Source organism: Arachis ipaensis, chromosome B9, assembly GCF_059453495.1.
Source record: "Arachis ipaensis isolate K30076 ecotype BB chromosome B9, ASM5945349v1, whole genome shotgun sequence".
Taxonomy (NCBI): domain Eukaryota; kingdom Viridiplantae; phylum Streptophyta; class Magnoliopsida; order Fabales; family Fabaceae; genus Arachis; species Arachis ipaensis.
In genome coordinates, this window is record NC_142444.1 from 85,078,210 (window position 1) to 85,150,298 (window position 72,089).

At 38.7% G+C, this 72,089-nt stretch overlaps 3 non-coding genes across 3 annotated transcripts; 1 reads left to right on the forward strand and 2 right to left on the reverse strand.

The window, feature by feature from the left end:
• Positions 1-43,692: 43,692 nt before the first annotated feature.
• LOC148545294 (small nucleolar RNA R71) lies at positions 43,693-43,800 on the reverse strand. The gene has a single exon (XR_015900920.1). It is a non-coding gene; the product is annotated as a small nucleolar RNA R71 (small nucleolar RNA).
• A 20,503-nt stretch (positions 43,801-64,303) lies between these two features.
• Positions 64,304-64,407, forward strand: LOC148545295 (small nucleolar RNA R71). Its single transcript, XR_015900401.1, has one exon. It is a non-coding gene; the product is annotated as a small nucleolar RNA R71 (small nucleolar RNA).
• Positions 64,408-70,226: 5,819 nt separating this feature from the next.
• On the reverse strand, positions 70,227-70,334 carry LOC148545296 (small nucleolar RNA R71). Its single transcript, XR_015901668.1, has one exon. It is a non-coding gene; the product is annotated as a small nucleolar RNA R71 (small nucleolar RNA).
• Between the last annotated feature and the right edge of the window lie 1,755 nt (positions 70,335-72,089).

Genomic DNA, 72,089 nt, shown 5'->3' on the forward strand with positions numbered 1-72,089 from the left:
TCCTTATGTTTTACTGCTTGCTTGGGGACAAGCAAGGTTTAAGTTTGGTGTTGTGATGACAAGTCATCTTAGCCTAGTTTCACTAGCCTTTTTCTTTGATTTTATTAGGTTTTATGCACTTTCTTGCATTATAAGTTAGTAATTTGGATTGGAATTGCATGGTCTCTTTGAATCAATCAACCACCTTTTAATTGACACAAAATCATGGGGTTTAAGCTTAAATTAATTGATTTTTGAATGAATTTTAAACCTTGTGAATTTGGTGATACTTTGATTGGTTGTTTTGATTATTTGTAGGTGAAGAAATGGTGGAAAAGGGAATTTTGGGCACGCTTTGAAACTTTAGGCCACGCTTTTGAAAGCGTGGCCCATGACCATTGAATCTTGGCATTAGCATCATGATGTCATGCATTGATGCTTATGCATGCATACATTTAATTATTAAGTGACCGAATGAATGAAATGAATGCATGCATGAAACATTTAATTAATAATGCCAAATGAATGAAATAAATGAATGCTATGTTAAGTAATTGGCATTACTAATTAAATGCAATAATATAATGAAAGCATGCATAGAACAATTAATTACTAATGCTAATGAATAAAGGCGTTAAATGAATGAATGATTTAAAGTTAAAGCATTAGCATTATTAATTAAAGCCACGCATTTCTAATGCAATTGGAAATTCATGCTTTACGTTAATGCATTAATAAAAGCATGCTTTTCGTTACTAATACCTTGGAGGCAAGCCAACGTTTGCGCCAACGTTTGCCTCAAACGTTGAGGCAAACGTTGGCTGAAGAATAAACAGGGGAAGGAGCCAATGTTTGCGCCAACGTTTGCCTCAAACGTGAAGTCAAACGTTGGCGCCAAAAAGAAGAGAAATAGCACTTCTGGGCAGAGCAATGTTTGAGCCAACGTTTGCCTCAAACATGAGGTCAAACGTTGGCTACATTTTGCCAAGAAAGAGCATGGAAGAGCACCCTTGATTGATGGGTTAGATGAGCTACGTTTGCGCCAACGTTTGCCTCAAACGTTGGGCCAAACGTTGGCCAAAAAGGGAGCCTGGGAAGACCCACGTTTGAGCTCACGTTTGACCTCAAACGTTGGCTCAAACGTGGATGACAGGAAATGGGCTATCTGCATAATGCCTCACACAAGGGACGTTTGAGTCAACGTTTGCCTCAAACGTTGACTCAAACGTGAATGGTTCATGGCCCGGTTCACAAGTGGATTTCTTCCCAACACCAAGAGCAATCAACGGAGGCTATTGTCAACCCAATTCCATCAAGACTAAAGGCCCAATTCAAGACTTAATGATCATTTGAAGAAAGTGTATAAATAGCTTAGGATTTGAAGTTTTAAGAGAGCTTTTCCTTTAGTTTTGCTGAGTAATTTTTGGAGAGCTTTTGGTTTTGAGTTGTTTTGAGTCTTTGAGTCTCGGGGAAGAAGAATTGAATTCTCTTCCTCTTAGTTTTCTTGTTTTTTTTCAATTTCATCTACACTTGTCTTGAATCTTGGGTTGAAGAATTGAGAAAATTCTGTCTCAATCTCATCTTAAGATCTCTCTCTGTTTTGATTTACTGCATCATTGAGAATTTGCGATTTCACTTCTTTTCTTCTACTGCTGGATCTTTACTTTTCTTGCAATTGAAGTCTAAATTTGGATCTAGGAAGGCATTAAGATCTAGACTTGGTTATCTAGTATCTTGGGTCCTGAGATCTAAATTTCCTTTTATTTCTCTGTTGAACGCTTCTTCAAGCAATTTACATTTTCTGTTTGAGATCTACTGCAATTAAATTCATCTTTTACTTCCCTACTTGTTGCAATTTACTTTTCCTTGTTTAATTCTTGCAATCCCACATCCCTGACCCATTTACAATTCAAGCCATTTACATTTCTTACACTCTAAGATTCTGCAATTTACATTTCTTGCGTTCTAAGTTTCTGCCATTTAATTTCTTGTTCTTTAAGATTTAGTACTTTTATTTTCTGTTCTCTTTAATTTCCTGCAAATCACCCACTCCCCTTTACATTCTATGCAATTTAATTCCTGTCAACACAATTTAACACAATCAACACTTGTTTGCTTGACTAATTCAACCACTAAACTAAAATTGCTCAATCCTTCAATCCATGTGGGATCGACCTCACTCCCGTGAGTTATTATTACTTGATGCGACCCGGTGCACTTGCCGGTGAGTTTTGTGTCGGATCGTTTTCCGCACAACATCATCTCATTTGAAGTTATGTAGCTCAAGATATTTTTATTTGAATGAGAGGAGGTTAGGCTGGCATATGCCCTGGCGTGCCACGCCCAATGCTTGGCTTGCCACGCCCATTGTGGGGCTCAAAATCACTCCACTAGAACTTAAGCCTGGCGTGCCACACCCAAAACACCAAGTGGCACACCCTCTTTGAGATCTTGGCTTGACAAACTTGGCATGCCACGCCCATAGCACCAAGTGGCACGCCCATGTTGGTCTTCATTCTTCAAGCTTGGCGTGCCACACCTAGAACCCAAGTGGCACGCCCAAGTCACAATTAAGGTTGGTGTGACATGCCTTCGACATTAAGTGGCATGCTAATGTTTATGGTTGGCTTCACAATCTTGGCGTGCCACGCCTAGAGCTCCAAGTGGCACGCCCATGTAAAATTCTTCAACCTTCTTTGCTGGAATGTTGGCCTGGCGTGCCACGCCCAGAGCTTCAAGTGGCACACCCATTGTTGAGAGTTGGTTCAAAAGCTTGGCGTGCCACGCCCAGAGCTTCAAGTGGCACGCCCAGCTTCACACGCCCAGTTTTATATGTTATTTTCTTCCCCTTTTGTTGCTCTTTTCACCTAAAATTCAACACAAACTCATTTCAAAGTAATGTACCTTAGTATATATCATTTAGTTCATGAAATTGCATTGATAAATGAGATTATGCTCTTTTTATGGTCCTTTTAGATAAGAAAAAGGGTACATGATACGCAGTCATCACAACACCAAACTTAAACTTTGCTTGTCCTGAAGCAAATAAAGAATCATGCAATAAAGTTTGACAAACCAAGGTGAGAAGAGTAGCAATTTTTATGTTCATGGTTGGCTAGTTTCTTATGCATGCTACAATCACGAAAGACTTTCAAATGATTGATGCTTCTATCTACCTCATTTTATGAAATCTTTTTTTCTTTATGTTCCTTCCTTGAAACAAGCTTTTCATTCTTTTCTTAGCTTAACTTTTTGGGTGCTTTGCACCATGTGTTGAAAGCTACGACTCTAAATACTTGGTTTTCAAGTATTACCACTTGATACATAAGTACCACAAGCATTTAATTAGAGGACTCTTTAAGCTCATTTGTTTCTTTTCTTTACTCTCTAATCATTGATGCTCAGAGCCTTGAGCTTTGAGGGAATGCTTTTGCACTTGAGCCTAGCCTTGACTCTAAGTGTTTTGTTTTCAAGCTTTTTGCTTGATACATAAACACCACAAGTACTTAAAAAAAATTGTCATTGGTACTCAGAGCCTTTAGCTTTCTCATTCTTTCCCTTTTCTTTTTCTTGCCTTATTTACATTTGTTTCTTCAAGGTTTTCTTGATTTCAAAAACTTCATAAAATGTCCTAGATGAAAACTTCAATCAAACAAATTCAAATGCAATTGAAGAACAATAATCATGCTAGTCTTCCAATACTTATATGCCCATGCTAAGTTCTTCTTTAATGACCTTGTTTGTTTATGATCATGAAACTAAATTGCTTTTAAACTCACAAAGCTCAAGATGGTAGTCATAATATCACAGCAACATGTTCCAATTCAACAATCAAGATTTGCTTATTCACAAGACACATGTATACAAAGGAAATAAAAGACAATCATGCAATTTAAATGTACTCTGAACAAATAAGAGAAAAAGAAACTTTACCACCTTGTAGTTCATCTTCATTGTTGTTGTCACTTTCCTCCTATTCTTCCCCTTCCCACACCAAACTTAGCATGATTGCTTGTCCTCAAGCAACAAATAAAATAGTGGTGATAGGGTTTATGATAGTACATGAATGTCTTAAACAATAGAGTGTTAGTAGTACATGTGTTTAAGCAAGCAAAATTAAGAATCACAATAAAGGCACAAGAAAGAAACAGAGGCAATATGATTGCATTAATAAGTGGTGTGCATGGTACATAACATGAAAGATAAGTGGCAACACCAAACTTAGTGTGACACTTTCATTTTAGCATGATGCAAGTACCCAGTGAAGATTGAAAATTAAATTGTTGCATGGCAACACCAAACTTAGAATGCAATCATATGCCAAATTATTGAAAGTAAACTAAGTAAAGAAAGAAAATGTTACCTACGGTTGGGTTGCCTCCCAACAAGCGCTATTTTAATGTCATTAGCTTGACATGTTGTTCTCAACTTTCTTCCTCTTCTTCCAATTAATTAATAGAAATGACCTCAGAGGAGCAGAGGAGAAGCTTGATGCCCCCCTGTTTTGAGTGCCTCCCAGCAAGCTTTCTTTTGTTATTAGCTTGAGTGAACTTGCTTGTTGGAGTAGGGGTTGGATTGTCCTTTGACCCTCTCTTTTTCATGGATATAGACATTTGTTTCTTGGTCACAATCCTTATTCCAGTCCTTTAGTTGATTGCCTTCACTTCTTTGTTCTCAAAACTTGGGTGTTGAGAGATGGTTGGAGTATCCTCTTTATCAAGAAATTGTTAGAATAGTGGCTCTCTTGGTACAAAGATCTCTTCATTTTGCTCTACCAATTCTTCATCTTCACTCTCATTATGCAATTCTCCACTCCTTAGACTGATGGCATGATATTCTTTCCCTGGCCAAGGGAAGATATTGGTTGGTTCATCAACAAAATATTGTGCCAATTGCCTCATTTGCTCTTCTTGATTTCTCCTTGAGATCTCCATATCTTCAATCACCTCTCTTACATTTTGCCTTAAAAACTCACTGAGTTGAGCAATGAAGAGATATCTCTTGGAGAGTTCTTCTATTGTAAATTCTAGAAGATTTTGTGGAGGTGTATAGGTTGGACAATTACGGGATGATAGTCCTTGAAGAATGGGGTATGCAGCATTAAAATCCCAGCCAAAATTTTGGTAGTTATCATAACAATATAAACTATTTTTTGGCTCTCGGAGGTAGTCCATTTTATTTGATTGCTCATACTCTCATTCCTTGGTGATATTCCCAGCCACCATTAGGATAATGACTAGAATCATTTTGTGGTGGTGGGCAATATCCCATATGACATGATTGATCAAAATGTGAGGTAAACTCCATTCTTATTTGCAAAATGCTCTGTCTCAAACAATAATCACCAAAAGAAATTGCAATCCCCATTGTCACAGATGAGGGATTCTTAGTGAGGCAATAACACAAACACCTTACTAGAAAAAGAAAATTAAAAGAAATTAAATGACTAAAACAAAGAAAAAAGTGTCTAATCTAGGTAATCAACCAACCGGTAGTTTGTTAATCACAATTAATCCCCGACAACGGCGCCATAAAACTTGATAAGTCGGAATTCACTACCAACATATAATGAATCCGTTCTTTGGCAAGCTCACCAAATATCGTCAAGTAATAACCAACAATAGAGTGGGATCGTATCCACAGAGATTAACGGACTAAGGCAAACAATAGTTGATTGATTATCCTAGTTAGACTATTCATTAAGGAGCGATAATCAACAAGAAAATGTAAATGACATGAAAGTAAAGGAAAGAAATAAAGTGCAAGAAAGTAAATGGCAAGGAAAGTAAAGTACAAGAAAGTAAAGTGCCAGAAATGTAAAGTGCAGAAAATGTAAATAACCATAAAGTAAATAAAAGAAAGAAAGATAAAATAAGCATTGGGATCAAGAGATATTGCATTCTCTGGATTAATTGATTTTATCTCATCTTCAATCATGTAACTCATTGACCTCTTGGCAATCATGATTGATTGAGCCCCAATCCCTTGGTAACTCAATCACTCAAATCTTGATCAATAGCCAACTCCTTGGTCTAATTGCTCATGAGAAGAGATGAAGCTTGTTCCCTAATTATACCACAGACTTTCCTAGGTTCAAGTAGACGGAGGATTATATGTCACCATATCCAAACACCAAAATCTAAATCCTATTCAAGTGTGAGAAAGAATTTCAAGCATGGTTTTATGTTTCCTCTTCCAAGGTTCCCATAAAACCCAATTACATTCAATCTCTATTTCAAGATAATTGAATGCTACCATGAAGAACGAAATTCTTTCTAGTAAATCAAAGAGAGATGAAGAGAAGAAGAAGAATAAAAATAATCAATCCATTGAAAAACAATAGAGCTCTCTTTCCTAATGGAAAGAGTTAGTAATTCATAACTAAAAGATATTTACAAAAGAAAGAAAGAAAAGAAAGGAAGCTGATGGTGAATAGAGAGGGCCCAAAGACTCCCCCCAATCCATCCATACCTAATTCTATGAAACTAAGGCCTTTAAATAGGCTCTCCTAAATTACAAACTTGAATGAAATTAAAAACAAATTACAATAAAATGAAAACACACTATTCTAGATGCTTCTTGTGGCCTTGATTGGTTGATGATTGTAGCTTGAATGAGAGTTGGAATGGGCTTGATTGAAGGTTGGAAGCTGCAGGGAGAAGTTGGCGTGTGGTTTCAAGTGCCACTCCCACTTGATTTTGCCCTTTGGAGTATGACCCACTTTGCAACTCTGAATTGATGGAGTTGTTTGGGCCTCAAGTTGAATTTCCACTATAAAATATTATATATTTTTGAAAAGCCCTGGATGTTATCTTTCCAACGCAATTAGAATCAACTCATTTGGACCTCTGTAGCTCAAGTTATGCCCATTTGAAGGTGAATAAGCCAGTCTGTCAGGTAGCCCAGCGTGCCATGCCCACTCTCTGGCGTGCCACGCCCATATATTATGAAACTGGCGTACCACGCCCACTCTTTGGTGTGCCACGCCTTCAATGATGCTCTCTGGCCATTAGAACTGGTGTGCCATGCCCAGAACCCCAAGTGGCACGCCCATTATGAAAATAAAGCTGGCGTGCCACGCCTTCGATGTCAAGTGGCATGCCCAGATTTTGCAATGCTGAAATAATGGTATTTTTAACCACTAATTTTAACGTTAACTCTAGAGTGTTATATATCATTGGAAAGCTCTTGATGTCAGCTTTTCAAAGCCACCAAGATCACATCATTTGGACCTCTACAACTCAAGTTATGTTCCTTTGAAGATGAAGAGGTCAGGCTGGTAACTCTACAGTGACGTGTTTTTCTCCCTGTGATTTCGGGGTCAATATCTTCCTCCATTCCAGTGTCCATTATAAAGTGTTATATATGATTGAAATCCCTGGATTTCTACTTTCTAATGTCACTAGAATCATCTCATTTGGAGTTATGTAGCTCAAGATATTTTTATTTGAATGAGAGGAGGTCAGGCTGGCATATGCCCTGGCGTGCCACGCCCAATGCTTGGCGTGCCACGCCCATTGTGGGGCTCAAAATAACTCCTATGGAACTTAAGCCTGGCGTGCCACGCCCAAAACACCAAGTGGCACACCCTCTTTGAGATCTTGACTTCACAAACTTGGCGTGCCACGCCCATAGCACCAAGTGGCACGCCCATGTTGGTCTTCATTCTTCAAGCTTGGCGTGCCACGCCTAGAACCCAAGTAGCACGCCCAAGTCACAATTAAGGTTGGCGTGTCACGCCTTCGACATCAAGTGGCACGCCAATGTTTATGGTTGGCTTCACAATCTTGGCGTGCCACGCCCAGAGCTCCAAGTGGCACGCCCATGTAAAATTCTTCAACCTTCTTTGCTGGAATGTTGGCCTGGCGTGCCACGCCCAGAGCTTCAAGTAACACACCCATTGTTGAGAGTTGGTTCAAAAGCTTGGCGTGCCACGCCCAGAGCTTCAAGTGGCACGCCCAGCTTCACACGCCCAGTTTTATATGTTATTTTCTTCCCCTTTTGTTGCTCTTTTCACCTAAAATTCAACACAAACTCATTTCAAAGTAATGTACCATAGTATATATCATTTAGTTCATGAAATTGCATTGATAAATGAGATTATGCTCTTTTTATGGTCCTTTTAGATAAGAAAAAGGGTACATGACGCGCAGTCATCACAACACCAAACTTAAACTTTGCTTGTCCTCAAGCAAATAAAGAATCATGCAATAAAGTTTGACAAACCAAGGTGAGAAGAGTAGCAATTTTTATGTTCATGGTTGGCTAGTTTCTTATGCATGCTACAATCACAAAAGACTTTCAAATGATTGATGCTTCTATCTACCTCATTTTATGAAATCTTTTTTTCTTTATGTTCCTTCCTTGAAACAAGCTTTTTATTCTTTTCTTAGCTTAACTTTTTGGGTGCTTTGCACCATGTGTTGAAAGCTACGACTCTAAATGCTTTATTTTCAAGTATTACCACTTGATACATAAGTACCAAGAGCATTTAATTAGAGGACTCTTTAAGCTCATTTGTTTCTTTTCTTTATTCTCTAATCATTGATGCTCAGAGCCTTGAGCTTTGAGGGAATGCTTTTGCACTTGAGCCTAGCCTTGACTCTAAGTGTTTTGTTTTCAATCTTTTTTCTTGATACATAAACACCACAAGTACTTATAAAATAAATTGTCATTGGTACTCAGAGCCTTCAGCTTTCTCATTCTTTCCCTTTTCTTTTTCTTGCCTTTTTTACATTTGCTTCTTCAAGATTTTCATGATTTCAAAAACTTCATAAAATGTCCTAGATGAAAACTTCAATCAAACAAATTCAAATGCAATTGAAGAACAATAATCATGCTAGCCTTCCAATACCTATATCCCATGCTAAGTTCTTCTTTAATGACCTTGTTTGTTTATGATCATGAAACTAAATTGCTTTTGAACTCACAAAGCTCAAGATGGTAGTCATAATATCATAGCAACATGTTCCAATTCAACAATCAAGATATGCTTATTCACAACACACATGTATACAAAGGAAATAAAAGACAATCATGCAATTTAAATGTACTCGGAACAAATAAGAGAAAAAGAAACTTTACCACCTTGTAGTTCATCTTCATTGTTGTTGTCACTTTCCTCCTATTCTTCCCCTTCCCACGCCAAACTTAGCTTGATTGCTTGTCCTCAAGCAACAAATAAAGTAGTGGTGATGGAGTTTATGATAGTACATGAATGTCTTAAACAATAGAGTGTTAGTAGTACATGTGTTTAAGCAAGCAAAATTAAGAATCACAATAAAGGCACAAGAAAGAAACAGAGGCAATATGATTGCATTAATAAGTGGTGTGCATGGTACATAGTATGAAGGATAAGTGGCAACACCAAACTTAGTGTGACACTTTCATTTTAGCATGATGCAAGTACCCAGTGAAGATTGAAAATTAAATTGTTGCATGGCAACACCAAACTGAGAATGCAATCATATGCCAAATTATTGAAAGTAAACTAAGTAAAGAAAGAAAATGTTACCTACGGTTGGGTTGCCTCCCAACAAGCGCTATTTTAATGTCATTAGCTTGACATGTTGTTCTCAACTTTCTTCCTCTTCTTCCAATTGATTAATAGAAATGAACTCAGAGGAGCAGAGGAGAAGCTTGATGCCCCCCTGTTTTGAGTGCCTCCCAGCAAGCTTTCTTTGGTTATTAGCTTGAGTGAACTTGCTTGTTGGAGTAGGGGTTGGATTGTCCTTTGACCCTCTCTTTTTCATGGATATAGTCCTTTGTTTCTTGGTCACAATCCTTATTCCAGTGCTTTAGTTAATTGCCTTCACTTCTTTGTTCTCAAAACTTGTGTGTTGAGAGATGGTTGGAGTATCCTCTTTATCAAGAACTTCTTGGAATGGTGGCTCTCTTGGTATAAAAATCTCTTCATTTTGCTCTACCAATTTCTTATCTTCACCCTCATTATGCACTTCTCCACTCCTTAGACTGATGGCATGATATTCTTTCCCTGGCCAAGGGAAGATATTGGTTGGTTCATCAACAAAATATTGTGCCAATTGTCTCATTTGCTCTTCTTAATTTCTCCTTGAGATCTCCATATCTTCAATCACCTCTCTTACATTTTGCCTTAAAAACTTACTGAGTTGGGCAATAAAGAGATATCTCTTGGAAAGTTCTTCTATTGCAAATTCTAGAAGATTTTGTGGAGGTGTATAGGTTGGACAATTACGGGATGACAGTCCTTGAAGAATGGGGTATGAAGCATTAAAATCCCAGCCAAAATTTTGGTAGTTATCATAACAATGTGAACTATTTTTTGGTTCTGGGAGGTAGTCCATTTTATTTGATTTCTCATACTCTCATTCCTTGGTGATATTCCCAGCCACCATTAGGATAATGACTAGAATCATTTTGTGGTGGTGGGCAATATCCCATATGACATGATTGATCAAAATGTGAGGTAAATGATGACATGTCACCATGTCATGTTTTTCTAAGCTTATTCATACAAGAAATTGATGATTTGTGCTTGAATAATGAATGCTTTTGTACTTAAATGGTTTATTTCCTTGATCTTTTGATTTTATAAATTTTGTAAGAAATAAGAAGAAAAAGAAGCAAAAAAGCACAAAATAAGCTAAAAAGGAGAAAAAAAGAGCTTTGGGGCACACTTTGAAGTTAGAGCACACTTTGGAGGCTTAGGCCATGCTTTTAAAAGCATGGCCCATGACCAAATTAAAGGAAATTTGCAATCAGCACACAAAGCTCCGCTCTAGCCAAGAACGGAGCACTATCGTGATACAAAGATGAACTTGGAAGCAAAATTTTCGCTAAGTTAAAATCTGGGCGCTCACAGCATGACCATGCCTCCTTCAAAGGGCTATAACTTGAGCTACAGATGTCCGATTGATGTGCTTCTAGTTGCATTGGAAAGCTGACATTCAAACCTTTCCAATGATATATGGCAATCCATATTTGGCACAAAATTGAGGCACGAGTGAAAGGCATCTTTAAGGTCCAAAAATAAGCAAAAATATACCAAAGTGCAACCACCAAGGTTTGAAGCTGGAACCTCACTCCAAAGCAAAGTAGCGCTCTACATCATTATTGTGCTCCGCTCTCTTGGAGAGAATTGTCGTGTTCTCTCCAAGAAAAATTCAAAGGAAAATGTTTGCTAGTGAAGCCACAAGGATTTGAACCTGGAACCTCATTCTTGAAACATTAATGCTGCGCTCTCCCCAAGAGCGGAGCGCTACTTTGATGCTTGGACCTTGTCACGCACCAAAATTGACACGGCCAGGGACACAAATTGAATGCTGCGCCTCTTGTGGAGAGCGGAGCATTGCCCTGGGAGGTGTCTCACACCAAACCAAGCTTGACCCATGCTCCAAACCAATTAAACCAAGGCCAACCAAACCCATCTCTCTTCAAATCCAAAGCAAGCAAAGCCCATTAACTCAAAGGCACAAGGATCAATTAGATTAGGAATTTCATTGTAATTTGTTTTTTATTTCTTTTTTATTTTTATTTTGTAAAAGCCTATATAAGGCATCATTTTTATCTTTGTAAAGGAGGTCAGCTCCATTAGAGAGCTCTCTCTTAGTTTTCATTCTTGTCTTGGATCTTGGGTGGAGAATTGAAGAAATTCTGTTTCAATCTTACCTTGAGATCTCTTGTTTATTTTTCTGCATAACTTTAGAAATTGTGATTTGAATTCAAATTCTGTTTATTGCCTTCTTCTACTTCTTTTGCACTTTACTACTCCATTTTCTTTTGCAATTGTTCTTGGGTGGATCAAGGAAGAATTTAAGATCTAGACTTGTTTTCTAGTCTCATCCAACCCCTGAGATCTTTAATTTCCCTTGAGCTATTGTAGAGCTGCATTTTGCTTTCTGTTTAGTTTCTCAAGTAATTCATCTTCTCTTGTTTAGATCTGTTGCATTTTAATTCATCCTTTACTTCTCTGTTTAATGCCATTTTACTTTCTCTTGTTTAAATTCTGCAATTCCAGCACCAAATTCAATTTACTTTCAAGTAATTTAATTCTTCTGCACTTGTTTGGCATTTTACATTTCTGTTCATGATTTGATTTACTTTTTCAGCAAGTTTAATTCTCTACAGTTGCTTTAAGCCTTAATCTATTACTTTCTTTAAATTCCCTACACCTAACACCCTCTACTTTTCATGCAATTTATATTTTCTATCATTTAAGTTTCTGTAATTTACATTTCTTTCTCTTTAAGTTTCAGTCACTTTACTTTCTGCACTTTAATTTTACTTGCTATTTACTTTCTGTTGATCAACTTCACACAATTCAACCAATGTTAGCTTGACTAAACTAATCACCCACTAAAGTTGCTTGATTCATCAATCCCTGTGGGATCGACCTCACTCTAAGTGAGTTTTACTACTTGATGCGACCCGGTATACTTGCCGGTTAGTATTTGTGTGTTTGGAAATTCGTTTTTCCACAAAAACACCATCAAGTTTTTGGCACCGTTGCCGGGGATTGATTTAGATCAACAATGATTAAGTGGGTGAGAATTCTAGATCAAGCATTTTCTTTGTTTTTATTCTCTGTTTTAAATTGATAGCAAGGTGTTTGAGCTATTGCCTCACTAAGAAATTCTTTCTCTGTGACATGAATTTCAAATTTCATTGATGTTTACAAAATACAAATGGAGTTCAACTCATCTTATGGTCAAAAAAAATTTTATGGGATATCACCCACCATCACCAATCTCTAATGGTGGCTGGGAATATCACCAAGAGAATACACATTCTGAGCACTCCAATTCATGGAGATTTGCTTCAAAGACACAAGATGAGCAAGAGAATCATATGGGATACTTCCCACCACCACAAAATGATTCAAGTCATTATTCTAATGGTGGTTGGGAGTATCACCAAGGAATGAAAGAGCATCCACCTTCACGTCCCAGTTTCTCATTTGAAAGTTCTTCATCACTTGATTATGCCTCAACACAAAGTTTCCTCCAAAATCTATACAAGTCATCCCATCAATCACAAAACTCATTCCACACCCCTCAACACAACTTCACCACAACACATCCATGTCACCAAAATCACTCTCAACCTTCATCTCTTGAACCAGCAGATGAGGATTACCTTCAATGGTCCAAAGAACCCTTAGAAAACCAATGCCAAGCCATTGAAATACACAGAAAACTCATGGAAAGATACACACAATCCCAATCCTGGAAAGAAATCATCTTCAAGAAGATGAATGGGCCCTTAGAGCAAACAAGGGGGAATTTAGAACCATCAAACAGTAAGGATGAAGACCAATTTGTGGGTGAGGAAGTGGAAAAGTAAGATGAGGAGGCTACTGTATCAAGTGAACTTTCAATGAAGAATGAGGTGGTTGAAAATGAAACTGCACTTGAGATAACAAGGGAACATGAAGACTCACAACTCTCACAAACTTCCCTGACCCAAAAACTCTCAACAATTGAATCTGTGATTGAAAAATATGAAGAGGAGATGAAGAAATGTTGAGAAGATCAACAAACCTCCTCAATGAAAAAGCTATTAAGTCAAATGTTGGGTGCAAAGAAAGGAGTGGAGGAGCAAGAAAGTGAGAAAGTCATCCCAGAAAATTTACACTCAAGTGAGGCAGAGAAGTACATGAAGGAAGAGTTCATGGAACCACCAATTCAAAAGGCTCTAGATGAATAAAAAACTCCAATAATCACACAGCAACCAAGTTTTGAATTCAAAGGAGTGAAGGCAACTAGCAAGAGCACTAATCCTGTCCCTGATCCAGCAAGCAAGATCGATCAAGCCATTTGCAAAAGGAAGCTTGCTGAGGAAAGGCCAAGACAAGGGACACTAGCTGAATCTTCTCCCCCTTAAGGTCATTCCTATTAACAAACTGGAAGAAGAGGAAGAAAGTGAACAACATGTCAACCGTAGGTATAATTTCTCTTCTCTGCTTTGTTTTCGTTCTTTGTTTTGTTTAAATTCAATAAATTGGCATATGGTTACATTCTAAGTTTGGTGTTGTCTTGCAACAAATTGTTTTCAATCTTTTTGGATGATTGCATCAAATTAAAAATGAAAGAGACACACCAAGATTCTAAGTTTGGTGTGCCACTTATTTTTCTATGCAATTTATTCAAGCAACACTACTTGTCTGCATAATCATAATGCCTCTGCAGTTTTACTTTTCTCTCTTGATTTGACACTTTTTCATTCTACTTGCTTTAGTCATTTTTCTATCTTTAATTGCTTTCATTTTATTTGCTGTTTAACTATTCTTGTTAATACTTCACCAAGACATCCTTATTCATCACAGATTCTTCACTTGGTGATTGTATTTAACATATAACAGTTTTTTTTTTGTTTAGTTTTAATTCAAATAAATTAACATATGATTGCATTCTAAGTTTGGTGTTGCTATACAACAAAATTTGGTTCCAATTCTTACAAGATACTTGCATTAATTCCAAGTGAAAGTGTCACACTAAGTTTGGTGTGCCACTTATCTTTTATGCAATGTATTGTGCTCACCTTCTTATGTTTGCAATCAAAATGTCTCTGTCTCTTGTGCCTTGATTGTTATCTTTAATTTTGCTTGCTTAAACCACATGTGCTACTAACATTTTATTGTATAAGACACTCATGATCTATCTTAGCCCCATAGCCATTGTTCTAATTGTTGCTTGAGGATGAGCAAGCATTCTGAGTTTGGCAAGGGAAAGGGAAGAATAAGAGGAAAATGACAACAATAGAGAAGATGAACTACAAGGTTGTAGAGTTCCTTTTCTTCTCATTTATTTCCAGCATTTAAATTGCATGATTGTTTTCATCTTCTTTGTTTACATGTGTGTATGAATAAAGCATAGCTTGAATCTTGATTTGTAACATCTTGATGTGGCATTATGATTACCAACTTGAATCTTGTGAATTCAAAAGCAATAAAGCATCATGATCATAAACAAACAAGGAATTAAAGAAGAGTTTAGCATGTGCATATAAGTTTTGGAAAGCTAGTATGATTAATTGTTGCTCAATTGCATTGGACTTTATTTAATTAAAGTTTTTATCTAGTACATTTTATGAAATCTTTTGAAATCATGAAATCCTTGAAGGAAGTAAATGCAAATAAAGCAAGAAAGAAAAAGGGAAAGAATGAGAAAGCTGAAGACTCTGAGTACCAATGACAATTAATTTGTTAAGTACTTGTGGTGTTTATGTATCAAGCCAAATGCTTGAAAACAAAACACTTAGAAGTCAAGGCTAGGCTCAAGTGCAAATGCACTCCCTCAAAGCTCAAGGATCTGAGCATCAATGATTAGAGAGTCAAGAAATGAAACAAATGAGCTTAATGAAGTCCTCTAATTAAATGCTTGTGGTGCTTATGTATCAAGTGGTAATACTTGAAAATAAAGCATTTAGAGTTGTAGCTTTGTTATCAACTCATGGGCAAAGCACCCAAAGGGAGAAGCTAATAAGAAAATCAATAGCTTGTTTCAAGGAAGAAATATAAGAGAAAGATTTCATAAATTGAGCTAGATAGAAGCATCAATCATTTACATCTCTTTTGTGATTATAGCATGCTTAGAAAACTAGCTAACCATGAACATTGAGTTGCTATTCTTCTTACCTTGGATTGTAATCTTTATTGCATGATTCTTTTCTTGCTTGAGGACAAGCAAGGTTTAAGTTTGGTGTTGTGATGACATGTTAACATGTCATGTTTTTCTATGCTTATTCATACAAGAAATTAATGATTTGTGCTTGAATAATGAATGCTTTTGTACTTAAATGGTATATTTCCTTGATCTTTTGATTTTATAAATTTTGTAGGAAATAAGAAGAAAAAGAAGCAAAAAAGCACAAAATAAGCTAAAAAGAAGAAAAAAAGAGCTTTGGGGCACACTTTGTAGTTGGAGCACACTTTGGAGGCATAGGCCACGCTTTTAAAAGCGTGGCCCATGACCAAATTAAAATAAATTTGCAATCAGCACACAAAGCTCCGCTCTTGCCAAGAGCGGAGCATTATCATGATGCAAGGATGAACTTGGAAGCAAAATTTTCGCTAAGTTAAAATCTGGGCGCTCACAACATGACCATGCCTCCTTCAAAGGGCTATAACTTGAGCTACAGATGTCCGATTGATGTGCTTCCAATTGTGTTAGAAAGCTGACATTCAGAGCTTTCCAACAATATATATGGCAATCCATATTTGGCACAAAATTGAGGCACGAGTGAAAGGCATCTTTAAGGTCCAAAAATAAGCAAAAATATACCAAAGTGCAACCACTAAGGTTCGAAGCTGGAACCTCACTCCAAAGCAAAGTAGCGCTCTACATCATTATGGTGCTCCGCTCTCTTGGAGAGCATTGTCATGCTCTCTCCAAGAAAAATTCAAAGGAAAATGTTTGCTAGTGAAGCCACAAGGATTTGAACCTGGAACCTCATTCTTGAAGCATCAATGCTACGCTCTCCCCAAGAGCGGAGCACTACTTTGATGCTTGGACCTTGTCACGCACCAAAATTGACACAGCCATGGACGCAAATTGAATGCTGCGCTCTTGTGGAGAGCGGAGCATTGCCCTGGGAGGTGTCCCACACCAAACAAAGCTTGACCCATGCTCCAAACCAATTAAACCAAGGCCAACCAAACCCATCTCTCTTCAAATCCAAAGCAAGCAAATCCCATTAACTCAAAGGCACATGGATCAAATAGATTAGGAATTTCATTGTAATTTGTTTTTCACTTTATTTTCATTTTCATTTTGTAAAAGCCTATATAAGGCATCATTTTCATCTTTGTAAAGGAGGTCAGCTCCATTAGAGAGCTCTCTCTTAGTTTTCATTCTTGTCTTGGATCTTGGGTGAAGAATTGAAGAAATTCTATTTCAATCTCACCTTGAGATCTCTTGTTTATTTTTCTGCGTAACTTTAGAAATTGTGATTTGAATTCAAATTCTGTTTACTGCCTTCTTCTACTTCTTTTGCACTTTACTACTCCATTTTCTTTTGCAATTATTCTTGGGTAGATCAAGGAAGAATTTAAGATCTAGACTTGTTTTCTAGTCTCATCCAACCCCTGAGATCTTTAATTTCCCTTGAGCTATTGTAGAGCTGCATTTTGCTTTCTGTTTGGTTTCTCAAGTAATTCATCTTCTCTTGTTTAGATCTGTTGCATTTTAATTCATCCTTTACTTCTCTGTGTAATGCCATTTTACTTTCCCTTGTTTAATTTCTGCAATTCCAGCACCAAATTCAATTTACTTTCAAATAATTTAATTCTTCTGCACTTGTTTGGCATTTTACATTTCTGTTCATGATTTGATTTACTTTTTCAGCAAGTTTAATTCTCTGTAGTTGCTTTAAGCCTTAATCTATTGCTTTCTTTAAATTTCCTGCACCCAACCCCCTCTACTTTTCATGCAATTTATATTTCTTGTCATTTAAGTTTCTGTAATTTACATTTCTTGCTCTTTAAGTTTCAGTCACTTTACTTTCTGCACTTTAATTTTACTTGCTATTTACTTTCTGTTGATCAACTTCACACAATTCAACCAATGTTAGCTTGACTAAATAATCACCCACTAAAGTTGCTTGATCCATCAATGCTTATGGGATCGACCTCACTCTAAGTGAGTTTTACTACTTGATGCGACCTGGTATCCTTGCCGATTAGTATTTGTGTGTTTGAAAATTCGTTTTTCCACAAAAACACCATCAATAATCTCCATTCTTACTTGCAAAATGCTCTGTCTCAAACAATAATCACCAAAACAATTGGAATCCCCATTGTCACAGATGAGGGATTCTTAGTGAGGCAATAACACAAACACCTTACTAGCAAAAGAAAATTAAAAGAAATTACAATTAATCACAATTAAAAGAAAAAAGTGTCTAATCTAGGTAATCAACCAACCGGTAGTTTGTTAATCACAATTAATCCCCGACAACGGCGCCATAAAACTTGATAAGTCGGAATTCACGACCGACATATAATGAGTCCGTTCTTTGGCAAGCGCACCAAATATCGTCAAGTAATAACCCACAATGGAGTGAGATCGTATCCACAGAGATTAACGGACTAAGGCAAACAATAGTTGATTGATTATCCTAGTTAGACTATTCATTAAGGAGAGATAATCAACAAGAAAATGTAAAAGACATGAAAGTAAAGGAAAGCAATAAAGTGCAAGAAAGTAAATGGCAAGGAAAGTAAAGTACAAGAAAGTAAAGTGCTAGAAATGTAAAGTGCAGAAAATGTAAATAACCATAAACTAAATAAAAGAAAGAAAGATAAAATAAGCATTGGGATCAAGAGATATTGCATTTTCTGGATTAATTGATTTCATCTCATCTTCAATCATGCAACTCATTGACCTCTTGGCAATCATGATTGATTGAGCCCCAATCCCTTGGTAACTCAATCTCTCAAATCTTGATCAATAGCCAATTCCTTGGTCTAATTGCTCATGAGAAGAGATGAAGCTTGTTCCCTGATTATACCACACACTTTCCTAGGTTCAAGTAAATGGAGGATTATATGTCACCATATCCAAACACCAAAATCCAAATCCTATTCAAGTGTGAGAAAGAATTTCAAGCATGGTTTTATGTTTCCTCTTCCAAGGTTCCCATAAAACCCAATTACATTCAATCTCTTTTCCAAGATAATTGAATGCTATCATGAAGAACGAAATTCTTTCTAATAAATCAAAGAGAGATGAAGAGAAGAAGAAGAATAAAAACAATCAATCCATTGAAAAACAATAGAGCTCTCTTTCCTAATGGAAAGAGTTAGTAATTCATAACTAAAAGATATTTACAAAAGTAAGAAAGAAAAGAAAGGAAGCTGATGGTGAATAGAGAGGGTCCGAAGATTCCCCCCAATCCATCCATACCTAATTCTATGAAACTAAGGCCTTTAAATAGGCCCTCCTAAATTACTAACTTGAATGAAATTAAAAATAAATTACAATGAAATGAAAATAAACTATTCTAGATGCTTCTTGTGGCCTTGATTGGTTGATGATTCTAGCTTGAATGAGAGTTAGAATAGGCTTGATTGAAGGCTGGAAGCTGCAGGGAGAAGTTGGCGTGTGGTTTCAAGTGCCACTCCCACTTGATTTTGCCCTTTGGAGTATGACCAACTTTGCAACACTAAATTGATGGAGTTGTTTGGGCCTCAAGTTGAATGTCCACTATAAAGTATTATATATTTTTGAAAAGACCTAGATGTTAGCTTTCCAGCGCCTTTAGAATCAACTCATTTGGATCTCTGTAGCTCAAGTTATGCCCATTTGAAAGTGAATAGGTCAGTCTAACAGGTAGCCCGGGGTGCCACACCCACTCTCTGGCGTGCCACGCCCATATATTATGAAACTGGCGTGCCACGCCCACTCTTTGGTATGCCACGCCTTCAATGATGCTCTCTAGCCATTAGAACTGGCGTGCCATGCCCAGAACCCCAAGTGGCACGCCCATTATGAAAATAAAGCTGGCGTGCCACACCTTCGATGTCAAGTGGCACGCCCATATTTTGCAACGCTGAAATAATGGCATTTTCACCACCAATTTTAACGTTAACCCTAAAGTGTTATATATAGTTGGAAAGCTCTTGATGTCAGCTTTCTAAAGCCACCAAGATCACATCATTTAGACCTCTACAACTCAAGTTATGTTCCTTTGAAGATGAAGAGGTCAGGCTGGTAACTCTGCAGTGACGTGTTTTTCTCCTTGTGATTTCGGGGTCAATATCTTCCTCAATTCCAGTGTCCATTATAAAGTGTTATATATGGTTGAAAAGCTCTGGATGTCTACTTTCTAATGGCACTAGAATCATCTCATTTAGAGTTATGTAGCTCAAGTTAGTTTCATTTGAATGAGAGGAGGTCAGGCTGGCATATGCCCTAGCGTGCCACGCCCAATGCTTGGCGTGCCACGCCCATTTTGGGGCTCAAAATCACTCCTCTGGAACTTAAGCCTGGCATGCCACGCCCAAAACACCAAGTGGCAAGCGCTCTTTGAGATCTTGGCTTTACAAACTTGGCGTGCCACGCCCATAGCATCAAGTGGCACGTCCATGTTGATGGTTGGCTTCACAATCTTGGCGTGCCACGCCCAGAGCTCCAAGTGGCACGCCCATGTAAAATTTTTCAACCTTCTTTGTTGGAATGTTGGCCTGCTGTGCCATGCCCAGAGCTTCAGGTGGCACGCCCATTGTTGAGAGTTGGTTCAAAAGCTTGGCGTGCCACGCCCAGAGCTTCAAGTGGCACGCCCAGCTTCACACGCCCAGTTTTATATGTTATTTTCTTCCCCTTTTGTTGCTCTTTTCACCTAAAATTCAACACAAACTCATTTCAAAGCAATGTACCATAGTATATATCATTTAGTTCATGAAATTGTATTGATAAATGAGATTATGCTCTTTTTATGGTCCTTTTAGATAAGAAAAAGGGTACATGATGCGCAGTCATCACTTGGTGGGAATGGAAGAGGAGCATGCAATTGGGAGAAAGCATGAAGAAAACAAAGGAGAAGAGCTCAGCCTAGTGTACGTGCGTACGAATAGACGTTGAATTAGGGCCACGCGTGCACGTGAGCCGCGTCGCGCGTCCAGTCAAGCATCGCCTAGTGTGCGTGTGCACGACTCCTTGTGTGTACGCACAGGAGGAAATTCAGCGAAGTGTGCGGACGCACGCATCTGTGCGTCCACACAGGTCCCAGCGCATGCCTCCATTAAAAACGCACGTGACTCGCGATTTTGGGGTTTTTTTGGCCCATTTCTGAAGTGCTGGAGGCTGGTTTGAGAGGTTGTATGAAGGGGAATGCAACACATATGAAGAGAGCTCACTTGTAGGGTAGAAACACATTGTAGGAGTAGGAATAGTGTAGATTAGGTAATTCTCTCTTAGGGTTTTAATTAGGGGTTTGTAGTATTTTATACTTCAAGTTTGATTTTGGATTATAGCAATTTACATTGTAAGTATCCCTTTAATTGTCTCTTTTATTATATTGCTTGTTCTACACTTTCTTATACTTTCATGTCTCTTGTCAACATTTACATAGTTTTGCAATTTTGAGTTTTGGTTTATGAATTTGATGTTTGATGCTTATTTTATGTTTGTTGAGTTGCTTTTGTTGCTTGTTATCATTTATGCTTCATAGCTTTCATGATTTTCCCAATTTTTCCATATTTTATGTTTATGCTTTCTATGTGTTTGATGAAATGCCAATTTTGATTACGGGGTAGATTTCCACCCCTTGGCTTGGGGAAATGAGTTTATGGATTACTAGAGCCATAATGTCCAACATTTAGTGATAATTTTTGGGTGGTTGGTTGTTATTGTTTCCACTAACGCTAACTTTTTACTAAGCTAATTAGTAAGTTAGCTAGGATTTGTGGATTAATAACAATCATGCTCACTTAACTTCCTCTCCGATGTGAGGGTTGACTTAGTGAGATTAATCCATCATAATTATCATAGTTGTGGTTATGGCAAGGAAGGAATTCCATAACTCATCCCAAGTCAATGTTTCATTTTTGTTTTGAACCACTTTTCCATTACTTTTTAGCCTTACTTGTTTATATTACATACATAGTTCTTTTATTTCTTTATTGCTTTATTAATTACAATTTTGTCTAGTTCTTTTATCTCTTTATGTGTTTCCTTCCTTATTATTGAAAACACCCCTTGTTTCCCACAACCAAAATTGTGTGCACTCTTTGACATTAGTTCCTAGGGAAAACGATCCAAGGTTGAAAGACTCTCGGTTTAGATTAGAAATTGTAAACTTTGATCGAGTATTATTTGTTGGTTGAGAACTATACTTGCAACGAGGTTAATTCTCCTGTACCGAGAAGGAATTCTTAACCGACGAATTTGCTCACATCAAGTTTTTGGCATCGTTGCCGGAGAACTAGCGTCATGAGTGCCTTTAGTTTTTATTTTCTATTTCCTCTATGAGTTATCACCCTCTTGGTTTGGAGTTTGGTTGTTATCATTTTGTAGGGCTTGATAACTTCTACTTTGGATTGCATCATAGGATTGGAGCATCAATTTTGGAAGGAGCAACCTCCTCTATATTACAATGAACCAAACCATCCCCAATATGCATATCCAAACCAAGGATATGGTGGATTCCACTATGGTTATGCACCTCCACTACCATATGCCTATGACCCATACCCTCAACATAACCCTCAATCACCACATTTTCAAAAACCACACCACCACCAACATACACCTTTTCACATGCCACCTCATGATACTCACCAACATGAATCACCTCCCATATATCCAACCTTCTTCCCAACCAATGAACCTTTCCTCTTATCCCAATGTGAAGCTTTCCCACCCTTGGCCCAAGACCATCAAGACCTTCAAGCTTTTCTCCAAGAGCAAGAAGGATTTTGAAAGAATCAAGGGCAACTCATGGCTACCATAGCCGAGGCGGTGAACCACTTAATCCTCCTACACTCATCCGATCAAGGCATTCTTCTTGAGGGATGTGAAGGGTCAACTAAAGAATGGAGTGAAGAGGAGAACGTAGAGCCTCAAGAGAAAGAAGAAGGGTTAGAGCTTGAAGGGCAACAAGAGGAAGAAAGGGAAGTATGTGAACCGGAGGAGAAAAAGGGAGAATTGAGAAAGATTGATCAAGATGAGAATTCCATCATTGATGATTTTTTGTCCTCCTTAGTCAATCTCCTTAATAATCCCATTGAGCCTCTTCCCATTAAGTTTGAGAGAAATATGGAGGTAGACTTCTCACAACCTCCTTGTTTTGATTTAAGTGATGGGGAAGAGGAGGAGGAAGTTGATGAGGAAGGAGTTGACAATCAAGAACATATTGAGTAGGTGGCAATTTCACCTATGAACTTCATTGGCCCCCATCAAGATGCTATCTTGGAGACGGATTACTAACTCAAGGTCCTTCTTGGGTTGGTACATGGTGGAGGAAGGGGTATTGGTTGCCAAGTGAATCCAAGGTTCTTTAAGAAAATCCATTCAAGACTTGGAATTCAAGCATGGTGTAGAGCACAATCGGGTGATTTTCGGAGAATGTTAGGTTGTTACAAGGGTCAACTAGGAGCTTTTCCATCCGGCTTGGAGCATGGAGATCAACAAGAAGGTGATCGGATGCCAAGAATATGGGATCCCAGAGGAGCCTCTAAGTGCAAGATTTGATGGATGTTCAAGGAGGAGTGGAAACACAAGCCACCCTAGCTAGAGTCTCCTCAAAAAGTCCAACTTAGGACTATAAACCAAAGTGCTAGGTGCGAGACACCCCACCATGGTAACATCTTTCTTACCCTTTCTCTTTGTTTATAGTCTTAGTTTATTGCATATTTTCTTGCCTTAGTTAGCTTAGGATTAGCTTAAATTTGAGTTTAGATAGGTTGAATTGCATATGGATCACGATTTTGTGATGTTTTGAATATTTTTGGGCTGATATGTTGATGCACTAAGGGTTGGAACCTTGGTTTTGAAAAGAAAAGAATTTTCCAAAACAGGGCATCTGTGCGTACGCACCAAGCTATGCGTGCGCACAAAACTATGTTCTTCACCACTTGTGCGGACGCACCAGCCTGTGCGTCCGTACACACCTTAGCATGCCCTTTGGTGGGAGCATTAGCACAGCTTGTGTACCTGCACCCCCCCCCCCTTTTCGCTCTATGCGTGCGGACGGACCTGTGTGCGCACGCACACATGATCCCTTTAAAAAAAATGGGAAAAAAAATCTTCTGTGCGCACGTACAGGCTTGTGCGTGCGCACACATCTATATTCTTCTTCTGTTCGCAGCATTCGCACACCTTGTGCGAGCGCACACCCCCTGTTTTACCTTTTTGTGCGTACGCACAAGTGCTGTTTTGGGCAAAATTTTTATTTCTTTTCCATTTAAGCCCTAACGCACTTCCGCCCTCTCCACCCCTCTCTTTTCTTACTTCTTCCATGTTTTTCCTCTTGTTTTATTTAATCTTCATTGTATTTTTAGTTTAGTTATTATATTAGTTTTACTTTAGTTGTTTCTATTTAAATAAGTTTCAAGTATTTTTTTATTAGCGATGGGGTTACCTCTTGATACAATGCACTTATACTTTGCTTTAATATGCAAGTACCTAGTGGATTCGGATACTCATGTTTTGATTGTACCACTAGGGCAAATTATATAAGTGCATTGGATTAAGTGATTTGAGTTGAAATTATTTGCTCATCATGATTTTCATATTAAAAAAAATCATCACATGTCCAGTACTTGTTCCTTGTTAATGTTTTACATTTGTTTGAGTGACCTAACTTGATTCTTATCAAGCTTATCACTTTTTGTAACAAGTACCCTTCCATGTGACTTTTTCATTATGCTTCGTGATGAGTAGGGAGTTTTCATTCATTATTGAATTGGTTGTTGTTTATTGTGCTATTTTATATTAATCTTGCGCTTTATCTTGCACAATTACAATAGCCAATATCTTAATCACCCAATTCACTTTCATAGTCACCTAAGGTTGCTTGTGCCTTAAGTTTTGTTCATTCCCCACTTGCAACCTAGGTTACCTAATTGAGGGACATATGGTAATTCTTTTGATTATGTGATCCCTATTTACCCGGCCAATGTTTGTTGTTCTAAACCGTGCACACTTAGAACACACACATTGTCATACCACACACATCTCACTTTTCCTCAATTGTGTTTATTTGTTTACTCAGCAACCGGAACCCCTGAGCCCACCAGCTGAAGGTGGAGCTTCACAGCTCCTCATCATTGGATTTTGTTCGTGCACGGAGGACCATGCAACGCTTAAGTGTGGGGAAGATTTGTCATTTTGGGGTGTAAACTTTCTTTTCCAAACACTTTACACTTTATCTTAGCTTCTTTTTATTATGTTTCTTGTAGATACTTGGAGTATTTTTTATTGTTGCATTGCATTTTCTTCATAGTTTATATCTATTACATTTTGCATCCCTTATAGCTTATAGATAGAAGTTGTGATTGGATGATGTGAATAGCATACTGCTTAGTTCAATTTTATCCTAATTGATCATGTTAATTTTTGCAATGTTGAAAATTAGGAATAAAACTAGGAACATTTTTGAAAATTTCATCCATCACAACATACATACGTATAGGAAATAAGTTTGATGAAACAATAAGAAATTTTCATGAAACCCTTCTTAGGGCATGCCATTGATTGAATTGAAAATTTGTTTTTCAACTTGCTTGAAGCATTCTTTTTCATAGAACATAGAAAAGAGCTAGAACAACATACCTTGGGAGATTTGAGTTCTAATAGATGGTTGCACATTGATGCACAAAAACTTGTCCCTTAACAAATCTCCCTCGGCAAGTATACCGAATTGTCGTCAAGTAAAAACTCACAGTAGAGTGAGGTCGAATCCCACAGGGATTGATTGGTCAAGCAACTTTAATTAGAAGAATGTTCTAGTTGAGCTAAGTAGAAAGTGAGTTGAGAATTGCAGGAAATTAAATGGCGGGAACGTAAATAGCAGAAAATAAATGACGGGAAGTAAATTGCAGAATCTTAAATGGGGAAGGGATGTTTAGCATGAAAGTAAATGGCATAAAGTAAAGAGAATGGGTAAGATCAGAAATGGGAAATTCATTGGGCTTAGGAGATGTTGCATTCTCCGGATCAAGTTCATTTTCATCTCTTCCTCAATCAATGCATTCATTGATCTCCTTAGCAATCTTAAGTGATTGAATTCCAATTCCTTGGTAATTCAATCTCTCAAATCATATCAATAGCCAATTCCTTTGTCTAATTGCTCATGAGAAGAGATGAAGTGTGGTCACTGATTATACCACATGTATTTCCAAATCAAAGTATTGGGAGAATTATATGTCACCATATCCGCCCAAACCCCAATTTGGTCCAACATGAAAAAATATTTCTAGCATGATCTCTTCATCCCTTTTCCAAGGTTCAGAAGAGATCCAAGTATGAATAGCTTCTTTTTCAAGATAACTACTCAATTGGATGAAGATTGAAAGCTTTCTAGTAAAATCAAGAGAAAAGAAAGAAGAAGAATAATGAAAACTATTATTGATCCATCAAATTACAACAGAGCTCCCTAACCCAATGAAAGGGGTTTAGTTGTTCATAGCTCTGGGAATGGAAAGCAAAGATGGAGAGTACATTCTGAAAGTTAAACTAGAAGTGCAGAGAAAGTAAAATACAGAGAGTAATTCTAATAATGCCAAGAGCTCCTTTCTAGTTCAAAGCTCTCCCTATTTATACTATTCTTCTGATCTTCTAGTTGGCTCTTCAAGTCTTGGATATGGGTTTTGGATCTTGAGTTAAAGCAGTTATCTTCTTCAGTGGGCTCAGCTTTACTTGTAGAGAAAGTGTGAAGTAGGCAGGGACTTTAGCTTAGGGCGTTAGTGGTGTTAACGTTAAGTGAAATTGTAGGGTTGAGAACGTTAGTGACAATCACCCTTTTCACTAATGTTCCTAACCCAAAGTGGTCCACGTTAACTTCAACGTTAGTGGCACCAACGTGACCACTAATGTTGACCCTTGGCCCTTCGCAAACGTTACTGGGGTTTACCTTTTTCAATAACGTTGAGAGTACCCCTTTCTCCCTACGTTAGAGTTCACGTTAGAATAGTTAACGTGGCCTTTAACGTAGACTTGCCAAATCTTCGAGAGTGTTAGTGACACTTACCTTTGTCACTAACGCTTCAGAACGCCGCTACTTCCCATGTTAGAGTTCACGTTAACTAGGTTAACGTGACTTCTAACGTGGTATTGATAGCCATCTCCAATGTTTGTGACAAAGGTGAGTGTCACTAACGTTGGCTCATCATCCCTCTTCTCCAAGTTAGCTTCCACATTAATGTAATTAACGTGGCAACTAACGTGGCTCATAGTGGCTCAATCTAACGTTAGTGACAAAGGTGAGTGTCACTAACGTTGGTGATTCTTGCTCCCTCCACGTTAGAGTCCACATTAACTAGGTTAACGTGGCTTTTAACGTAGCCAATATGGGCTTAGTCCAACGTTAGTGACAAAGGTGAGTGTCACTAACGTTGGCATCATCTTCTTCTTCCACGTTAGAGCTCACGTTAACTAAGTTAACGTGGCTCTTAACGTGGCCAATTGCCCCTTTTGGAACGTTAGTGGCACTTACTTTTACCACTAATGTTGGAGTTCTACTTCTCTTCCACGTTAGCTTCCACGTTCACATAGTTAACGTGGCAACTGACGTGGGCTATGATGGCTCACGAAGGCGTTATTGGCAATCACTTTTCTCATTAACGTTGCAAGCTAGCCTTCATTCCACGTTAGTGGTCACGTTAGCTAGACTAACATGGCTACTAACATGGTTCTTCCTTGCTTCCTTTGTCCTGAAATCAAGCAATAAAGTGCATCAAAGCTCTAATCCAAGTTATGAGACATGCATCATTCAATTTGTCCTTTAATTCATGCATAATTCTCATGAAATCATGTAAAATTCACAATGTTTGCTTGAATCAAGATGTGAGTGATTATTTACCCAAAACTTGCTTATTTCCTAAGAAAATGCATGAAACTACCTTAAAACCATAAAAAAAAGGTCAGTGAAACTGGCCAAAATGCCCTGGCATCACAACACCAAACTTAAAGCTTGCTTGTCCCTAAGCAAGTACTGGAACAAGAGAATGATGAATGAAATGACAAGATGAATGAATCATTATTGTGGAAGTCATGTTCTTGGTTTTATGGGGTTTCATGCATAGTAACTTAGGTTCATTCCTTTACTGGCTTTCAGACCTTTATCATGCCTTGGAATACTCACTTGATTGCACCCTTTGAGACTTTTATTTATTGATCCCTTTGTCTTTCCAAGGTTTATTTCATCCTTAGGCTAAGTGTTCTGTGAAGGGGCGACTCTTTAAGATAAGCTTTCAGCCAACATTCCCGAACCAGTTGGTTCAAGGTGCTGGGTGTTGAAACACCCCTAAGGACTTACTCCCTCAAGTCTCTCTCCCCCATACATGCACACCACAGGCATATGGTTTGTTATTTTCTTTCCTTGAGGTCTTGGTGTCCAGCACCTCTTTGGGTTACTAAATGTTTTGTAGCAAGGTTGCTCTTGATAGTAGATTTTCAGTTGATAATCCCGGGTTAGTTAACCCAAGTTACCAAGTGATGAAGCACTCCTAAGAACTTATTCATCCAAGCAGATCCTTGGTACAAGAGCACCACAGACACATCCCTCAAGTTTCAAGCCCTTGGTGCCTAGCCTTATTCTTTATTAACTTTTCTTTCTTTTTCAATTCTTATTGTTCTTTTTCTTTTTCTTATTAGGATCTTATTATTTAGCTAGTCTCATGGGGTGTGTTTCAAGTATATGATTCAGGACAGATAGTTGTCTTCCCACCTTGTTGGTGAACCAACTTAGCTAAGTGATTACTACACCACAAATTTAAGAACCTACTCCACAACTTGAACATCACTCTGGTCTTTCATAACATCTCTTTTTTTTATTTAGCTTAAAAGGACAAGCATACAATAAGTAAGATGAAAATGAAAACAGGCAACTTGACTAGCAAGCATAGACCTAAGCAAAAACAAACATCAAATTCTAGTGAATTAAGCTTAAAGAGTGACTATTAATCAAGGGCACATTTAGACTTCCAAATTGATTATTTCCAAGCATATGGAATCAAGTAACAATACAACCTTTTGGTGATGCCTTCCAGCTACCCATTTGTTGTCATCCTCCATAGCTTCTGCATCCTTCCTCGCTTCCTTGGATGATGGTGCATTATTTTTCCAAAAGATTGATTGAATTCCTGCAAATTTATTGGAAGTTGCTTATCCCCAAAGCACTTGAGAGATAGTTAGTATGCATGTATGCTTGTGCATTTCGGAACTTAACTTGGTGTGTGAACACCAAACTTAGTTCCTTGCCTAATACAGAAGGTTGAATGCATGCAGAAAATCTTATGTGTTGTTATCAGCAAAACAACTAGAAACTAACTACTGTTAAGTGGTTCCCCTGATTGGTTGGATCTAGCAATTTGCCCTTGAAGGAGTGTAGTGTGATTCTAACTGAAATCTTTGGTGGAACACCAAACTTAGAATTACACACTCACTTTTGTATTGTTTTGGTGTGTAACACAAAACTTAGCTCCTCACAATACGGGGAAAACTACTTGTGATTTTTATTAAAATGAAAATGAAAAGAGAACTACCTTAGGTTGGGTTGCCTCCCAACAAAGCGCTCTTTTAGCGTCGCTAGCTCAACGATTCCTCCATCACTTGAGGTGATACTTCACTTTGGGGTTTTCCCCCATGTTGCCCATGTAGTGTTTGAGCCTCTGTCCGTTAACAGTGAACATCCTCTTTGAACTTTCCTCCATGATTTCTATGTGCCCATACGGCGAGACCTTTGTGACAAGAAAGGGTCCTGACCACCTTGATTTGAGTTTCCCAAGGAAGAGTCTTAATTTGGAATTGTAGAGGAGCACTTGCTGTCCTTCTTCGAAGCTTCTGGGTGTTAAATGGAGGTCATGCCTTCTCTTTGCCTTTTCTTTATAAATCTTAGCATTTTCATAGGCTTGAGATCTAAACTCCTCCATTTCTTGCAGCTGCAAGACCCTCTTTTCACCAGCAACAGTGCTATCAAAATTTAGCAGCTTGAGAGCCCAGAGGGCTTCCAGCTCCAATGGTAGATGACAAGCCTTTCCATACACCAGTTGGTATGGGGACATCCCGATTGGTGTTTTGAATGCCGTTCTGTATGCCCAAAGAGCATCATCCAGCTTCTTCGACCAATCCTTCCTTGATGCTCCCACAGTCTTTTCCAGAATCTTTTTTATCTCTCTGTTAGATATCTCAGTTTGACCACTTGTTTGGGGGTGGTAAGGCGTGGAAATCTTGTGTTTCACCCTGTATCGTAGGAGGAGAGCTTCTAGTGGTCTGTTACAAAAATGGCTCCCTCCATCACTGATGAGTGCTCGTGGGACTCCGAACCGGCTAAAGATATTCTTTCTGAGGAAGTTCATGACCACCTTGTTATCATTCGTTGGGGTTGCAATAGCCTCTACCAACTTAGAAACGTAATCCACTGCTACCAAGATGTACTTGATTGAATATGAGGTTGGGAAAGGTCCCATGAAATCGATGCCCCACACATCAAACAGTTCCAGTTCTAAGATGAAATTTTGTGGCATCTCATTTCTTTTGGGTAAGTTTCCAGCTCTTTGACATTCATTGCAATTCTTTACCAGTTCTTTGGCATCCTTGAAAAAGGTGGGCCAAAAGAATCCGCTTTGTAATACCTTGGGTGTAGTTCTGTCCCCTCCAAAATGGCCTCCATAGCATGAGCTGTGGCAGTTCCACAAGACCTCTCGTCCCTCTTCTTCCGAGACACATCTTCTCAGAATTCCATCTGAACACTTCTTGAAGAGATATGGTTCATCCCAAACAAAATACTTTGCGTCATTGATGAGCTTTCTTTTCTGGTGTTTGTTGATGTCTGGATGTAAAGCCCCAGTTGCCTTAAAATTAGCAATATCTACAAACCAGGGTGCTCTGTGAATCGTCATCAACTGCTCATCTGGGAAGAACTCATTTACATTTGTATCATGTGTTCCTCCTTTATCATGAGGGATTCTGGATAGGTGATCTGCTACCTTGTTCTCCACTCCTTTCTTGTCTTTGATTTCAATATTGAATTCCTGCAACAATAAGATCCATCTTATTAGTCTTTGTTTTGATTCTTGCTTGGTAAACAAATATTTAAGTGATGTGTGATCTCTGAAGACAATCACTTTGGCACCAATGAGGTATGATCTAAACTTGTCAAATGCAAAAACTATTGCCAGCAACTCTTTTTCAGTAGTGGTATAGTTTCTTTGAGTATCATTGAGGACTTTGCTGGCATAGTATATCACATGGACCAAGTTATCTTTCCTCTGTCCTAACACTGCCCTAATTGCGAAATCAGATGCATCGCACATCAGTTCAAATGGTAGGTTTCAGTCAGGTGGGGAAATGATAGGGGCAGAGGACAACCTCTTTTTCAAGTTTTCAAATGCCAGCATGCACTTTTCATCAAAGATAAATGGTGTATCAAATACAAGGAGATTGCTTAAGGGCTTGGCTATCTTTGAAAAATCTTTAATAAACCTTCTGTAAAAGCCAACATGCCCTAAAAAACTCCTAATTGCCTTGACATCACTTCGTGGAGGTAATTTTTCAATGAGTTCTACCTTGGCTCTGTCCACTTCAATGCCTTGGTTAGAAACCTTATGACCAAGAACTATTCCTCCTGTCACCATAAAGTGACATTTCTCCCAGTTCAAGACCAAATTAGTTTCTTGACATCTTTTTAATACCAGGGCCAGGTGATCTAGGCAATTAGGAAAAGAGTCTCCGAATACTGAGAAGTCATCCATAAAAACTTCGATGAATTTTTCTATCATATCTGAAAAAATGGAAAGCATGCAGCGTTGGAAAGTTGCAGGTGCATTGCATAGCCCAAATGGCATGCGCCTGTAGGCAAACACTCCATATGGACAGGTGAAGGAGGTTTTCTCTTGGTCTCTTGGATCAACCACTATTTGGTTATATCCTGAATAACCATTGAGAAAACAGTAATATGCATGTCCTGCAAGTCTTTCCAGCATCTGATCCATGAAAGGAAGGGGGAAATGATCTTTTCGTGTAGCTTCGTTGAGTTTTCTGTAGTCTATGCACATCCGCCATCCTGTGACGGTCCTTGTAGGGATTAGTTCATTCTTCTCATTGGGGACTACAGTGATTCCTCCTTTTTTTGGAACAACTTGCACAGGGCTGACCCATGGGCTGTCTGAGATCGGATAGATCACTCCTCCTTGTCACAAATTCATGACTTCTTTCTATACCACTTCCTTCATGACTAGATTCAGCCTCCTTTGGGGTTGAATGGATGGTTTGGCATCATCTTCCAATAGTATTTTATGCATACATATGGCCAAACTGATTCCCTTCAAGTCAGCAAGGGTCCATCCTATGGCATCTTTGTGCCTTTGTAATACTTCAAGTAACTCTTCCTCTTGTTCTTGGCTGAGGGATGAATTTATGATCACTGGATAACTTTCGTTTTCTCCTAGATATGCATACTTGAGAGTGGGTGGCAGTGCCTTTAGTTCAAGTTTGGATGCTTCTTTCTTCCCATTCTTCTCCTCTATTGTGCCCTGAACTTGAACCTCAGCTGTTGCAGCTTCTTCGCTTGATGCTGATTCCTCCTCTTCTGTTAATCCCTCAAGTTCTTCTTCTTCAAAAGTCTCTTGTACTACATCTTCCAGTGAGTCTAACCTCATACATTCTCCCGATGGTTCCTGTGGATAGTTCATGGCCTTGAACACATTGATCATCATTGTTTCATTGTGTAGTCTAAGGGTCAGTTCACCCTTTTGGACATCGATGACAGCTCCAGCAGTAGCTAAGAATGGTCTGCCCAAGATGATAGAAGCCTTAGCTCCTTCCTTCACGTCCAACACTACAAAGTCTGCTGGAAAGATAAAGTCTCCTACCTTCACTAGCAAGTCTTCCACTATGCCGTGAGAAAACTTGAATGATCGGTCTGCCAGTTGTAAGGCCATTTTTGTTGGTTTGGCCTCCTCAATCTTCATTTTTCTCATCATAGCTGCAGACATTAGATTTATGCTGGCTCCTAGATCACATAGAGCCTTTTCCACTGTTATTTATCCTATAATACAAGGAATCTGGAAGCTCCCAGGATCCTTCATTTTCTGGGGCAATTTATACTGAATGATGGCACTACATTCTTCAGTCAGTATCACAGTATCATTGTTCTTCCAGCTTCTCTTCTTGGTCATCAACTCCTTCAAGAACTTGGCATAGAGCGGCATTTGCTCTATTGCTTCAGCAAAGGGTATGTTAATCTGTAGTTTCTTGAAGATTTCTAAAAATCTGGAGAACTGGCTGTCATCCCCCTTCTTCTTTAGTTGTTGAGGATATGGGACTTTCGGAACATATCGCTTCAGCTCTCCTTCCTTTTGATGTGAGTTGGAGGTGGGGACTTGAACTTCATCTTGTTCCTCCTTCTTTCCAATTGAATCTTTCTCTTGTGATTGCTTGGAAGTCTCCTTCAGTTCCTTCCCACTTCTGAGGGTGTTGGCTTGACACTCCTCCCTTGGCCTTGACTCAATGTTGCTGCAAAGGTCATGGCCAGGAGCTTGCTGGAATAGGTAGCCAATTTGTATCTCAAGTTTCTTGATGGCAGCATCTTGATTTTGCAGGTTAGATCGCACTTCCTCTCGGAATATCTTACTATCTTGAATCTCCTTACATATGCCTTCAAGTAGAGTCTCAATCCTTGATAGTCTTTCTTCCGATGATGGAGAGTTGAGATTGGAAGGATGAGAAGGGCCATTTTGACTTTGGTATGGATGTTGAGAGGTGTTATTGGGTGGGTGTTGGTATGACCTCTGTGTGGAGTGTTGGTGAGTTGCATTATTGTTGGGGTTATGGCGTCTCTGATCTTGGCCTTGGTCTTGTTGATTTTCCCACCCAAAGTTTGGGTGGTTCCTCCAACCAGGATTATACGTTTTAGAGTATGGGTCATGATTCTGGCTAGGTGAATTCCCAATATAGTTGGCTTGTTCCTGATCACCCTCTGCTTCTTCATTCACTCCTTCTTGGGTTGCTACTGAAGTGGTGATTGCTGCTACTTGATTCCTCTCCATCTTCTTGGTGAGGTTAGCTAATTGCTTGGTAATCATCTTGTTTTGAGCTAGCAGTGCATCCGCATTGTTCAACTCCATCACTCCTCTAGTGTTGCCTCTTTCAGAAGCATAGAAGTAGTCATTCTCTGCTACAGTCTCAATGACATCTGTGGCTTCTTCAATGGTCTTCTTCTTGTTCAGAGATCCCAGGATGAGTGGTCTACTGCCTTCTTTGATTCATACGAAAGGCCTTCATAGAAAATGTGCAACTGCACCCATTCATTGAACATATCTGGCGGGCATCTTCTTGTCAAGTCTTTAAACCTTTCCCATGCTTTATATAGAGTCTCACCATCCTGCTTCCTGAATGTTTGTACCTCAACTCTCAACCTGTTGATCCGTTGAGGAGGATAGAATCTTGCCAAGAACTTGTTCAGCACATCTTCCCAAGTTGCTAAACTCTCCTTTGGAAAGGATTCCAACCATTTAGATGCTTTGTCCTTGAGCGAGAAGGGAAATAGAAGTAGTCTATATGTGTCAGGATGAACACCATTAGACTTCACAGTATCGCATATCCTCAGGAAGGTGGTTAGATGTTGATTGGGGTCTTCTTGGACACTTCCTCCGAATGAACAATTGTTCTAAACAAGGGTGATGAGCTGTAGCTTTAGTTCAAAGTTGTTGGCATGTATGGTTGGCCTTTGGATGCTACTTCCACAGTTTCTTGGGTTTGGGTTGATGTAAGAACCCAGAACTCTTCTCTCTTGTCCAGCCTGATGCGCTGGACCTTCTCTGCCATGGTTGTGAGCCTCTTCTTCATGATGGTTCTCCATATTCTCCTTCATGTCTGGTTCAAAGTACTCTTCCTCTTCCTCAGCACCTACTACTCTCTTTCCTCTTGCTTCCCTCCTTAATCTAAGGAAGGTCCTCTCAGGTTCAAAATCAAAGGAAGTTGAAGCCTTGCTTCTTCTACCTGTCATACAACCAACAAGGCAAAAGCAAGAAAGATATATGCAGACAGTAATTTCTACAGAAATGCTGTTAGTGTGAGTGATGCAATATATCAAACAGTTAGTGGGTTAGTGACTGAATTGTAAACAACTAAGAAAATGGGTAGGGAAAAGGGGAGAAAATAGCTAAACTAAAAGTAAATTACTCAAATGAACTTAAATCAAACAAAATAAAAACAAATGATCAATCTAGTTATCCACCAATTTAATCATTGTTGATACAAAATCAATCCCCGGCAACGGCGCCATAAACTTGATGCACGGAAACTTGTCCCTTAACAAATCTCTCTCGGTAAGTATACCGAATTGTCGTCAAGTAAAAACTCACAGTAGAGTCGAATCCCACAGGGATTGATTGGTCAAGCAACTTTAATTGGAAGAATGTTCTAGTTGAGCTAAGCAGAAAGTGAGTTGAGAATTGCAGGAAATTAAATGGCGGGAAAGTAAATAGCAGAAAATAAATGACGGGAAATAAATTACAGAATCTTAAACGGGAAAGGGAAGTTTAGCATGAAAGTAAATGGAATGAAGTAAAGAGAATGGGTAAGATCAGAAATGGGGAATTCATTGGGCTTAGGAGATGTTGCATTCTCCGGATCAAGTTCATTTTCATCTCTTCCTCAATCAATGCATTCATTAATCTCCTTGGAAATCTTAAGTGATTGAATTCCAATTCCTTGGTAATTCAATCTCTCAAATCAGATCAATAGACAATTCCTTGGTCTAATTTCTCATGAGAAGAGATGAAGTGTGGTCACTGATTATACCACATGTATTTCCAAATCAAAGTATTGGGAGAATTATATGTCACCATATCCGCCCAAACCCCAATTTGGTCCAACATGAAAAAACATTTCTAGCATGATCTCTTCATTCCTTTTCCAAGGTTCAGAAGAGATCCAAGTATGAATAGCTTCTTTTCCAAGATAACTACTCAATTGGATGAAGATTGAAAGCTTTCTAGTAAAATTAAGAGAAAAGAAAGAAGAAGAATAATGAAAACTATTATTGATCCATCAAATTACAACAGAGCTCCCTAACCCAATGAAAGGGGTTTAGTTGTTCATAGCTCAGGAAATGGAAAGCAAAGATGGAGAGTACATTCTAAAAGTTAAACTAGAAGTGCAGAGAAAGTAAAATACAGAGAGTAATTCTAATAATGCCAAGAGCTCCTTTCTAGTTCAAAGCTCTCCCTATTTATACTATTCTTCTGATCTTCTAGTTGGCTCTTTAAGTCTTGGATATGGGCCTTTGGATATTGAGTTGAAGCAGTTATCTTCTTCAGTGGGCTCAGCTTTACTTGCAGAGAAAGTGTGAAGTAGGCAGGGACTTTAGCTTAGGGCGTTAGTGGTGTTAACGTTAAGTGAAAATGTCGCGTTGAGAATGTCAGTGACAATCACCTTTTTCACTAACGTTCCTAACCCAAAGTGGTCCACGTTAACTTCAACGTTAGTGGCACTAACGTGACCACTAACGTTGACCCTTGGCCCTTTGCAAATGTTACTGGGGTTTACCTTTTTCAATAACGTTGAGAGTACCCCTTTCTCCCTACGTTAGAGTTCACGTTACAATAGTTAACGTGGCCTTTAACGTAGACTTGCCAAATCTTCGAGAGCGTTAGTGACACTTACCTTTGTCACTAACGCTTCAAAACGCCCCTACTTCCCACGTTAGAGTTCACGTTAACTAGGTTAACGTGACTTCTAACGTGGTATTGATAGCCATCTCCAACGTTAGTGACAAAGGTGAGTGTCACTAACGTTGGCTCATCATCCCTCTTCTCCACGTTAGCTTCCACATTAATGTAATTAACGTGGCTCATAGTGGCTAAATCCAACGTTAGTGACAAAGGTGAGTGTCACTAACGTTGGTGATTCTTGCTCCCTCCACGTTAGAGTCCACGTTAACTAGGTTAACGTGGCTTTTAACGTAGCCAATATAGGCTTAGTCCAACGTTAGTGACAAAGGTGAGTGTCACTAACGTTTGCATCATCTTCTTCTTCCACTTAGAGCTCACGTTAACTAAGTTAACGTGGCTCTTAACGTGGCCAATTGCCCCTTTTGGAACGTTAGTGGCACTTACTTTTACCACTAACATTGGAGTTCTACTTCTCTTCCACGTTAGCTTCCACGTTAACATAGTTAACGTGGCAACTGACGTGGGCTATGATGGCTCACGAAGGCGTTATTGGCAATCACTTTTCTCATTAACGTTGCAAGCTAGCATTCATTCCACGTTAGTGGTCACGTTAGCTAGACTAACGTGGCTACTAACGTGGTTCTTCCTTGCTTCCTTTGTCCTGAAATCAAGCAATAAAGTGCATCAAAGCTCTAATCCAAGTTATGAGACATGCATCATTCAATTTTTCCTTTAATTCATGCATAATTCTCATGAAATCATGTAAAATTCACAATGTTTGCTTGAATCAAGATGTAAGTGATTATTTACCCAAAACTTGCTTATTTCCTAAGAAAATGCATGAAACTACCTTAAAACCATAAAAAAAAGGTCAGTGAAACTGGCCAAAATGCCCTGGCATCACACATTTCCAACCATAAAGTTTGTTCTTGTGTGATTACACTTCTTTTTAATTGTGATAATTGATTTGCATAAATCTATATGTCCTGTATTTGTTGTTTGATTGCATTTAGCATGATTGAGGCCATTCTTGTTATTGAACTCACTAACATATATGGCTAACCCTTGCTTTCACCTTTGTAACCCCTTTTTGAGCCTTTAAATTCCCTTTTGTTCAAATGCTAAGCACATTATTCTTCCTAAAGCAAAAAATTATTGATGTCCTTGGAGGAGTAGTGTGTATACTCTAAGTGTGGGGGAAAATTGTTGGAAAACATTGGTGATAAGCTTATTTGGGATATTCATTGCGAAAATTGGGATAATAGAGTAATACTCATGCATTCATTGTTCAAGACATATGCATCTTCTCTTGTTGACACAAAACAAGGAATTATTCTTGTAAAAAAAAATCAATCAAATCAAATCTTGTGCATAGTAGCATATGAAATAAAAAGCTGAATAAAGGATGCATATGTGTATGTTTTGGAAAGAAAATGCATGAGTAGATGTGAGATAGGAGACAAATGGGTAGCTAGGTTGTTTTGTTATGTGTACATAGGATGATATAGGATTAGGTGGACACTTGAGCTAATCAAAGATGTAATTCACTAAGTCCACTTGACCATATTGATCTTACCTTCACCCTAGCCCCATTACAACCCTCAAAAGACCTCATGATATTTGTTTTTCATGCATCAAATATTAGTTGATTGTTAGATGACTTGCAAATCTTTGAAAAACATGATTAAAGGAGAATTGAGTGATTAAACCCTAAACACTGAGCGAATAGAGTGTAAACACATCCGGTGAGGGGTTCGATTGCTCAATTCTATGTTCTTGTTCCTTATATTGTATCTTCTTGCAAGTTGTTTGGTTGTTAGTTTGAAAATCTCAATTCAAGTTTTTGGATTTTGGTTATATTGTTATATTTTCTTACCTAGCCCTAAGGTCTTATCTTGGATTGATTGGAACTCTCTTGTTTGTTTACACCAAATCAATAGGACATTATAGATAGATATATATAGATAGTATATAGCATAGAGGCATGCATATAGATAGTTGCATTCAATAAGTTGCTTACCCTTTTACCCTTCTCCTTTGATTGTGATTAGCATGAGGACATGCTATTCTTTAAGTATGGGGAATTGATGAATCCATAGTTGATGATATATTTTGGCTATAATTGGATGGATTTCATCACATATACTCACACTTATTCACCAAAATAGCATACTTTTGTGTTATCTTCCTAAATGTGAAAACATGCTCTTTTGTACTTATCTTGACTAATTTTATTCCATTTACCTTCCATTCGATACCTTGATGTTATTTGTGAGTGGTTTCAGAAGAGTAAAGTAGGAATGGCTTGGTGGGAATAGAAGAGGAGCATGCAATTGGGAGAAAGCATGAAGAAAACAAAGGAGAAGACCTCAGCCTAGTGTGCGTGTGCACAGATATGCGTGCGTATGCACAGACATTGAATTAGGGCCATGCGTTCACGTGAGCCGCATCGCGCGTCCAGTCAAGCATCGCCTAGGGTGCGTGCGCACGACTCCTTGTGCGTACGCACAAGAGGAAATTCAGCGAAGTGTGCGGACGCACGCATCTGTACGTCCACACAGGTCCCAGCGCATGCCTCCATTAAAAACGCACGTGACTCGCAATTTTGGGGTTTTCTTGGCCCATTTCTAAAGTGCTGGAGGCTGGTTTGAGAGCCTATATGAAGGGGAATGCAACACATATGAAGAGAGCTCTCTTGTAGGGTAGAAACACATAGTAGGAGTAGGAGTAGTGTAGATTCAATAATTCTCTCTTAGGGTTTTAATAAGGGTTTGTAGCATTTTATACTTCAAGTTTGATTTTAGATTATAGCAATTTACATTGTAAATATCCCTTTAATTGTCTCTTTTATTATATTTCTTATTCTACACTTTCTTATACTTTCAAGTCTCTTGTCAACATTTACATAGTTTTGCGATTTTGAGTTTTAGTTTATGAATTTGATGTTTGATGCTTATTTTATGTTTGTTGAGTTGCTTTTGTTGCTTGTTATCATTTATGCTCCATAGCTTTCATGATTTTTCCAATTTTGTCATATTTTATGTTTATGCCTTCTATGTGTTTGATGAAATTCCAATTTTGATTACGGGGTAGATTTCCTCATTTCCACCCTTGGCTTGGGGAAATGAGTTTATGGATTACTAGAGCCATAATGTCCAACATTTAGTGATAATTTTTGGGTGGTTGGTTGTTATTGTTTCCACTAACGCTAGCTTTTTACTAAGCTAATTAGTAAGTTAGCTAAGATTTATGGATTAATAACAATTATGCTCACTTAACTTCCTGATGAGCGGATAATTTATACCCTTTTTAGCATTATTTTTACATAGTTTTTTGTATGTTTTAGTTACTTTTTATTATATTTTTATTAGTTTTTATTCAAAATTACATTTCTGGACTTTACTATGAGTTTGTGTATATTTCTGTGATTTCAGGTATTTTCTGGCTGAAATTGAAGGACCTGAGCAAAAATCTGATTCAGAGGCTGAAAAAGGACTGCAGATGCTGTTGGATTCTGACCCTCCTGCACTCGAAGTAGATTTTCTGGAGCTACAGAAACCCAATTAGCGCACTCTCAATTGCGTTGATACTTAGACATCCTGGGCTTTCCAGTAGTATATAATAGTCCATAATTTGCCCGAGATTTGATGGACCAAACTGGCGTCCAAAGCCAGCCTAAAACATCTTGGCGTAAAACGCCCAAACTGGAACCAGAATTGGAGTTAAACGCCCAAACTGGCACCCAAGCTGGCATTTAACTCCAGGAACAGCCTATGCACGAAAAAGCCTCAATGTTCAGCCCAAGCACACACCAAGTGGGCACCGGAAGTGGATTTCTGCACTATCTGCACTTAGTTACTCATTTTCTGTAACCCTAGAATACTAGTCTAGTATAAAAACTACTTTTAGAGATTTATTTTACATCTTTTGATCACTTTTGATCTTTTGGATCATCTTTGGACCATTGTTCACGTTTAGGGAGGCTGGCCATTCGGCCATGCCTAGACCTTTTTCACTTATGTATTTTCTACGGTGGAGTTTCTACACCCCTTTGATTAAGGTGTGGAGCTTTGCTGTTCTTCATGAATTAATGAAATTACTACTATTTTCTATTCAATTCATGCCTACTTCTTCTCCAAGATATACTCTCGTACTTAATTCAGTTAAGTCAGAATGAAGGCATGACCCGTGACAATCACCCATTCTTCGTTACTCGCTTAGCCAAGATCGCGTGCCTGACAACCACAAAGCGGTCTACATGATGTTCAACGTAGTCATTAGACGACAGCCGGAGTATATTCTCTTGGATATCTAATACACGGACCGAGTCCGTGAGATTAGTATCTTCGTGGTATAGGCTAGAATTATTGGCAGCATTCCTGGGACCCGAAAAGTCTAAACCTTGTCTGTGGTATTCACTATTCTGAGTAGGATCCGGGAAGGAATGACTGTGACGAGCTTCAAACCTGCGAATGTTGGGCGCAAGTGACAGTGTGCAAAAGGATCAATGGATTCTATTCCAATGCTAGCGGGAACCGACAGATGATTATCCATGCAGTAGCTGTACCTGGTATTTTTCATCCGAGACGAGAAATCTGACAGTTGATTAGCCGTGCAGAAACCGTAGAGGACCATTTTCACTGAGAGGATCTTATAGCTTGCCATGGAAGGGAGCACGCATGATTGGAAGAAGGTAGTAGGAAAGCAGATGTTCAAAAGCAACAAAGCATCTCCAGACGCTTATCTGAAATTCCCACCAATGAATTACATAAGTAACTTTATTTTATTTTATGTTTTATTTATCTTTTAATTATCAAAACCTCATAACCATTTGAATCTGCCTGACTGAGATTTACAAGGATGACCATAGCTTGCTTCAAGCCGGCAATCTCCGTGGGATCGACCCTTACTCATGTAAGGTTTATTACTTGGACGACCCAGTGCACTTGCTGGTTAGTTGTGCGGAGATGTAAAAAGTATGAATCACGATTTCCCACACCAAGTTTTTGGCACAGTTGTCAGGGATTGTTCGATTTTGGACAACTGACGGTTCATCTTGTTGCTTAGATTAGGTAATTTTATTTTATGTTTAAGTTTTTTTATTTTATGTTTAAGTTTTTTTATTTTATTTTCGAAAAAAAATATTTTGTGTTCTTCAGAAGTTTTAAGAATGAATTCTAGACCGAGGTTTTCACTTATCTTTGCAAGAGCCTTGTGGTTCCCATCAATTTGGCTGTTGTATGTAATGCTCTGCTAAAGCTTGGCTGGCCATTAGGCTATGTCTAATCTTTTGGACCGAAGCTTTCACATAAAGCTTGGTTGGCTATTTAGCCATATCTAAATTTTTGGACCGAAGCTTTAAACTTGCATTGCATGATTCCTGGAATTCTTATTAAAAATTTTGAATTTCTTATTTTTCTTATTCCAAAATATTTTCGAAAAATACAAAAAAATTAATAAAATCATAAAAACAAAATAATTTTGTGTTTCTTGTTTGAGTCTTGTGTCAAATTTTAAGTTTGGTGTCAATTGCATCTTTTTAATATTTCTCTAAATTTTCGAAAATTCATGCATGTGTTCTTTCTTGATCGTCAAGTTGCTCTTGATGATTTTCCTTGTTTGATCTTTGATTTTTCTTGTTTTGTGTCTTTTCTTGTTTTTCTTGTGCATTTTCGAATTCATAGTGTCTACACATTAAAAATTTTTAAGTTTGGTGTCTTGCATGTGTTTCTTTTCTTAAAAATTTTCAAAAATATGTTCTTGATGTTCATCATGATCTTCAAAGTGTTCTTGGTGTTCATCTTGACATTCAAAGTATTCTTGCATGCATTAGTTGTTTTGATTTTAATTTCTTTTGTCTTGTGTCTGTTTGTTGTTTTTCTCTCTCATCATTAAAATTCAAAAATCAAAAATAATATCTTTCCCTTATTTTGCTCATAAATTTCAAAATTTTGAGTTGATTTGGTCAAAAATTTTTTAAAATTTAGTTATTTCTTATTAGTCAAGTCAAAATTTCAATTTAAAAATTTTATCTTTTCAATTCTTTTTCAAAAATCAAATATTTTTCATTTTTCTTCTAGATATTTTCGGAAATTTTAAAATTGATTTTCAAAATCTTTTTCTTAATTTTATTTCATATTTTCGAAATTAATGCTAACAATTAATGTTTTGAGTAAAAAATTTTCAAGTTGTTACTTGCCTATTAAGAAAGGATCAATCTTTAAATTCTAGAATCATATATTTTAGTTTCTTGTTAGTCAAGTAATCAACTTTAATTTCAAAAATCAAATCTTTTTAATTTTATTTTCAAATCTTTTTCAAAATAGATTTCAATCATATCTTTCTCAAAACTTAATTTCAAATCTTTTTCTAACTTCTTATCTTTTCAAAATTGATTTTCAAATCTTTTTCCATTAACTACTTGACCTTTTGATTGTTTTACTATTTTTTATCTTTTTCAAAATCACCTAACTACTTTTCTCTCTCCAATTTTTGAAAATAACTAACCCCTTTTTCAAAATTCCTTTTAATTAACTAATTGTTTTAAATTTTAATGTAATTTTAATTCTTTTCTTAATTTTCGAGTTCTAGCTTAATTAATTAAATAAAAATAAAAATATTTTTTCTCCCTCTTTTCTAATTCGAATTTCTTCTCTCTTTCATCTCTTTCTATTTATTTTATTTAATTAATAACACATATCTTCTTCTTAAAATTCGAACCCTCTCCCTCTCTTTGTGTTCAAATTATTCTTATTCTTTCTCTAATTCATTCTTCTATTCTTCTACTCACATAAAGGAATCTCTATACTGTGACATAGAGGATTCCTCTTCTTTTCTGTTCTCTTCTTTTTCATATGAGCAGGAACAAGGATAAGAACATTCTTGTTGAAGCTGATCCTAAACCTGAAAGGACTCTGAGGAGGAAGCTTAGAGAAGCTAAAGCACAAAACTCTGGAGAGGACCTAACGAAAATTTTCGAAAAAGAAGTAGAGATGGCAGCTAAAAATAACAACAATGGTGGAGATGCAAGGAAGATGCTTGGTGACTTTACTGCACCAACTTCTGACTTCTATGGAAGAAGCATCTCAATTCCTGCAATTGGAGCAAACAACTTTGAGCTGAAGCCTCAATTAGTTTCTCTAATGCAGCAGAATTGCAAGTTTCATGGACTTCTATTGGAAGATCTTCATTAGTTCTTAGCTGAATTCTTACAAATCTGTGACACTGTTAAGACCAATGGGGTTAATCCTGAGGTCTACAGACTTATGCTTTTCCCCTTTGCTGTAAGAGACAGAGCTAGGACATGGTTGGACTCACAACCTAAAGAAAGCCTGAACTCTTGGGAAAAGTTGGTCAATGCTTTCTTGGCCAAATTTTTTCTACCTCAAAAGTTGAGCAAGCTTAGAGTGGAAGTCCAAACCTTCAGACAGAAGGAAGGTGAATCCCTCTATGAAGCTTGGGAAAGATACAAGCAATTGATCAGAAGGTGTCCTTCTAACATGCTTTCAGAATGGAGCATCCTATGTATATTCTATGATGGTCTGTCTGAATTGTCCAAGATGTCATTGGACCACTCTGCTGGTGGATCTCTTCATCTGAAGAAGACGCCTGCAGAAGCCCAGGAACTCATTAAATGGTTGCAAATAACCAGTTCATGTATACTTCTGAAAGAAATCCTGTGAATAATGGGATAACTCAGAAGAAAGGAGTTCTTGAGATTGATACTCTAAATGCCATATTGGCTCAGAATAAAATATTGACTCAGCAAGTCAATATCATTTTTCAGAGTTTGATTGGAATGCAAGCTGCATCTAGCAGTGCTAAAGAAGCTTCCTCTGAAGAAGAAGCTTATGACTTTGAGAATCCTGCAATGGAAGAGGTGAATTACTTGGGAGAATCCTATGGAAACACCTATAATCCCTCATGGAGAAATCATCCAAATTTTTCATGAAAGGATCAGCAGAAGCCTAATCAAGGCTTCAATAATAATAATGGTGGAAGAAATAGGTTTGGCAATAGCAAGCCTTTTCCATCATCTTCTGAGCAACAGACAGAGAATTCTAAGCAGAGTCTCTCTGACTTAGCAACCATAATCTCTGATCTAAGTAAGACCACTCACAATTTCATGACTGAAACAAGGTCCTCCGTTAGAAATTTGGAGGCACAAGTGGGTCAACTGAGTAAAAGAGTTACTGAAATCCCTCCTAGTACTCTCCCAAGCAATACAGAAGAGAATCCAAAAAGAGAGTGCAAGGCCATCAACACGTCCAACCTGGCCGAACCTGTAGATGAGGGAAAGGCAGTGATTTCCACTGAGGAGGACCTCAATGGACGTCCACTGGCCACTAAGGAGTTCCCTATTGAAGAACCAAAGGAATCTGAGGCTCATATAGAGACCATAAAGATTCCACTGAACTTACTGTTGCCATTCATGAGCTCTAATGAGTATTCTTCCTCTGAAGAGGATGAAGATATTACTGAAGAGCAAGTTGCTCAGTATCTAGGAGCAATCATGAAACTGAATGCCAAGTTATTTGGTAATGAGACTTGGAATGATGACATCCATTGCTCATCAATGAACTGAATACCTTGGTTCAACAGAAATTACCTCTGAAGAAATCGGACCCCGGAAAGTTCTTAATACCTTGCATCATAGGCACCATGACCTTTAAGAAGGCTCTGTGTGACCTTGGTTCAAGTATAAACCTCATGCCACTCTTTGTAATGGAAAAACTAGGGATCTTTGAGGTACAAGCTGTAGGAATCTCACTAGAGATGGCAGATAATTCAAGGAAACAGGCTTATGGACTTGTAGAGGATGTCTTAGTGAAGGTTGAAGGCTATTACATCCCTGCTGACTTCGTAATCCTAGATACTAGGAAGGATGAAGATGAATCCATCATCCTTGGAAGACCCTTCCTAGCCACAGCAAGAGCTGTGATTGATGTGGACAGAGGAGAGTTAGTCCTTCAATTGAATGAGGACTACCTTGTGTTTAAGGCTTAAGGATCTTCTTCTGTAACCATGGAGAGGAAGCATGAGAAGCTTCTCTCAATACAGAGTCAAACAGAGCCCCCACACTCAACTTCTAAGTTTGGTGTTGGGAGGCCATCATTAAGCTCTGAGTCCCTGTGAAGCTCTCTAAGAGCTCACTGTCAAGCTATTGACTTTAAAAAAATGCTTGTTGGGAGGCAACCCAATGTTATTTAATTATATTTATTTATTTTCTATTTTTATTTTATGTTTTCTTTAGGTTGCTGATCATGTGAAGTCATAAAAATAACTACAAAATTAAAGCAACATGAAAAACAGCATCAAAAATAGCATACCCTGGAGAAAAGGCTGTCTGGCGTCTAGCTGGCGTTAAACGCCAGAAATGGCCAGCAGACTGGCATTTAACACCAGGAAAGGTAGCAGAGCTGGCGTTTAACGCTAGAAATGGCACACAGGGGGCGATTGAATGCCAAAATGGTGCAGGGAGCAGAATTCCTTGACACCTCAGGATCTGTGGACCCCACAGGATCCCCACCTACCCCACCTCTTCTTCTCTCCTCTTCACACCTTTCCATAACACTCGTCCCCAAATACTCTTGACCAATCCCATCAAAAACTCTTCCCCGAATACCCTTCACCTATCAAATCTTACCCTCTTCTCCATAATCTCTTCACCACTCACATCCATCCATCATAAAACCCCACCTACCTCACCATTCCAATTCAAACCATTTCCCTCCCAAACCCACCCCTTCATGACCGAATTCCCTCTCTCCCTTACCTTATAAATACCCCTCCTCACTACCTTCAATTTCACACATCATACACACTACTACTCCCCTTGGCCGAAACCACCACTACCATCCATCTCCTCCATTTCTTCTTCTTCTACTCCTTTCTTTCTTCTTTTGCTCGAGGACGAGAAACCTTTTAAGTTTGGTGTGGAAAAAGCTAAGCTTTTTTGTTTTTCCATAACCATCAATGGCACCTAAGGCCGGAGAAACCTCTAGAAAGAGGAAAGGGAAGGCAATAGCTTCCACCTCCGAGTCATGGGAAATGGAGAGATTCATCTCAAAGGTCCATCAAGACTGATGAGCGGATAATTTATACCCTTTTTTACATTGTTTTTACATAGTTTTTAGTATGTTTTAGTCACTTTTTATTATATTTTTATTAGTTTTTATTCAAAAATCACATTTCTGGACTTTACTATAAGTTTTTGTGTTTTTCTATAATTTCAGGTAAATTCTGGCTAAAATTGAGGGACCTGAGCAAAATCTGATTCAGAGGCTGAAAAAGGACTGCAGATGCTATTGGATTCTGACCCTCCTGCACTCGAAATGGATTTTCTGAATCTACAAAAGCTCAATTGGCGCGTTCTCAATTGAGTTCAAAAGAAGACATCCTGGGCTTTTCAGCAATATATAATAGTCCATACTTGGCCTGAGATTTTATAGCGCAAACTGGCGTTTAAACGCCAGCTTCTTACCCTTTTCTGGCGTTAAACGCCAGAACTAGCATAAAAGTTGGAGTTAAACGCCCAAACTGGCACAAAAGCTGGAGTTCAACGCCAGGAATAGCCTATGCACGTAAAAGCTTTAGTGCTCAGCCCAAACACACACCAAGTGAGCCCCAGAAATGGATTTCTGCACTATCTATCTTAGCTTACTCATTTTCTGTAAACCTAGGTTACTAGTTGAGTATAAAAACTACTTTTAGAGATTTATTTTGTACCTCATGACATTTTTACATCTGAATTTTGTATCTTCTACAGCATGAGTCTCTAAACCCCATAGTTGGGAGCTCTGCTGTGTCTCGATGGATTAATGCAATTACTACTGTTTTCCATTCAATCACGCTTGTTTCTATTCTAAGATATTCACTCGCACTTCAGTATGATGAATGTGATGATCCGTGACACTCATCACCATTCTCAACCTATGAACGCATGCCTGACAAACACTTTCGTTCTATCTTAGATTGAGTGTGTATCTCTTTGGTTCCTGGTTCATGGGTTTGATTGCCTCTCCTGACAACAGATCTTTCAAATCTGTGAGATCAGAGTCTTCGTGGTATAAGCTAGAATCAATTGGCAGCATTCTTGAGATCCGGAATGTCTAAACCTTGTCTGTGGTATTTCGAGTAGAATTCGGGAAGGGATGACTGTGACGAGCTTTAAACTCACAAACGTTGGGTGCAGTGACAGTGTGCAAAAGGATCAATGGATCTTATTCCAACATTAGTGAAAACTGACAGATGATTAGCCTTATGAAACCCGTAGCTGGACCATTTTCACTGAGAGGACAGATGGTAGCCATTGACAATGGTGATCCACCAATATACAGCTTGCCATGGAAGGAGCCTTGCGTGCGTGAAGAAAAAGACAATAGGAAAGTAGAGATTCAGAAGACAGAGCATCTCCAAAACCTCAACCTATTCTCCATTACTGCATAACAAGTATTATTTAATCCATGTTCTTTTACTCATTCCAATTAAAACTGAGAATTATTATTGATATCCTGACTAAGAGTTACAAGATAACCATAGCTTGCTTCAAGCCAACAATCTCCGTGGGATCGACCCTTACTCACGTAAGGTATTACTTGGACGACCCAGTGCACTTGCTGGTTAGTTGTGCGGAATTGCAAAAGTGTGATTGTGATTTCGTGCACCAAAGACCACTTCTATGAAGTTATGGCCAAGAAAAGGTGATCCCCGAGGTCCCCTTCAAGCTCAAAAAGAGTGAATATCCGTAGATCCGATATGAGATTCAAAGAAGAGGTTGGAAAACTCTCACCAACCCCATTCAACAAGTCGGAATCTTAATGGTTCAAGAGTTCTATGCTAATGCATGGATCACTAAGAACCATGATCAAAGTGTGAACCCGAACCCAAAGAATTGGCTCACAATGGTTCGGGGGAATTACGTGGATTTCAGTCTGGAAAATGTGAGGTTGGTATTCAACTTGCCAATGATGCAAGGAGATCCTCACCCTTTCACTAGAAGGGTCAACTTTGATCAAAGGTTGGACCAAGTCCTCATGGACATTTGTGTGGAAAGAGCTCAATGGAAGAGAGACTCAAGAGGCAAGCCGGTTCAACTAAGAAGGCTTGACCTTAAACCCGTGGCTAGGGGATGGTTGAATTTCATCCAATGCTCTATCATTCCTACTAGCAACCGGTCTGAAGTTACAATAGATCGGGCTATCATGATCCATAGCATCATGAATGGAGAGGAAGTAGAAGTTCATGAGATCATATCCCTAGAACTCTACAAGGTGGCGGACAAGCCCTCCACTTTGGCAAGGTTAGCCTTGCCTCATCTCATTTGTACCCTATGCAATTCAGTTGGAATTGTCATAGAGGAAGACATCCTCATTGAAGGAGACAAGCCCATCACTAAGAAGAAGATGGAGCAAACAAGAGAGCCCACTCATGGACCTCAACAAGAGCATGAGGAAGTTCCTCATCTAGAAATCCCTGAGATGCCTCAAGGGATGCATTTTCCTCCACAAAACTATTGGGAGAAAATCAATACCTCCTTAGGAGAATTAAGTTCCAACATGGGACAACTAAGGATGGAGCACTAAGTGCATTCCATCATCCTCCATGAAATTAGAGAGGACCAAAGAGCTATGAGGGAAGAGCAACAAAGGCAAGGAAGAAACATTGAGGAGCTTAAGCACTCCATAAGATCTTCAACAGGAAGAACTAGCCGCCATCACTAAGGTGGACCCGTTCTTTAATTTCCTTATTCTTATTTTTCTGTTTTTCAAAAATTATGCTTTATGTTTTGTCTATGTTTGTGTCTTTATTACATGATCATTAGTGTCTAGTGTCTATGTCTTAAAGCTATGAATGTCCTATGAATCCTTCACCTTTCTTAAATGAGAAATGCTTTTAATTGCAAAAGAACAAGAAGTGCATGATTTCGAATTCTATCTTGAAATTAGTTTAATTATTTTGATGTGGTGGCAATACTTTTTATTTTCTGAATGAATGCTTGAACAGTGCATATTTTTGAATTTGTTATTTATGAATGTTAAATTGTTGGCTCTTGAAAGAATAAAGAAAAAAGAGAAACGTTATTTGATAATCTGAAAAATCATAAAATTGATTCTTGAAGCAAGAAAAAACAGTGAATAGAAAAAGCTTGTGAAAAAAAAAAAGAAGAGAAAGAAAAAGAAAAAGAAAAAGCAAGCAGAAAAAGCAAGTAGCCCTTTAAAACAAAAGGCAAGGATAAAGAGGATCCAATTCTTTGAGCATTAATGGATAGGAAGGCCCAAAGGAATAAAATCCTGGCCTAAGCGGCTAAATCAAGCTGTCCCTAACCATGTGCTTGTGGCGTGAAGGTGTCAAGTGAAAAGCTTGAGACTGAGCGGTTGAAGTCATGGTCCAAAGAAAAAAGAGTGTGCTGAAGAGCTTTAGGCACATCTAACTGGGGACTCTAGCAAAGCTGAGTCACAATCTGAAAAGGTTCACCCAGTTATGTGTTTGTGGCATTTATGTATCTGGTGGTAATACTAGAAAACAAAATGCTTAAGGTCACAGCCAAGACTCATAAAGTAGCTGTGTTCAAGGATCAACATACTGAACTAGGAGAATCAATAACATTATCTGAATTCTGAGTTCCTATGGATGCCAATCATTCTAAACTTCAAAGGATAAAGTGAGATGCCAAAACTGTTCAGAAGCAAAAAGGCTATAATTCCCGCTCATCTAATTGAAGCTAATCTTCATTGATAAGTTTGGAATTCATTGTATATTCTCTTCTTTTTATCCTATTTTGTTTTCAGTTGCTTGGGGACAAGCAACAATTTAAGTTTGGTGTTGTGATGAGCGGATAATTTATATCCTTTTTGGCATTGTTTTTACATAATTTTTAGTAAGTTTTAGTTACTTTTTATTATATTTTTATTAGTTTTTATTCAAAAATCACATTTCTGGACTTTACTATGATTTTGTGTGTTTTTCTGTGATTTCAAATATTTTCTGGCTAAAATTGAGGGACCTGAGCAAAAATCTGATTCAGAGGCTGAAAAAGGACTGCAGATGCTGTTGGATTCTGACCTCCCTGCACTCGAACTGGATTTTCTGGAGCTACAGAATCCCAATTGGTGCGTTCTCAATTTCATTAAAAAGTAGACATCCTGGGCTTTCCATCAATATATAATAGTCTATACTTTGCTCGAGATTTGATGGTCCAAACTGGCGTCCAAATCTAGCCTAAAATATCTTGGCGTAAAACGCCCAAACTGGCACCAAAATTGGAGTTAAATGCCCAAACTGGCACACAAGCTGGCGTTTAACTCCAGAAATAGCCTATGCACGAAAAAGCTTCAATGTTCAGCCCAAGCACACACCAAGTGGATCCCGAAAGTGGATTTCTGCACTATCTGAACTTAGTTACTCATTTTCTGTAACCCTAGGCTACTAGTCTAGTATAAAGACTACTTTTAGAGATTTATTTTACATCTTTTAATCACTTTTGATCTTTTGGATCATCTTTGGACCATTGTTCACGTTTCGGGAGGCTGGCCATTCGGCCATGCCTAGACCTTTTTCACTTATGTATTTTCTACGATAAGGTTTATACACCCCATAGATTAAGGTGTGGAGCTCTACTGTTCTTCATGAATTGATGCAATTACTACTGTCTTCTATTCAATTCATGCCTACTTCTTCTCCAAGATATAATCTCGTACTTAATTCAGTTAAGTCAGAATGAAGGGGTGACCCAAGACAATCACCCAATCTTCGTTACTCACTTAGCCAAGATCGCATGCCTGACAACCACAAAGCGGTCTACAGGATGTTCAACGTAGTCATTGGACGACAGTCGGAGTATATTCTCTTGGATATCTAATACACAGACCGAGTCCATGAGATTAGTATCTTCATGGTATAGGCTAGAATTATTGGCAGCATTCCTTGGATCCGGAAAGTCTAAACCTTGTCTGTGGTATTCCGAGTAGGATCCGGGAAGGAATGACTGTGACGAGATTCAAACCTGCGAATGTTGGGCGCAAGTGACAGTGTGCAAAAGGATCAATGGATTCTATTCTGACGCTAGCGGGAACTGACATATGATTAGCCATGCGGTACCTGTACCTGGTATTTTTCATCCGAGACGAGAAATCCGACAGTTGATTAGCCGTGCAGAAACCGTAGAGGACCATTTTCACTGAGAGGATCTTACAGCTTGCCATGGAAGGGAGCACGCATGATTGGAAGAACGTAGTACGAAAGCAGAGGTTCAAAAGCAACAAAGCATCTCCAGACACTTATCTGAAATTCCCACCAATGAATTACATAAGTAACTTTATTTTATTTTATGTTTTATTTATCTTTTAATTATCAAAACCTCATAACCATTTGAATCCTCCTGACTGAGATTTACAAGGATGACCATAGCTTGCTTCAAGCCGACAATCTCCGTGGGATCGACCCTTACTCACGTAAGGTTTATTACTTGGATGACCCAGTGCACTTGCTGGTTAGTTGTGCGGAGATGTGAAAAGTATGAATCACGATTTCCCACACCACTTCCTCTCTGATGTGAGGGTTGACTTAGTGAGATTAATCCATCATAATTATCATAGTTGTGGTTATGGCAAGGAAGGGATTCCATAACTCATCCCAAGTCAAGGTTTTATTTATGTTTTTGAACTACTTTTCCATTACTTTTTAGCCTTACTTGTTTATATTACATACATAGTTCTTTTATTCCTTTATTGCTTTATTAACTGCAATTTTGTCTAGTTCTTTTATCTCTTTATTTGTTTGCTTCCTTATTATTGAAAACACCCCTTGTTTCCCACAACCAAAATTGTGTGCACTCTTTGGCATTAGTTCCTAGGAAAGACGACCCGAGGTTGAAAGAATCTCGGTTTAGATTAGAAATTGTAAACTTTGATTGAGCATTACTTGTTGGTTGAGAACTATACTTGCAACGAGGTTAATTCTTCTTTACCGAGAAGGAATTCTTAACCGACGAATTTGCTCGCATCACCAAGCCTTACCTTCTCCTTTGTCTCTTGACCCTAAGGCTCAAAAGATTCATTATGAGGTGTCAGAGACAATAGAATTCGACAAGATATTAGAAATGAACCACCAGAGGATGTCGACTCAATACCAACATCTGAATGTCACTTGTTGTTTTCGATCGACCTCTAGCTTTCACAAATGGTGGTCAAAATACTTTTTTGCTCATTGTATATCTGCCGATCAAGCCCTTTCTCTTTTCTCCTACGCAGATAGTGTAAAAATAAACCAGAGGTGAGTAAAAGAAACCTTCTTTTCAAGTATTTAGTACTTTCTTAAGCATAATTTCAATACCCAGCCTACCTTGTCTTTTCAATTTCTCCAGTTACTCGACACAGACCTATTGTTCGAGTTGCTACTAACCCATAACCAGTTGAGGAAATCTTGGATATTGATGAAGATGTAATATCAACAAAAAAGACCATAAAGGATATAAGTCAAGGCAGAGGAAGGTCGATTGGTGCAACTTTTACTTCAAAGAAGCGTGGACCCATTGATGTTCTGATGAAAAATGAAACACCAAAGCCTCAAAAAAATTGACTTGCAACCTCAAAGATATATACTTAATAATGTCTGTCACAACTTAACAATTTCTTATACTTAGAATTTTCCAAATATATTGTAGTCGAAATAATCCCAGAAAAAGGCTTTCTCCTGAGTTGCTAATGTCGACAATCCTTCTGATCGAGAAGTGGATCAATCAGTTTATGCTAAAATAGAGTTCCTTCGGCCTGCTCTGATTGTTAATCCATCTGTACTTGTTTTGATTCCGACTAAGAATATATCATCATCAGCAGTACCTCATATTCCAATCTCTTCTCCATTGGTACCTCTTTTATTTAGATTTTGTATTACGTTTCTTTCGACTGCCACCTGATCCTATGTTTTTTCTTGGATATTCGACACAGAAATTCATCGATAAGGACACCACTCCCAAACTGTCAACACAGATATTCATCGATCAAGATATGGAATCGTCACTTAATGTTCCTTCTCAAAAAGCTAAAGATTTGAACTCTGACGAAATTGACTTCGACCTAGAAACACTCTTGTCCGAAGCTCGACAAGCGTATTCCTCTAAAGTAGCTATGGAAATGTCTTCTGGTCCAGGATTGAAAACAATTGAAAAATCTACTTAGGCAACATCGACAAAAAAGAAGAGGTTATAGAAAAATCTACCCCTTGTGGCCATGAGTTTAGATCCTCAAGTCATTGATAAATTCAATATTATTCTTGACTGCTTGAATCATTCTATTGAGGATATTAACAATAACACTATAATGGCTCAACTTATTGATACACTTGCCTTTCTCGACAACATATTTTCTCTGACATGTATTCTACCCTTGGTTTATTTATCGAGGACGTCACCTCCCATTTTTCTAGAATTCATGATGGTGATCAAGAACTGAACAAGTCACTTGAGACCTTAGTCGACTATGACACTCAATTCACAAAATATGACGTGGCTAAGTCTCAAGTTACTAATGTTTTGTCAAAGGGTAGTGCAAAAGAACAATAAATAGTGTAAAAAATTACAACCTTAGAGAAAGAACTGGCTTATCTGAAATCAAGAAGAGTCAAAGTTACATCCACCAATATTGCCCTTTCTCTTTAACTGAAAATGATTCAAAAGCTCACACTTTGAAGCTTTCAGGTCAAGAGGCTTTAGTCGAAGCTGTTACTCGAGCCACTAACTCCCAGGAAGCAGCACATGAATCTTCAAACCTGGACCAACGTCAACAGGATCTGAAGCTTATGTTAAGGAGCTTAGTTTCCCTTATCTTGTTTAGTATTTTTGAATTTCTTTGTTTTGTTGAGAATGATACTTGTTGAGATACTTTCTTTTTACATGTGTGGATCGATCATGAAATAGATCCTGCATTTCTTTTTACATGAAATGGATCTTGCATTTCTGGAAATGTTAACGTTTCTAAATGTGCTCTAATGAGCCTTTCATTGATTTAAATTCTTTTGATATTCTTAAATCCTCATCATTGCTCATTACTTTCATCAAACACTTCCCAGATATTCGTTTCTCTCAAGACTTTCTTGCTTTCTTTGCAAACCCTTCTTCATTTGAAAATTTCATTCCATGGCTACTTAATTTAGTCTTCAATCTAGTAGTACTCCAGCCGTTACAGCTGCTTTATCTTTATCCACTACTATAGTTGCAACCACTACCACTAACATCCCCATTACTACTTCTACTACAAGAACGACAATGGCATCTACTTCTGTCTTTGCCGCCAAAGCTGCTACGGCTGCTCTAGGTGGAGTTTCTGCCACTCCAGCTTCTTCGTCCCAAGAGGGTGATGATGACGTTCACGTCGTAGGTCCTTCACCTCTGGTGACTAGCGTGTCACAATTTTATAATGAGCATGAGACTCTAAGAGCTCCCAATCTTGATGTCGAGACTATCGCCTTATGGCATAGCCAGGTACTACTTCCATTTCAAGTCTCTAATGTCACATATTCATTCTTAGGTCCAAACTCGACCTTAGGACAACTCGAGTCGATTTCTTCTTTCTTTCCTTCTCGTTTGGAACACCTTCCTTTAACTTTTTTGTAAGAACACTGAAGCTACTTACTTTGCCAGACAAGTCTTTAGGATTACTCCCCCAAAAGAGTCGAGTTCATCTTTTTCGACTAGGTTGTCGAGACTTTCTCCCACTTACAAATCTTTATGGAAATCTTTAGGTATAGTATCTGCTCTTCAACTTTCTACCCATGACATTTCCTATACTGCCCCTTCACTTTGAGCTAGTTTATACTTTTGGTGTCTGATGAGCGGATAATTTATACGCTTTTTGGCATTGTTTTTAGTATGTTTTTAGTATATTTTTTAGCCAGTTTTTATTATGTTTTTATTAGTTTTTAAATAAAAATCATATTTCTGAACTTTACTATGAGTTTGTGTGTTTTTCTGTGATTTCAGGTATTTTCTGACTGAAATTGAGGGACCTGAGCAAAAATCTGATTTAGAGGCTGAAAAAGAACAGCAGATGCTGTTGGATTCTGACCTCCCTGCACTCGAAGTGGATTTTCTGGAGCTACAGAAGCCCAATTGGCACGCTCTCAATTGCGTTGGAAAGTAGACATCCTGGGCTTTCCAGAAATATATAGTAGTCTATACTTTGCCCGAGATTTGATGGCCCAAACCGGCGTTCAAAGTCAGTATAGAAATTCTGGCGTCAAAACGCCATAATTGGCATAAAAGCTGGAGTTAAACGCCCAAACTGGCACAAAAGCTGGCTTTTAACTCCAAGAAAAGTCTCTACACGTGAAAGCTTCAATGCTCATCCCAAGCACACACCAAGTGGTCCCGAAAGCGGATTCTGCATCATTTACTCATTTCTGTAAACCCTAGGTTACTAGTTTTCTACAAATAGGACCTTTTACTATTGTATTTTCATCTACCTTTGGACGTGTAGTCCTTAGACCTTTGAGGCTGGCCATTCGGCCATGCTTAGACTATTGTCACTTATGTATTTTCCATGGTAGAGTTTCTACACACCATAGATTAAGGTGTGGAGCTCTGCTGTTCTTCATGAATTAATGCAATTACTACTGTTTTCTATTCAATTCACGCCTACTTCTTCTCCAAGATATACTCTTGTACTTAATTCAGTTAAGTCAGAATGAAGGGGTGACCCATGACAATCACCCAATCTTCGTTACTCGCTTAGCCAAGGTCGCGTGCTTAACAACCACAAAGCAATCTACATGATGTTCAACGTAGTCATTGGACGATAGCTGGAGTATACTCTCTTGGGTTTCTAATCTAAGATTAGAACCTTCGTGGTATAGGCTAGGATAATTGGCGGTCATTCTTGAGATCTGGAAAGTCTAAATCTTATCTGTGGTATTCCGAGTAGGATCTAGGAAGGGATGACTGTGACGAGCTTCAAACTCGCGAGTGTTGGGTGTAGTGACAGACGCAAAAGGATCAATGGATCCTATTCCAACATGATCGAGAACCGACAGATGATTAGCCATGCGGCGACAGCGCATTTGGAACATTTTCACTGAGAGGACGGGAAGTAGCCATTGACAACGGTGATGCCCAATGATGCACGGAAAACTTGTCTCATAACAAATTTCCTTCGGCAAGTGTACCGAATTTGTCGTCAAGTAAAAACTCACAATAGAGTGAGGTCGAATCCCACAAGGATTGATTGATCAAGCAACTTTAATTAGAGGAATGTTCTAGTTGAGCGAATCAGAAATTGAGTTGAGAATTGCAGAAAGTTAAATGCGGGAAAGTAAATGACAGAAAGTAAATTGCAGAATCTTAAATGGGAATGGGGGAATTGCTCATAAATGTAAATGACAGAAATTAAAGAGAATGGGTAAGATCAGAAATGGGGAGTTCATTGGGCTTAGGAGATGTTGCATTCTCCGGATCAATCTCATTTACATCTCTTCCTCAATCAATGCACTCATTGATCTCCTTGGCAATCTTAAGTGATTGAATTACAATTTCTTGTAATTCAATCTCTCAAATCTTGATCAATAGCCAATTCCTTGGTCAATTGCTCATGAGAAGAGATGAAGTATGGTCACTGATTATACCACATGCATTTCCCAAATCAAGCATTGAGAGGATTATAGTCACATATCCATCCAAACCCAATTTGGTCCAGCATGAGAAAGTATTTCTAGCTTGATCTCTTCATTCCTCTTCCAAGGTTCAGAAGAGATCCAAGTATGAATAGTTTCTTTTCCAAGATAACTACCCAATTGGATGAAGATCGAAAGCTTTCAAGTAAAATCAAGAGAAAAGATAGAAGAAGAATAATGAAAACTAGTATTGATCCATCAAATTACAACAGAGCTCCCTAACCCAATGAAATGGGTTTAGTTGTTCATAGCTCTGGAAAATGAAAACAAAGATGGAGAATACATGATGAAAACTAGAAAAGCAGAGAAAGTAAAATACAGGAAGTAGTTCTATGCTATTTTCCAACTCCTAGCAACTCCTCAAAATAATTCAAAGCTACTCCTATATATACTACTCTTCTCATCTGCTAGTTGGCTCTTCAAGTCTTGGGCCTTTGGATCTTGAGTTTGAAGCAGTTCTCTTCTTTATTTGGGCTTGGCTGTACTTGCAGAGAGAAAGTGTGAAGTGGGCAGAGATTTTAGCTCAGGACGTTAGGGTTGTTAATGTTTAGTGAAAATATGAGTTCGAGAACGTTAGTGACAATCAACTTTCTCACTAACGTTCCTAAGTAAAAGCCACGTTAACCTCAACGTTAGTGGCACAAACGTTGCCACCAACGTTACCTCTAGGTCCTTCGCACACGTTATTAGGACTTAACTTTCCCAATAACGTTGAAAAGCCCCCATTGCTCCTACGTTAGAGCCCACGTTAACTTAGTTAACGTGGCTCTTTAACGTGGGCTTGCCATCCTTCGAGAACGTTAGTGACATTCAACATTGTCACTAACGTTCCAATGTGGCCCATGTCTCACGTTAGAATCCACGTTAACTAGGTTAACGTGGCTTATAACGTGGCCATGCTTAGCCATCCCCAACGTTAGTGACAATGTTGAGTGTCACTAACGTTGGCTCATCATTCCTCATCCACGTTAGCTTCCACGTTAACTAAGTTAACATGGGAGTTAACGTGACTCATAGTGGCTTGTGTGGCTCCTTCCAACGTTAGTGACAATGTTGAGTGTCACTAACGTTGGCCATCACCTTCTTCTCTCACGTTAGCCTCCACGTTAACTAAGTTAACATGGAAGTTAACGTGGCTCCTTGGGGTTGTGTGGTTGCTTCCAACGTTAGTGACAATGTTCGGTGTCACTAACGTTGTCGACCACTCTTGCCTCTTCACGTTAGCTTCCACGTTAACCAAGTTAACGTGGGAGTTAACATGGCATTGTGCACTTAGGCCAACGTTAGTGACGATGTTGAATTTCACTAATGTTTGCTTCCTTCCCGCTTTTAACGTTAGAGGCCACGTTAACTAAGTTAACATGGACTCTAACGTGGCCACTTGTGAGCATTGGCCAACGTTAGTGATAATGTTAAGTGTCACTAACGTTGGCTCAAATTCCCTTCTTCACATTAGAGTTCACGTTAACTTAGTTAACGTGACTCTTAACGTGGGTAATGATGGCTTCGAGAGCGTCATTGGCAGTCACTTTTCTCATTAACTTTGCAAGTTACCTCTCATTCCTTGCTTCCTTTGGTCCTGAAATCAGGCAATAGAGTGCATCAATGTTCTAGTCCAAGTCATGGGTAATGCAGAATACAATTTGTTACTAAACTCATGTAAAATCCTCATGAAATCATGTAAAATGCACAATGTATGCTTGAATCAAGGTGTAAGTGAATATCTACACAAAACTAGCTTAATTCCTAAGAAAATGCATGAAACTATCCTAAAAATAGTAAAGAAAAGGTCAGTGAAACTGGCCAAAATTCCCTGGCATCACAACACCAAACTTAAAGCTTGCTTATCCCTAAGCAAGTACTGGAACAAGAGAATGATGAATGGGATACCAAGAGAAATGAGTCATTCTTGTGGAAGTCATGTCCTTGGTTTTATGGTGGTTTCATGCATAGCAACTTAGGTTCATTCCTGGCTTTCAGACCTTTATCATATCCTAGAATACTCACTATGATTGCATCCCATGAAACTTTTATTCATTGATCCTTTTGTTGTTATTTCAGGGTTTATTTGTGTTCTTAGGCTAAGTGTTCTGTAAGGGGGCAACTCTTTAAGATAAGCTTTCAGCCAACACTCCCGAACCAGTTGGTTCAAGGTGCTAGGTGTTGAGACACCCCTAAGGACTTACTCCCTCAAGTCTCTCCCCCATACATACACACCACAGGCATATAGTTTATTCATTTTCTTTTCTTGAGGCCTTGGTGTCCAGCACCTCTTTGGGTTACTAAATGTTCTGTGGTGAGGGTTACTCTTGATAGTGGACTTTCAGCTGATAATCCCAAGTTAGTTAACCCAAGTTACCAAGTGATAAGGCACCCCTAAGAACTTATTCATCCAAGTAGATCCCTCACACAAGAACACCACAGACACATGCCTCAATATTTAAAACCATTGGTGCCTAGCCTTATTGCTTAGTCTTTTTCTCTTATTCCTCAACTTTAATTGTTCTTTCCCTTTTTCTTATTAGGATCTTCTTATTTATCTAGTTTCATGGGGTGTGTCTCAAGTATAGTATTCATGACAGATAGTTATCTTCCCACCTTATGGTTAAACCAACTTAGCTAACTTATGATCACACCAAAAACTCATGAATGCACTTCCATATTATGAACTCCACTCTGGTCTTTTTAAAAACACACTCATTCTCTTTTTCATCTGATTTAAAGGGACAAACATACAAGTAAGCACGGTAAAGATGCAGTGACATAAGGACTAGATATCATAAACCTCTTCAACAAGAACTTAAAAGAAGGAATTTAGAAATGTTTAAACTGAAATGGAAGCAAGTTCTATTTCATACAAGATCTTCCTTATTTAAATCATAGAGAAAGATGGACCAAAGAAGGAACTCCACCACCTTTTACTCTTGTGGATGTCCATGCTCTCCTTCTTGATTGCTTGTGCTCCCACTTCCCTTGCCTTTTCCAAGCAGCTTCTTCCAGAAACCACCATCTTTCATCTTCTTTTTGAGTGTCTCCTTTTGCTGTTTCACTTTCCTCTCTTCTTGTTCTACAAAATCTTTTTGGACCTCATCATATGTAGGGATGGCATAGTGTAGCTGATGCATATTACTGGACATGTAGTTCAACTTTCCTTGAGTGTTGACGTTGAACTCCTCTCGATGTAGTTGTCGTCCTTCATTAAGTACAGTGAACTCATTGAATGCTTTTATCTGGGCTAGTTGTCGCTGATTGAGTTCCTGCAAATGCTTATCTTGACGTTCTTGCCTCTCGGTAACTTGGTGGATGGTTTGAGTGAGCTGGGAGTATTGTTCCTGTTGCTGCTCCATTTGTTGTTTCTTCCACTCTTCTTGTTAGCTCATCCAGTTCAATATTTGCTCTTGTCCTTCCATATGTCTCATCCCCAAATCTTTAATAGCTCTTAGAAGATGATTCATATTCAGATCGGCTGGGTAAGGATGCTCTCCCTGTTGATATTCTTCCTGATGAGACTCCTCTTGGTGAGTTCCTTCCCTTGCTTTTAGTTTCCCTATTTGTGGCCTTCTTTGTTGCTGAGCAAGTGTAGTATAGGTCATACACTGGGTTATCATTAGCCTCCCTGTGTTAACCCAGTCTGGATTACTATCCTCAAAGACCACCTTAGCCTTTGTGCACAATCGGAGAATGGTGCTGGGGTACCAAAGCCTGGCATCTGATTGAAGCTTCTCAGCTGAATCTTGAATTCCCTCAGCTATAAGTTCATGCACGTTGATTTCTCCACCTTGTACTAGGCAATGTACCATAGTTGCTCGATTAATATTTACCTCTGAATTATTTGCAGCTGGGAGAATAGACCTCCTCACGAGTTCAAACCACCCCTTGGCTTCTGGGCTAAGGTCTCCCCTCTTGATGAAACGGGGTCTCCCATCTCCATACCTCTCCCAGTCAGCTGCTATAACACAGATGTCAGTCGAGCTCATCATTGTCTTGGCTTTTACTTATCCTTGTATGATAGCTAGGCTCATCAAAGTGTGGTGATTTCAGGTGAAGAGTTCTTATTATAGCATTTAGACTGAAGTCTACCTCCTTTCCCCTTACATAGCTTTTGAAGGTTGGGGCTCTGGTTTTGTCCTCTCTGAGCACATTTGTGTAGAACTCTTTGATGAGGTTGCATTGATCTTCCCCTCTGGATTGGTGAGAAATTGCCACCCTCTTTCTTCAATCTTCTCCCGAATCTGTGGGCATTCGTCTTCATTGATTTGGAAGGCTAACTCGGGCAGTATCTTTTTGAGCTTTATCCGCTCAAATTCTCGTTCATGGAAGGCAGTCTTGAATCTCTTCTCGTCGAAGGGAATGTTCTCCGTTGGTTCCTTCCTCTTCTGCCTCTTGGAGCTTGATGATGCCATGAATGAAGTTAAAGCAAAAAAGGTGTAGTGAAGGGAAGAGGTGTGGGATTTAGAGAGTGAGAAGTTGAAGAATTGGTTGCTGGAAAGTGAAGTGCAAGGGGTATGAATTTCGAATGTGGAGATGGTGTGGATTTGATTCACTTATATAGGGAAGTGATGAAGAGATGAAAGGTGTGGATTGATGGGATTAGTGTATGATGAACGGATGGGGTTTTATATGGAGTAAGCACAAGGATTCTCAACTTTATGATGGAGTTGGTTCGCTTTCCAAGTTTGTTCTTCCTCCAATGTTGCATGGCAACCATTCCCAATGCATTCCCCTTGAGGCACGTGTGTAGTGCCCTCTTCATGAAGTGGCCGAACCTTTCCCATTAAATTATCCAATCAATCTCTTTCAATGCTCCTTTCCTTTCCCTATAAAAATAAGAAAAGTAAGAATTATCACAAAAAGAAATCACTTTAAATTTTTACGGCTAAAATAATAAAGAGATGAAAAGATGAGATTGTTTATTCATAAACTCCAACTAACTAACTAACTGTGTATCCTTATATGCATTTTGGTGGCACCATGGGGTGACACCAAACTTAGTTTAGAGCACTGTGATCAAAAGTCTTGTTCAAAGCTCCAAGACTAGCATGCTCTCTATTGCATTCATGCTTTCTTGGTACGCTTTGAACACCAAACTTGTTCTTCACTATATACTGCAATATAAGGACTTCACCAAGTTTGGGTTAGAATTCATGAGTATTGACTTATTCAATAGTAAAAGCTAATAAAACATGGGTTGCCTCCCATGAAGCGCTTCTTTAGCGTCACTAGCTTGACGTTTCTCCTTCATCAGGGAGGTTGATAATGCTTCAAGTCCTCCCCTCTTGCCTTGGACTTATATCCATTGGTTGTATCAATGATCTCTACATGCTCCAAGGAGAGAACTCTGTTAATAGTGAAGACCTTAGGTAACTGAGATGGTACAGTGGGGAGATCAGGTGGGATATCTGGAAAGTAAGCTGAGATCACTTTATCTCCTGGAGAGAAATCTTCCGTAGGGATCTTCTTGTTCCTCCACCCCCTTGGTACCTTCTTCTTTGTCTCTTTTGATGCTTCCCTGCTCTTGGCGACTTCTTCTTCTAAGTGAATTTTGTTGTTGCCTTCACATGCCTCTGGTGGTTTAGGTTCCTCCAGCTTCTCCTTGAGCTGTGACGATTGCTGTTTGCCTTGTTCATCATTCAGTGGGGTTTTCAGATGCGTTGGTGGTGCCTCAGTGCTTGTTTCCTCTGCCAGCATCTCATTATGATCATTGCTTAGTTCTTTATTTTCTTGGTCAGCTTCTTGGGAGAGTTTGAAGACATTGAAGCTGAGTTGTTCATCATGGATCCTCAATATTAGCTCCCCTCGCTCCACATCTATGAGTGCTCTGGCTGTAGCTAGGAATGGTCTTCCCAATATGATTGGTTGAGTGTGACTCTCTTCCATGTCCAAGATGACAAAGTCTGTTGGGAGGTAGTATTTCCCAACCTTTAACAACACATTTTCCACCACCCCTATTGCTTGTTTTTGAGTTTTGTCAGCCAGCCTGATGACCACATCTGTGGGCAATATCTCATTGATCTGCAGTCTCTTCACCAGGGCTAAGGGCATTAAGTTGATGCTTGCTCCCAAATCGCAGAGTGCTCTATCAAACATTGTTTTTCCTATGGCACAGGGGACATGAAAACTCCCTGGATCTTTTCTTTTCGTAGGCAACTGTGGTTGAATGAGGGCACTGCACCCCTTGTTCATCACTATAGTCTGGCCTCCCTTGAGTGAGCTTTTCCTAGGAAGCAGCTCCTTCATATACTTGATATATGCAGGCATTTGTTGGATAGTCTTGATGAATGGTATATTCACATGCAAAGATACAAACAAGTCAAGAAATCTTGAGTATATTCTCTTCTCCACAGCACCATTGAGCAGTTGGGGAAAAGGTGCATAGAGTCTCAACAGCTCCTGTTTTGAGATTTCTGGTTCTTGGTAATCTTTTTCCACCTCCTCTACTAAGGTATCTTCAGGTTGTTCTGACAGCCTACTTGGCTTGTCCTTAATCTCCTTATCACTTATAGTGACCATCTTGCAATCTTCCCATCTTACTTTCTTTGTTTCACCTCTCGGATTCTTCTCTGTGTCACTTGGGAATCCATCTATGGGTTTGGGAATTTGCTCAGAGAGATATCCTACTTGAGATTCCAACCTCTTGATTGTGTCTCCCTCGTTCTTGAAACTGGCTCGCACTTCCTCCTTGAACACCTTGTTGTCTTGGATATCCTTGCATATGCCTTCAAGTAGATTTTCAATCCTTGAGATTCTTTCATCAAGTGATGATAAGTCAGGCTGAGGAGGTTTGTTCTGGCCTTGATATGAATGTGGAGAGGTGTTGTTATTGGGATGTTGATATGGTCTAGATGTGAAATTGTTTGGATTTGGGCGTCTTTGATCCAGGCTTTAGTCTTGTTGATTTCCCCACCCAAAGTTTGGGTGATTCCTCCATCCAGGGTTGTAATTCTTGGAGTAAGGATCATGGTTCTGCCTAGGTGAATTCCCAATATAGTTGGCTTGCTCCTGACTACCTCTGCTTCTTCATTCACTCCTTCTTGCGTTGTTGATGAAGTGGAGATTGCTGCCACTTAGTTCCTCTCCATCTTCTTGGTGAGGTCAGCCAGCTGTTGGGTAATGAACTTGTTTTGGGCCAACAGAGCATCTACATTGTTTAGCTCCATTACTCCTCTTGTGTTCCCTCTTTCGGAAGCATAGAAGTAGTCGTTCTCTGCTACTGTTTCAATGACATCTATAGCCTCCTCAATGGTTTTCTTCTTGTTCAAGGATCCTCCTGATGAATGGTCTACGGCCTTCTTTGACTCATAAGAGAGCCCTTCATAGAAAATGTGCAGCTGCACCCATTCGTTGAACATGTCAGGTGGACATCTCCTTGTTAGGTCTTTAAACCTCTCCCATGCTTCATATAGAGTCTCACCATCTTGTTGCCTGAAAGTTTGGACCTCAGCTCTCAGCCTATTGATTCGTTGAGGAGGGTAAAATCTTGCTAAGAATTTGTTCAAACGTCTTCCCAAGTTGTCAAGCTTTCCCTTGGGAAAGATTCCAGCCACTTGGCTGCCTTATCCCTGAGTGAGAATGGAAATAAAAGCAGTCTATAGGTGTCAGGATGAACACCATTAGACTTCACTGTGTCACATATTCTCAGGAAGGTGGTTAAATGTTGATTTGGGTCCTCTTGGACACTTCCTCCGAACGAACAGTTGTTCTGCACATGGGTGATGAGCTGTGGCTTCAGTTCAAAATTGTTGGCATGGATGGTTGGCTTTTGAATGCTACTTCCACAGTTTCCTGGGTTTGGATTGATATAAGAGCCTAAAACTCTTCTATCCTCCCCAGTATGATTTGCTCAACCTCTTCCGCCATGGTTGTGAGCCTCTTCTTCATGATGGTTTTCCATGTTTTCTTCCATGTTTGGTTCAAAGTATTCCTCAAAGTGTTCCTCCTATTCTTCAGCACCAACTATACGTTTGTCTCTTGTCTCCCTCCTTAGTCTAAGGAAGGTTCTCTCAGGTTCAGAATCAAAGGAAGTTGAAGCCCCGCTTCTTTTCCCTGTCATACAACCAACAAGTACAAGCAAAGAGAATAGGTGCAGAAAGTATATCTGTCATAATTACTGTTAGTGTGAGTGATGCAATATATCAAACAGTTAGTGGGTTAGTGAGATAAAATATAAATAACAGAAAAAAAAAGTAGGGGGAAGGGAAGAAATTAACTAAAACAGGAAGTAAATAACTCAAACAGAAATTTAAATCAAACAAAAATAAAATGCTCAATCTAGTTATCCTCCAATCTAATCATTGTCGATGCACAATCAATCCCCGGCAACGGCGCCATAAACTTGATGCACGGAAAACTTGTCTCATAACAAATTTCCTTCGGTAAGTGTACCGAATTTGTCGTCAAGTAAAAGCTCACAATAGAGTGAGGTCGAATCCCACAAGGATTGATTGATCAAGCAACTTTAATTAGAGGAATGTTCTAGTTGAGCGAATCAGAAATTGAGTTGAGAATTGCAGAAAGTTAAATGTGGGAAAGTAAATGACAGAAAGTAAATTGCAGAATCTTAAATGGGAATGGGGGAATTGCTCATAAATGTAAATGACAGAAATTAAAGAGAATGGGTAAGATCAGAAATGGGGAGTTCATTGGGCTTAGGAGATGTTGCATTCTCCGGATCAATCTCATTTACATCTCTTCCTCAATCAATGCACTCATTGATCTCCTTGGCAATCTTAAGTGATTGAATTACAATTTCTTGTAATTCAATCTCTCAAATCTTGATCAATAGCCAATTCCTTGGTCAATTGCTCATGAGAAGAGATGAAGTATGGTTACTGATTATACCACATGCATTTCCCAAATCAAGCATTGAGAGGATTATAGTCACATATCCATCCAAACCCAATTTGGTCCAGCATGAGAAAGCATTTCTAGCTTGATCTCTTCATTCCTCTTCCAAGGTTCAGAAGAGATCCAAGTATGAATAGTTTCTTTTCCAAGATAACTACCCAATTGGATGAAGATCGAAAGCTTTCAAGTAAAATCAAGAGAAAAGATAGAAGAAGAATAATGAAAACTAGTATTGATCCATCAAATTACAACAGAGCTCCCTAACCCAATGAAATGGGTTTAGTTGTTCATAGCTCTGGAAAATGAAAACAAAGATGGAGAATACATGATGAAAACTAGAAGAGCAGAGAAAGTAAAATACAGGAAGTAGTTCTATGCTATTTTCCAACTCCCAGCAACTCCTCAAAATAATTCAAAACTACTCCTATATATACTACTCTTCTCATCTTCTAGTTGGCTCTTCAAGTCTTGGGCCTTTGGATCTTGAGTTTGAAGCAGTTCTCTTCTTCATTTGGGCTTGGCTGTACTTGCAAAGAGAAAGTGTGAAGTGGGCAGAGATTTTAGCTCAGGACGTTAGGGTTGTTAACGTTTAGTGAAAATATGAGTTCGAGAACGTTAGTGACAATCAACTTTCTCACTAACGTTCCTAAGTAAAAGCCACGTTAACCTCAACGTTAGTGGCACAAACGTTGCCACCAACGTTGCCTCTAGGTCCTTCGCACACGTTATTGGGACTTAACTTTCCCAATAACGTTGAAAAGCCCCCATTGCTCCTATGTTAGAGCCCACGTTAACTTAGTTAACGTGGCTCTTTAACGTGGGCTTGCCATCCTTCGAGAACGTTAGTGACATTCAACATTGTCACTAACGTTCCAATGTGCCCCCATGTCTCACGTTAGAATCCACGTTAACTAGGTTAACGTGGCTTATAACGTGGCCATGCTTAGCCATCCCCAACGTTAGTGACAATGTTGAGTGTCACTAACGTTGGCTCATCATTCCTCATCCACGTTAGCTTCCACGTTAACTAAGTTAACGTGGAAGTTAACGTGACTCATAGTGGCTTGTGTGGCTCCTTTCAACGTTAGTGACAATGTTGAGTGTCACTAACATTAGCCATCACCTTCTTCTCTCACGTTAGCCTCCACGTTAACTAAGTTAACATGGAAGTTAACGTGGCTCCTTGGGGTTGTGTGGTTGCTTCCAACGTTAGTGACAATGTTGGGTGTCACTAACGTTGTCGACCACTCTTGCCTCTTCACGTTAGCTTCCACGTTAACCAAGTTAACGTGGGAGTTAACGTGGCATTGTGCACTTAGGCCAACGTTAGTGACAATGTTGAATGTCACTAACGTTTGCTTCTTTTCCCCCTTTTAACGTTAGAGGCCACGTTAACTAAGTTAACATGGACTCTAACGTGGCAACTTGTGAGCATTGGCCAACATTAGTGATAATGTTAAGTGTCACTAACGTTGGCTCAAATTCCCTTCTTCACATTAGAGTTCACGTTAACTTAGTTAACGTGACTCTTAACGTGGGTAATGATGGCTTCGAGAGCGTCATTGGCAGTCACTTTTCTCATTAACTTTGCAACTTACCTCCCATTCCTTGCTTCCTTTGGTCCTGAAATCAGGCAATAGAGTGCATCAAAGTTCTAGTCCAAGTCATGGGTAATGCAGAATACAATTTGTCACTATACTCATGCAAAATTCTCATGAAATCATGTAAAATGCACAATGTATGCTTGAATCAAGGTGTAAGTGAATATCTACCCAAAACTAGCTTATTTCCTAAGAAAATGCATGAAACCATCCTAAAAACAGTAAAGAAAAGGTCAGTAAAACTGGCCAAAATGCCCTGGCATCACCCAACATAAAGCTTGCCATGGAAAGGAGTATGAATGATTGGAAGAAGGCAATAGGAAAGCAGAAGTTTAGGAGGAACAAAGCATCTTCATACGCTTATCTGAAATTCCTATCAATGAATTACATAAGTATCTCTATCTTTATTTTATGTTTTATTCATCTTTTAATTATCAATTCTCCATAACCATTTGAATCTGCCTGACTGAGATTTACAAGGTGACCATAGTTTTCTTCAAGCCAACAATCTCCATGGGATCGACCCTTACTCACGTAAGGTTTATTACTTGGACGACCCAGTGCACTTGCTGGTTAGTTGTGCAGAGTTGTGATAAAGAGTTGAGATTACACTTGTGCGTGCCAAGTTGTTGGCGCCATTGATGATCACAATTTTGTGCACCAAGTTTTAAGAATGAATTCTAGAGTTTCATGATGATTTTTTGAAGTCTGGCTGGTTGTGAAACCATGTCTAAAATTTTGGACCAAGGTTTCAACTTATCATCACAAGAGCTTGTTGATTTCTATCAATTTTGCTGTTGAAAGTAATGATCAGCTAAAGCTTGGCTGGCCATAGGCCATGTCTAGTGTTTTGGACCGAAGCTTTCACTGAAAGCTTGGCCGGCTAGTAAGCCATGTCTAATTCCTGGACCGGAGTTTTAGACTAACATTGCATGATTCCTGGAATTCTCATTAAAAATTTTTGAATCTCTTTATTTTCTTTTCCATATAATTTTTGAAAAATCACAAAAAAACTTATAAAATTTATAAAATCAAAAATATTTTATGTTTCTTGTCTGAGTCTAGTGTCTAATCTTAATTTTGGTGTCAATTGCATTCTTCTTGCATTTTTCGAATATATGCATTATGTTCTTTATTGATCTTCAAGTTGTTCTTGATGATTTCAGTGCTCTGATCTTTAATTTCTCTTATTTTGTGTCTTTTGTTGTTTCCTACATGCATTTTTAAATTGTTATAATCCTTAATATACAAACTTCTGAGTTTGGTGTCTTGCATGCATTGTTTATTTGATCTTAGTTACATTTTTTATTGTTTCTCATCATTAAAAATTCAAAAAAAAATTAAAAATTGTGTTTTTTCAAGTCAATAACACAGAGAATTGAAGATTCAGAACATTCAGCAAAGGAATTACACAGAAAAGGCTAGGCATTCAAAACGCCCAGTGAAGAAGGAAAACTGGCGTTTAAACGCCAGCCAGGGTACCTGGCTGGGCGTTAAACGCCCAAAAAGGTAGCATTTTGGGCGTTAAACGCCAGAATGGATGCCATTCTGGGCGTTTAATGCCAGGAGGACACTAGAGGGAAGATTTTGTTTTTAATTCAAATCTTTTTCAAATATTCATAATTTTTCAAAATCAAATCTTTTTCAGATCATATCTTTTCAATCATATCTTTTCAAAATCAATTTCTTTTCAATTTTTTTTATTTATTACTATTTTCGAAAATCTTTGCTACAATTAATGATTTAATTCAAAATTTTCAAGTTATTTCTTACCTATTAAGAAATGATCAAAAATTTTAATTCTAGAATCATATCTTTTAACTTCTTGTTGGTCAAGTAATCAACTTTAATTTTAAAAAATTTCCTCTTTTAAATTTGATTCTTAATCATATCTTCTCAACCATGTCTTTTCAATCACATCTTTTTCAAAATTAAGTTTCAATCATATCTTTTTTATTTCTAATTTCAAAATCTTTTCCAAAACTCACTTAATTTCTTTCCCAATCTTAGTTTTCGAAAATCATTTACCAAATTTTCAAAATTTCTTTCAATTATTTCAAAATCTTTTACTTTAATTTCGAAAATTCTTCCCTTCTTCCCACATCCTTCTATTTATGGACTAACACTCCTCCTCAATGTACAATTCGAACTCTATCCCTCTTGATAAGTTCGAATTCTTTCTTCTCTACCTTCTCCTTCTATTCTTCTTTACCTCTGACAACTCAAGGAATCTTTATACTGTGACATAGAGGATTCCATATTTTCTTCTTCTCTCTTTTCATATGAGCAGGAGCAAGGACAAAGACATTCTTGTTGAGGCTGATCCTGAACCTGAAAGGACCTTGAAGAGAAAGCTAAGAGAAGCTAAAGTACAACTCTCTGTAGAGGACCTAACAAAGCTTTTCAAACAAGAAGAAGCCATGGCAGCCGAAAACAACAACAATGCCAACAATGCAAGGAAGGTGCTTGGTGACTTTACTGCACCTACTCCTGACTTCTATGGGAGAAGCATCTCAATCCCTGCCATTGGAGCAAACAACTTTGAGCTTAAGCCTCAATTAGTTTCTCTAATGCAACATAATTGCAAGTTTCATGGACTTCCATTGGAAGATCCTCATCAGTTCTTAGCTGAATTCTTGCAAATCTGTGACACTGTCAAGACCAATGGGGTTGATCCCGAGATCTACAAGCTTATGCTTTTTCCCTTTGCTGTAAGAGACAGAGCTAGAACATGGTTGGATTCACAATCTAAAGAAAGCCTGAACTCTTGGGAAAAGCTAGTCAATGCCTTCTTGGCAAAATTCTTTCCACCTCAAAAATTGAGCAAGCTTAGAGTGGAAGTCCAAACCTTCAGACAGAAGGAAGGTGAATTCCTCTATGAAGCCTGGGAAAGATACAAGCAATTGATTAGAAGGTGTCCTTCTGACATGCTTTCAGAATGGAGCATCATATGTATTTTCTATGATGGTCTATCTGAACTGTCCAAGATGTCATTGGACAGCTCTGCTGGAGGATCTCTTCATTGAAATGGTTGTAAATAACTAATTTATGTATACTTCTGAAAGGAATCCTGTGAATAATGGGACAAACCAGAAGAAAGGAGTTCTTGAGATTGCTACTCTGAAGGCCATATTGGCTCAGAACAAAATATTGACTCAACAAGTCAATATGATTTCTCAAAGTCTGTCTGGAATGCAAGCAGCAACAGGCAGTACCAAAGAAGCTTCATCTGAAGAAGAAGCTTATGATCCTGAGAACCCAGGAATGGAAGAAGTGAATTACATGGGGAATACTATGGAAACACCTATAATCCTTCATGGAGAAATCATCCAAACCTCTCATGGAAGGATCAACAGAGGCCTCAACAAGGCTTCAACAACAATAATGCTGGAAGAAATAGGTTTAGCAATGGCAAACCTTTTCCATCATCTTCTCGGTAACAAATAGAGAATTCTAAGCAGAACCACTCTGAATTAGCAACTGTAGTCTCTGATTTAATTAAAACCACTCAAAGTTTTATGACTGAAACAAGGCCATCCATTAGAGATTTAGAGGAACAAGTGGGTCAGCTAAGTAAGAAAGTTACTGAACTCCCTCCTAGTACTCTTCCAAGCAATACAGAAGAGAATCCAAAAGGAGAGTGCAAGGCTATCAACATAACCCACACGGCCAAACCTGGAGAGGAGGAAGAGGCAGTGATTTCCACTGAGGAAGACCTAAATGGACGTCCACTGGCCTCCAAGGAGTTCCCTAATGAGGAACCATGGGAATCTGAGGCTCACACTGAGACCATAGAGATTCCATTGAATTTACTTTTGCCATTCATGAGCTCTGATGAGTATTCTTCCTCTGAAGAGGATGAAGATGTTACTGAAGAGCAAGTTGCTAAGTACCTTGGTGCAATCATGAAGTTAAATGCCAAGTTATTTGGTAATGAGACTTGGGAGGATGGACCCCCTTTGCTCACCAAAGAACTGGATGACTTGACTAGGCAGAGATTACCTCAAAAGAGACAGGATCCTGGAAAGTTCTCAATACCTTGTACCATAGGCACCATGACCCTTGAGAAAGCTCTGTGTGACCTAGGGTCAAGCATAAACCTCATGCCTCTCTCTGTAATGGAGAAGCTAGGAATCCTTGAGGTACAAGCTGCAAGAATCTCACTAGAGATGGCAGACAATTCAAGAAAACAGGCTTTTAGACTTGTAGAGGATGTCTTGGTAAAGGTTGAAGGCCACTACATCCCTGCTGATTTCATAATCCTAGACACTGGGAAGTGTATGGATGAATCCATCATCCTTGGCAGACCTTTCCTAGCCAGAGCAAGAGCTGTGATTGATGTTGACAAAGGAGAATTGGTCCTTCAAGTGAATGAGGACTCCCTTGTGTTTAAAGCTCAAGGATCTCCCTCTGTAACTATGGAGAGGAACCATGAAAAGCTTCTCTCAATGCAGAGTCAAACAAAATCCCCATATTCAAACTCTAAGTTTGGTGTCGGGAGGCCACAACTAAACTCTAAGTTTGGTGTTGAGAGACCATCATCATGCTCTGAGTATCTGTGAGGCTCCATGAGAGCCCACTGTCAAGCTATTGACATTAAAGAAGCGCTTGTTAGGAGGCAACCCAATTTTACTTATCTATGTTAAATTTCTATTTTACATTATTATTATATGTTTTCTATAGGTTGA